The sequence below is a fragment of the Vigna unguiculata genome, chromosome 9 (genome assembly GCF_037176805.1).
Source record: "Vigna unguiculata cultivar grain cowpea cultivar isolate G323 ecotype 2 chromosome 9, ASM3717680v1, whole genome shotgun sequence".
NCBI lineage: Eukaryota > Viridiplantae > Streptophyta > Magnoliopsida > Fabales > Fabaceae > Vigna > Vigna unguiculata.
The window spans coordinates 14221915-14294003 of NC_140800.1; the positions used below are offsets into that span (position 1 = coordinate 14221915).

The following is a 72089-nucleotide window of genomic DNA, read 5'->3' on the forward strand; positions in this document are numbered from 1 at the left end:
CCTCCCGCCCTAGCTCTTTTGCCTTTAACAAAATAAAGGGTTATATATGTACATCGATTGTAAAAGAGGTAATTTATATCGTAATATTAAAATAAAAGAAATTAAGGTTTATACTTGATGAGTCATTATTTTCCTCCATTCCACTAGCCTTTGTGTACCCATTTGATAGTAGTGCTTAATTGTGTATCTTTAGTGTATTTTCATCTATTGGGCTTTATTGGGTCACTATTCCGAATTTGGGTTAATTTCACATTATTTGACCTAATTTTTGTTTTTAATTATTTTTAGGTATTTGAGTGAAGCACTTTTGGACCTTGGAAATTTATCTTAAGGTCAAGAGAGAGTTGCCACGTGATTTCCATATCATTACCACGTTTGCGCCATGTTAGTCAACCTGTCCACGTCATTGGGCTAGCATTTTCAGCCCATAGTGGCATTTTTGTAATTCTGAATGGTAGAATGACATTTTTGTAATTCTAAGTGGCAGATTTGATGTGACCACGTATAGGAGGTGGATTTTAGGTTTTCCAGCCACCATCTTCTTCTCCATTACCCATTTTCACGTTTTGAAGCTTTGGTGGGTGACCATGGAGGTGCCTTCTTTCGTTTTTCACATTTTAGCACTTGTTTCTACCATTTTTATTCACATTTGACATCACCTAATGTGGGTTTTAGGTTTTGAGTTCATTTGCTAGCTTGGGCATCTCATTTTGTGGATTGTTGACTTGGAACAACACCTATGTATGGGGTTTTTGGTTTTTATATCACAACAACAATTTTCGTTCCATTAAAGCTTTAAAATTCTCTTTTGCTCTTGAATTTGCGTTTGAATATTACCCAAGTTAGGGTTTGATGTTCTGGTTTTGTGAATTCCATTTTGAAGGGCTTGTATGCTCCATTTTCACGTCTAGCTAAGCTTTTTGTATTGATTCCTTGAAGAAATTGAATTGAAACCATGAGGTTGATGTTTTGCAGTGCACTTTCGTTCCTATTTTCTCTTCATCCTATTCAATTCGTAAATTTGAATGAAATGAGAATTTGTGATGCTTAATCATGGGTCCATGTTTTCTACACTTTTAAAGCCCTTGTTCATGCTTAGTGAGTTCGAGTTTTGCCATAGTTGCTTAATCTATATGTATGTGAAATTCAAAGAGGATGTGTGCTATGCTTAATGGCATAATGAAGCCCTGTTAATTTTTGCATAGTTGATTAATTCTGGTTTCATGAGAGTAAATTTGATAAGATAATTAATTTGGTAAGTTGTGATTGGTGGATTTTCAGTGGAATCAAGGAATCAATACATTTTGAATTCTGTTCAATTTTTCGCTATTAGATTTTAGTAATTTTCTGTTGAAACTGAATCTGCCAACCCCCCTTGTGTTATAGTGTTGTGTTTGTTTGGAAAATGAAGCTTTGAACAAGAACATTGGTTGTTGGGAGACGACTCTGGTTGGTTACCACATATTGCATTTATCTAGTTTAATTTGGTGGGGTACGGTCTCTATCATACCATACGAAGGGCATGCTCATAAGTGGTAATAGAACCACATGTGTGTAGGGTCCCACCCTTTTCTAAAACTCTATTCCTTTGGGTTGTAGCACATTTATTGCGATAAGAAGCAAATTTTCAATGTTCTAGTAATCGATTCCAGATATGGTCCCCAATCTAATAAGGGTGCTCTCACTAAATCATAGCATCTCTAAACATCTCAGTTAGCCTATGAGATCTATGTTGTGGAAATTTTTTCTAATTTGAGCTTCGTGCTCACGTCGCACCTAAACCTTCATCTTTAAAATAAGTCAAATACAAATCATCTTGATAAGACATTATGAAGCATGGTATTTAATGGAAGTATACATCTATTTTGGATTTGAAATAAATACATGAATAGAAAACGAAAATAAGTTCCATGAAATTTTACCTTAAATCGCTGCCAGAAAGGTTCTTTGTCTTCTAGAGGTTTTGCTTACCATGATGGCCAAGGCGAAAGGAATTGTTACTTAATTGATCTTGTGATGGTCTGAGAAGCAACTCTAGAAGGAACAAACCTGTATATAAATGCATAAAAGTCATGAAAAAGAAGTCAAGTAAATATCAAGTCATGTAATACAAATTAATATTTAAGATAATCGAATATTACCCTCAATTAAAAGACTCAATCATCGCTTGCTCATGGAGAAGAGGGTTAATATCATCAACAGCTAAATCAGGAGCATCTGATGTATTGGCAAGATCAAAAGCGGGATTTGAGGATGAGGAAGGTCTAGAACCAATGTGAACCACAACAGGGGAATGGTGACTAAATGGATGTACTTCGAGCTGGTGCTATATGCAAATGTTGTGGTGTAGATGTAGATGGTGTGGTAGGCATAGCAGGGTATGGTGTGGGTACCCCAACAAGATGGTGCCTGAATGGGTGCACTCTATGGTATTTGGTTAGGAACCTCTATAATATAGCGTGGCTACCCTTTTGGTTTTTCTATCTTCTTCCCTTTATCGGAACCAGATGGACGTCTAGGTGACTTGCAACAATCAAACTATATAAAACCACTAAATTCAACATCAAGTATCAAGCAAATAATTATTTTACAGTTTCAAATGAAAATTGTTAATTCACAATATCAACCACAAAGATAATACTTTCATAAGTGATATATTTAAAGTTTGTCAAAAGATAATTAAGGAATGTTTTACATAAATTTAACAATTACAACAACCACAATAACATCTCACAACAACCAAATAGTTCAATCATTATCGTCATCCTCCTTCTCCTCATCATTTTTTTCATGATCGTCATAGTCATCGTCATCATGATCTTCTTCGTCATTATCATCATCATCATCATCATCTTCTTCTTCTTTTTCTTCTTCTTTTTCTTCTTCTTTGTCGTCTAGATCTTCTTCGTCGTCTTATTCTTCTTCTTCATTTTGTTCTTGTATTTCTCCTTCCATTTCTTCAGGAGCATAATCAAAGTCATGCAATATAGATGCACTTCAACTTCAATTATTTCATGGGCATGTGACATTTCATCAACTTGATAGGGAATTCCCTCTTCCAGCTCATTGGACTAAATGCATGTTAAACCTGATGTGTCTAATATAACCCAACCAAGAGGGAGTGAATTGGTTATTTAGATTTTTAACTGTTTTAAAGAGAATCTTGAATACTATCTTTAATCTTGATAACCCTAATAACCAGTTTTCCAAATTTGTATTTTTGGACTAATTTAATCAATTAGGAAAGGCATAAATGATGAAAGAAGCAAAAGAACACAATAACTTTTATACTGGTTTTATTCAAGATGAATATACGTCTAGTCTTCTCCTAAGCAACTCGAGCTCAAGAGGATTCCACTAATCAATAGAGTTACAAGAATTACAAGAACATCTATATAATTCAACACCCTAAAGACCAAGGAGCTTGAACTACAAATCAATAACTCCCCTAGATGCAATGCCTCCACACAATTGCAACTAGACCTTCACTCATACAGTGAACATAAATACTTTTCAAAAGAGCACAAGGAACAAATACACCTAATGAATGTGTAGATGTGACACTCGATCCTAATGCCAAGCTTGACCATCCAAGACTGAATCCATCATGAATCTTCTTGAATGTCCAATTGAATGATCTCCCAAGAAAGCAAGAACTCTACGAATCTCAATCTTAGAAAAATCTCTCAGAAAAGTCTCTTCTCAATTCAGTGATGCATAATTTTCAAATTGATTTCAGATATGTTTTTAAATCAGAGTTGTGCTGTTGAGATTAGTGGATTATAGAATTTACCTAATTGATTATCGTGGGTGAATTTTCACTACATTAGTATAGTGCCTTTTGATAATCCATTAGTTAAATATCCAATCTATTAACAAATTTTGCATTTGACATATTCAAGTGTTTGACAACTAATTTATACAATTCAAGCTTGGCTTACACATAATCCTAGATATACATCACCTATACAAATGATAAGTTCAAGAGTAATCCTAAAGTAGTAATTCGACATCACCAAAATCAGCTTTGTTAGATTGAGCAGGCTCCCGTTCTCAACAATCTCCCCCTTTTTGATGATGGCCAATTTGATCCTGCAATAGAGAAACAAGACAAAGACCTTTCTCCCCTTGGATATTAGCAAAAAGAGCAAAGGGGTGTGACATAACCAAACAGGCACATGCATGGAACATCATAAAATAACAGCATAGATTATGACATTATTAAAAACGCAACAAGTGTAATCATCAACACATTATGCACTATAAGAAAATGCTTCATTAGTAACCAAATTTAGTGACCAAAAGTTGTTAGTCACTATAGTGACAAATTTAGATACCAATTTACAAAATAAAAAATTATTGGTCACTAAAATAGTCACTATTATAAATAAAAAATTATAATTGGTCATTAATTAATTAGAGACGAATTTAGAAACTAATTCATTTTGGTAGCCAAAATCTAGGTAGCTAATTTTTAGTGACCAATTTACTTTAGTAGCCAAAACCATGGTAGTTAATTTTAAATAACAATTTAGTGACCAATTATAATTTTTTATTCATAATAGTGACTATTTTAGTAACCAATAATTTTTTACTTTGTAGATAGGTATCTAAATTGGTCACTATAGTGATTAACAATTTTTAGTCATTAAAATTGGTTACTAATGAAGCATTTTCTTGTAGTGATGAAACTAGGTTAAGATCATAAGGCATACAAGCAGAACGCATATGAGCAATTAAGTAATACAATATCATGGTGCAGAGTATTTATACATCAGAGTGCATACAATCAGTTAAGGATTACAGTACTAGCATATGACTAATATAATAGATTATGTATGTTCATAAGCGAATGACCCATAACAGGAAAACAATAATCGTTTAGAGAATTACCTAATGGATTAGCTAGCAAGTAAAACACATAATACAAATTAGGAGAAGGTTGTTTAATAATAATCAAAGTACGCAATTTCAATCACATTATCAAAACACAGTATAAGAACAACACATGCATCTCAACAGAAGGTGATTTAGTAGCCATCAAGGCACACAATTTTAATCAAGCACTCAACACACAATCACAACAACAATCCATTTTAATCAATTTGAAGCTATTTTAATGAATTAATTTATGCAGAAATATGAAAAATGCACATTTTACTTCCTTTTTAGTGAACAAACATGCAATAAATTCAAAATACGGGAGTACTACAACCAATAATTATTCTTGATCATAATAGACGAGGAACTTTTCAGCTTGGCAATGCCTAAAATTTGACCTCTGTTATTATCACCTCTTGTAACATGACCATTAATTGGCTTTCTAAGATATCTTGCTGAAGTTCTTCACATCTCCTTTCATGTGTCTTGAGCATCCATTATATAAAAGCTACATTGTTTCCCTTGCATCGAGACACAATGGAAACATAAATTAAAGAGAAGATGCAGGTACCCAATTGAACTTGGGTCCTTTCATGTTAGTGGCTTGAGGGGTTCTTTTAGGTACCCATTTGTACTTTCCTTTAGGAACCCCACAATTCTTAAAATAGCAAGAATTTGATGCATGACCAAGTTTAGAACAATATGTGCAAGTGATAGATGATGGTTTGCGCATATTGAGAGAATTTCTAAAGCTTAATCAATTAGATTTTCCAATATAGCGTATTCCTTATCTATTAAGAACACTTCTTTGAGATCCTAGCACTACATCAAGATTTGATCTACCTAAAGTGAATTTTGTGAGTGTTTTCACTAGGTAATCTATCTTTTCTAGTTGTCTTGGACAATTTTCACATTTGAGAGAACCTATGTCATATTTGGACCTAGAATCTTTCTCAGCTTTTTCTAATTTTTCAAGACTCATTTTCAAACTTGTATTTTCCTTTTCTAATTGCTTTACCTTGCTTTCTAGCCCTTTATTTTCTCCTTTGCACCTATTATTTGATTTTTGCAATCTTATGGCTTTCTTATGCAATTCATTAAATACATCAAGTATTTCACAATAACTATTTTCATAATAATTGGATTTGAAACTACTCACACTACTCTTAGAGGAGCCTATTCCAACCATCAGACAAAGGTTGGTTTCTTCCTCAGTGCTTCAATCAGAGTCACTGGATGAGCTGGAGTCACTATTGTAAGCTTTCTTTTTCTTCTTGTGCTTATTTGCCTAACCTTTCTCCTCAAATTTATGCTTCAGCTTGAGTACAGGACAATCCGATTTAATGTGTCACGTTTGCCATACTCATAGCAGGTTGGAGTGCTAGAATGCTCTTGCTTCCTAGAGTGTCTTTTATATATGTTCCTCATTATGTGACTCGAACTTTATCTTACCACGATCTTTGAGCTTCTTCGATGGATACTCCTCGGTCTTACTCGTCATGTCCTCGGTACTTGACACTTGATGGAACATAGGGAGGTTACTTGTAGAAAGAACTCCAACGATCAAGTCAACATAAGTTCTCAATCAAATATCAGATTATACACTGATGAAATGCGTAGCTTTAATTACTGCGGTCCACTCTTATTTATCAAAGACTAATCTTATTTTCCTTGGTTTAGACAATGGGTTAGACCTTGATTATCTCTTTAGTGGTCCAATCATTTATTGGGCTTATGTGGGTCTGGTTAGGCCCAGGTTTTAGGTTCAACACCTTTTTTCACAGTGGTGTAACTGATTTATTCTATGTTAGAGTATGCAACGTTACTTGTTATGATAGGTGTTTGAGGAGGTTGTGTAGGTAATGAACTTGGCCCTCGTGTAGATTTAGTTGATTCATTGTTTCACCCTTATATGTTTAGCTGTGGTCTGTGTGTAATTTCTTTAGCCTTAGTACCTATTTGCGAGTTAGCAATCTTTCCTAAGATGGTGGATAATTCGAGTACTATGTTACAACAACAAACTTTGGCTATTTTGGTACGTAGTAGTCAATCTGGCCACTAGTGGTTCATAGTAGTTAATAATTCCACTAGGGGTACACAGCTGCCAATCTGGCCATTAGGGGTACATAGCGACCAATTTGTCTGTGTGTAATTTCTTTAGCCTTAGTACCTATTTGCGAGTTAGCAATCTTTCCTAAGATGGTGGATAATTCGAGTACTATGTTACAACAACAAACTTTGGCTATTTTGGTACGTAGTAGTCAATCTGGCCACTAGTGGTTCATAGTAGTTAATAATTCCACTAGGGGTACAAAACTGCCAATCTGGCCATTAGGGGTACATAGCGACCAATTTGGCCACTACGGTAGAATTTAAAATACTTTATCTTTCTAAATTTTAAAACTTCTTCTAATGTCATGTTAGATATCAGTAAGAACTTTGACACCTAAACTTTATCAATTATTTGTCATTGTATGAAAATTTTTTAAATAGAAAAAATAAATTAAATAATACAAAGTATGGTGTACCACAACAAATCTATGATAAAAGTTACACTTCAAGAAACATAGACAAAATATATTTATTGTGAAAAAAAAAACTAAATAAATACATAGAGGTAAAATATTAAATTAGTTATATTGTTATTTGTGAATCAAAGCTAAATTATCTACCTTATCAACACAATGATTCCCCCACGAAAAATATGAGAAACTTTGAACTACATATACTTACAAAAATTCAAGCACTGATGCCATTTGCATTTAACACTCCAAGGAACCTCTCATTTATCCAAAAAACTATAACAAAGTAAAGAAGAATCACTCTCAAACCAAAGTCTTTGAAACCCTCCCTCTAAGCATGCTCCAAAGCATAAATGACCCTTATTAACTCAAAAAAATATAAGTCTGCATCCCTAAAAAAAGTTGAAAAGTTACCCACATATTCACCTTGACTACCAACACATGAAGCTAAACTAGAACAACCCTTAGCTGCACCACCAATATTCACCTTGACCTGATTACCAAATGAAACTTTACATATTACATCTATAGATGAAACTACCCTACCCTCCCTAGTTTGAATATTGACAAATTTCAGCACCAAAAAATCAGAGACAATATTAGTCATATACATCTTAGATTTATTCTTAGCCATACACACTAACTCCTTACTTTGAAAAATTACAGAAGGAAATATAATTCGATCTTGAAATCTATTATGAGTTCTTATCCTCCAAATCATCCAAATAAATGTACTAATGGCAGTAACTTTAAGCAAAAGTGGCAATGATGTGACAACTATCTCTTCATCTTAAAATTAGTGTCCAAGCTCCAAAATTGCTTCACAAAAATACCTACAAAATAATTAGAAACAAAAATTATACCAATTAATGCCAAAACAATCAAAATTCGGAATAATGGTTCAATGAAGACCAATTGTTGAAAATGCACTAAAAATAGAAAATTAAGCACCAAACATCCATCAAGATGAACATAAAAAGGCAATGGAATAAAGGAAAAATATTGACTCATTAGTGTGAGAAGAGAAGTGGCGTCAAGCAAGGAGGTTTCCTCCACAACTGTGTCCAGCAAATAAGGATTGCTAAGGAATAACTTGACATGGTGGCCATTTACTTTGAAGCTTTTATTCGTGGATTCGCTTTTGATCTTCACTGCACCATAAGGAAAAATGTAAGTTACAACAAAAAGACCAATCCACTTTGAGCGAAGTTTACCACCCATGAGTCTAAGCTTTGATTTATACAACAACACTTTATCTCCAACCACAAACTCCTTTCTGGCTATGAAGCTATCATAGAATTTCTTCAATTTCTCTTTGTAGAACTTGTTGTTCTTGTAGGCTTCCAATTGAATCTCGTCTAATTCACTCATCTGAAGCTTCCTTTGCTTCCCAGCTTGTTCAAGAGAGAGATTGCAGGACTTCACAACCTAGTAGGCTTTGTGCTTTATCTCTACAAGAAGGTGACATGCTTTACCAAAGAAAACCCGATAAGGAACCATCCTTATGGGAGCCTTATAAGCAGTCTTATGCGCCCAAAGAGCATCATCCATTGTGTTGCGCCAATCCTTCCTATGAGGTTGTACAATCTCGGCTTGCCCATTAGTTTGGGGGTGATAGGGTGTAGAAATATCGTCACAACCCCATAATTTTTTAGCAAAGCCTACATGGATCTATTTCAAAAGTGTGTGCTCTGATCACTAACAATGGGTCATGGTAATCCAAACTTGCAAACGATGTGAGATCTAACAAAATCGACAACAACATGAGCATTGGTTGTCTAGGTGGCTTTGGATTCCACCCACTTTGAAACATAATCAATAGCAAGTAGAATGTAGGAGAAGCAAAAAGAGACAGGGAAGGGTCCCATTAAATCTATAACCCAAACATAAAAAATTCACAAAATAGAATAAGTTGTTGGGGCATTTGTCTCCAAGAGATGGATCCCTCAACTCTTTGACATTGCTCAGAAGTGCTGCAAACCTTCCATGCATCGTTGAATATGGTGGGCCAATACAAACCACAATCATGCAGTTTGCGAGCAGTCCTCTAAATCCCGAGGTGACCACCAAGTGCGGAAGAGTGACAGAACTGCAGGAGTAAGTCAATCTCATGGTCTGAAATGCATCTCCTAACCTAATGACCTGGTCACTTCACAACTTCCACAAATATGGGTCATCCCAAACATAATACTTGGCACTGCTCTTAGTCTTGTTAGTTTAAGCTTTGGATGTTAAGGGAGGGAAACCAAAGCAATAAGATAATTAACAATATTTGTTATAAGATCCGAAAAAATTAAATAAATAAACAAACATTTATTTCATAAATGCGAGGAAAGGAATCCTTAACTTAATTAATGAGGAGAGTTATGAAATGGAGCAATGGTAGGTCAAGTGGTTGAGTGTAGGAAGTGGTGTTTAGAGGACTTAGGTTTGAGTCTTATGTATGCCATTAGTATGACATTTGATTATTATGTTTTTAAAATATGCATGAATGTATAATGTGTGCTTTGTATTTATTTATGTGCATGTAATAATAAGAAACATAAAATGGCTTGTTGGTTTGTGCTTATGCTTTGTAAACATGTGGGTGCTTGTTCAAACCTTGGTTAGCACAAAATAGTGTTTTTTACGTTACAATATTTTGGCTACATTGGTAATTAATCAGTGTCTGTATGGAAGCTAGAAGGGTAGAAGTTATGGGAATATTGGAGGAGAAACTCCTAGTTAATGGATAATGAATGACACTTAAATTATAAAATTCGATTTTCATTAATTTGGTAAAATTCCTAAGTTAAAAATTTAATTAAGGAAGGGATAGAAGAGTATTGGTGAGGGTATTTTCGTGTGGCCAGGTTAGGAGAGTGTCTCAGACCACAAAACTGAATAAAAGAGAGTTGGTGAGTGTTCTAGTATTAGAGGCAAGGGTTGATAAACCATTCCAGATCATGAAGGAAATTCTATAAGGGCTTTTGGAGCAAGGAAATCCAAGTAAGAGAAGCTGCACTTATTTGTTTATCATGTGAGTTGTATGTTTTCCATCTATGTCTGGATTAGGGATGCCAAATTATCCTTGAAGTTTCTGGTTTCTCCCATTTTTCTGGGTTTCTGCCTAGAAATCGCCTAGCAATGTTCTTGGGGGTCACTAGGTGACTCATGGGCATGATGAACATTTCTAGGATTTTTTTCTAGAAATCGTTTGGCGGTGGCTGTGGGACACCGGGTGGCACACGAGGTTTTTTGGGGCTTTTGTGATGAACTACGACATTCTTGTGATTCTGGATATATTTTATCTCTGTTTTGCTGGGTGGGTTATGATATAAATTTAATTGATATGCTATTATTTGATGGTAATTTGGTACTTGATAATTATATCAGCAAAAGGTCAATGTAGGTTGGGGTTGAATTGAAAGCATGATGTTCATAGTAAGATGGTTGTAATTGGGTAATCATTAATTCTAATTGGACATGTATGAATTTGGATGTGTGCTTGACTGTATATTTTGTGCAATTGAACGAATGGTTTGACTTTTGGGTGTTTTGGGGGTTTTCTCACAGGTGCAAGAAAATTTGGAAATTTCCAAAACGAATGCACCGCTTGGCGGCCACCAGGCAATACCCACTGTCCAGGAGCCCTTTTTGTGGTTAACTGTGTGAAGTGCGAGTTGGGGGTTTCTTTTGGAGATGATTGGACTGATTTATGTACTAATGCAATAAAATTGGACCAAGTGTATTGTTGTGGGTTTGAGGCACTAATATAATTGACTAGTTATGTGGAACTTGATTTTGGACAAGGTATTGCTTAAAGGAATTAGTGTGGGTACTGCCGGATATGATTATATGTTTTGCATGAGTTATGGTCTATGTGGTAGATGATTTTGAAGTCACTAAAAGCATGAATAATACTTTGTTGAATTCAAGTTGCAATTTTGGTTGCGTTTTATATGTTTGGAAATGTTGAACCTATGCCAGGGAATGCTTGACAGTATCATGAGTGGGTAGGTTCGTGATTGGTGATGAAACGTGTGATTAATATGAGCGGGGTGGTTCATATTAATGATGCTCTCATGTGAGGATACGAGCGGGGAGGTTCGTATGTTTCATGCTCAAACTTGAGAGTTATTGTGTGCCTAGTTACGAGTTGTAGCTTGGAATGTGGAGTTGAACACGTGGCCCTTCCAAGTTATAGCCTGATGGTAATTGGAATTCCGGTGTGAGTTGTACGAGTTGTGGCTCGTACAAATTGGTTTCACTTGATTGCCCTTCACGAGTAGTGGCCAGTGAGGTTGGTAGTCTCGTGAAAAATACGAATTGTGGTTTGTATTGGGGATAAATTCCAATTTTAATGTTCCAATTTTAATGCTTCCAATTTTTCTCCCCTTGTGGATTTATCAAATAGAAGCAATGCAATCAAGAGAACAAGAAACTTAAAATTTCCATTAATGAAATCAAACGATGCAATAAACAGAAACTTAAATAAAGAACAAAAACAAAAAACTAATACAATCAATAGGCTAAAATAAAAATCAACCGACTAAAAAACCTGACAGAACTCATAGAAAAGCAACACAACTACACGAATGCAATGAATAATTCTAAAAGTCAACACATTCAATCATCTTGAGGATTGTTTTTGGTCTGAAATGATGTTAGTAGACCATGAATGTCATGGATTTGGCCATAAAAATCATTGAACCTTCATTGCAAAAGGTATGATGTGCATCTTGAGACACATTAAGTTCATCCAGTTTGTGTAGCATCATGCTCTAAAACTGTAAGTACATAGGGCCTCTGTCCTCTAGACGATGTATGGGATGATATCCATTGGTCCATTAGTGGGCTCTTGCTCTTCTTCTTTATTTGCTCCACTTGGGCCAGCTTCATGGTCACTTGCACTACCAACAGTCCACACATTCCCCACCTTGATAAAGCCCATCTTGTGCAGATTGAGATATAAGGTTTGGTTCAAAAGTCTCGTTGACTCTTCCAATTTCTCTTCTACATCAACATCAAAGTACTCTATGAACTTGGACACCAAAACCACATAGGACAACCTAAAATTCGTCAGTGTCTTGGCCTTGAGCATGTGATCATGAAGCACAAAGATCCAATCAACTTGCACATTGTGTTGGTTGCAATACATGAGGATCAAATCTCCCTCGTTCAAGGTAGAATGGTTGCTTCCATGTGGAGCATGATTTTTTTGATGATCATAGCAAGAATCCTTTAATCCACCTTGAGACCACCAACATGGAAATTATGGAGCTCAGCACCAAGGTTCCTTAAGCATTGCCCATAGTATTGGACTTTTGTTGAACTCTTGCACAACACCAGTTTCACCTTTCCTCACTTGAACTCCTCTTTGCCTAAGTCCAACAACATCGTTCAAGGCATTCTTGGATATATCCATTCGAACTCCTTTAACACTAGACAACAACACATCATTCTTGAATTGCAAGTTGCTGAAAAACACCTTCACCAAGTCAAGATAAATTTCCCCTTAAAGTTCAAGGAAAGACATCAAGTTTTGACGCTTAAGTTGTTGGAGGAGTGCATCAAACCCTTCAATTCGCAACCATGAGTACCTTAGCACCTTAGGAATGTTGATTTTTTTCTTAGTCACCTCTATGAAGAACACTTGGATTTTCTCCTCATTTCAATCAAATGGAGTTTCAATTCTCCCATGGTGTTCTTGCTTTAGAGAACTTGGAGTGGGAGGGGTAGAGTTTCTTCATCTTATTGATTGTTGTGTTGTTGACGACGAGGCATGATGTTTGTGGTGTTGTTGTTTCTAAGAGATGATTGATGCAAATGCAAGTTTTCAAGTGCAGTATTTATAATTGAACACGTTGAATTGCGGAATCAGTGGATTAAATGATGCAGATTTATTTTCATTAATTTCTTTTAGGTTACCAAAGCCATGTTAATGCACCAAAGTGTAGTATCTCAATAAAGCATAATGTTTCCAATGGGTTTTTATGAATGGATCAATTAGCTCAGATCATGTAAGATGCATGCACATTGGAATCACACAACACATATGCTTTATGGTCAAAGAGTTCAGGAAAAGCAACACATAACTGATGTAATAACTGTTGGGGGCAGTTTGTACGTGACCACAAAATCCTTTCTTTGACTGGTTAACTTTTGGATTTAATTCATTCAAAAATTTGTAGTTCAAGTAAAATCAACACATAGATTTTAAAATTCAATAGACCAAAATTTCATCAGATCAAAGTGCACTACTCACAGAATCTGATTAGGAGAAATCAACACATAGAATTGTGAAAACAATAGATTAAAAATCATGACATATTGTGTTTACTACATATAGTGGCATCTTAAGTGAAATCAATGCATAGATTTACAGAATCATCAAATTGAAAATTTTGATAGATCATATTTTCTGAAAAACAGTGATTGTTTAAGTGAAACTAACGCATCAATTTATAAAATCAATAGACTGAAATTTTGACAAACCAAATTTTTTGCAATAAGAGACTATTTTTAGTAAAATCAACACATAGAATTAAGAAATCAACAGGATAAATATGACATTTCACATTTTATGCACACATTAGCTTATTTTAATGAGATCAATGCATGGATTTGTAAGATTAACATGCAAAAAACACATGAGATTACATTTTTCATGTCTAATATGCCTAGTTCAGTTCTTAGCTTGTTAAACCTATCTCGAGCTAATGGTTTTGTGAGTAAATAAGCTAATTTATTTTCAATTTTAACAAATTGAATTTCATAATCTCCCTTTTGAACATGGTCTCTAATGAAATGATGCCTAATCTCAATGTGCTTGGTTTTAGAATGTTGTATTGGACTAGTATTATCACAATACAAAGGTACATTGCTTAACTTTACACCATAGTCCATGAGTTGATGTTTCAACCAAATGACTTGTGCACATCCATTGTTGTATTCATCTTCAACAATGGAGAGTGCCACACATGCTTGCTTTTTGTTGTTCCATGAGATTATACTGGAGCTAAGTAGGTGGTAAGTGCCACTTGTGCTTTTCCTTTGCACCATGTATTGTCAGAATTCGAAAAACCACCAAGAGTTATGTTAGAATCACATGGATACCATAAACCAACATTAGTTACTCCTTTCAGATACTTGAGAATACTTTTTGCAGCTTTAAGGTGTGACTCTTTTGGATTGGTTTGAAACCTTGCACACAAGCACACACTAAACTGAATATTTGGCCTACTTGTTGTAAGATAGAGCAAAGATCCAATCAATCCTCTATATTTTATTGAATCAATTTGTTGCCCAGCCTCATCTATATCCATAAGAAAGTTTATAGCAATTGGAGTGGCAGCCTATTTGCAATCCTCTATTTTGAACTTTTTCAAAAGATCAAAACAATATTTTGATTGGCTTAAAAAAGTTTCACGCTTTAGTTGCTTGACATGCAGCCCTAGAAAGTTGGTAAGCTCAACCATGATGGACATCACAAATTCTCTTTGCATAGCTGCAACAAACTCTTCACACATGGTGTTATTATCTTATCCAAAGATGATATCATCAACATTCAGTAGCATAACCTTTTGGTAAAAGAAAGTTACTTAGCCTTTCATACCACTGTCATAGTGCTTGTTTCAAACCATACATGGCATTTTTCAATTTGAAAACATGGTTAGGATAAAGGTGATCCTCAAAGCCAGGAGGTTGTGATATATATATACACTTCTTCATTTAAGAAACCATTCAAGAATGCACTTTTCACATCCATTTGATGCAATTTAAAGTTACACATGCAAGCATATGCTAATAATAATCTCACAACATTCATTTAATGCCATCTTCTTGACTATACCCTTTAATAACTTGTCTAGCTTTGTTTCTTATTATGTTACCATCTTCATCCATTTTGTTTCTAAAGATCACATATCATTTCTTGTGAATTGATTTAGTTCATCTTACATAGAAACAATGCAATTACTATCATTTAAAACATCATTCACATTCTTAGGTTCAATTTGAGACACAAATGCAACATGTTCACAATATGTAAGTTTGTGTCTAGTGGATTTCCAGCAAAATTTCTTCATCATTTGCATTATTAGACACTTGATCTTGTAGCTCTAGGTTAGTTTCATCAAATATAACATGCATGGACTCTTCAATAGTCCTTAGTCTATTGTTATAAACTCTATATGCATGGCCATGTATAGCATAACCAAGTATCACCCTCTTTTGTAAGTAAGCAATGTATGTTATATGATGCATGATAGATTAAGCAAGTATATATATATATATATATATATATATATATATATATATATATATATATATATTGTTGACTCTTTTTCCTATCAACACAATGCCACCACATGTATCATAAATGAGGCAATGACTAGGTTCAAACAAAACTTTAAAACCTTTATCACAAAGTTGGCTTATACTTATCAGATATTCTTTAATCCTTCAACCAGAAGCACATTTTTTATGTTGAATGAGGATCCATTTCTTATGACTCCATTTCCAAGTATAACAATAAAAGGGTGTACAAAACAAACAAAAATAAGTTTTGGTTTGAATCAGGGGTTAAATAATTCTTTATGAAAAACTAATTGAGAAACTTTTTGATTTGATTTTTTTATAATTTTGAAAACTTTTTTTTATGTTTATTTTTAGAAATTTGAATTATTTGGAAATAGGTGTCATGCGACACGAGCGGTCGGACAGACACTAAAAATTAAACAAAGAAAACATTTTTTTATTTTAGTTATATATATATATATTTATATATTTATATTTTGTGAAGAAAAAAAGAATTTTGAAAATTGGTGTTAGACAAACACTAAAGAAATGAGAAAAACTATTTTTTGTTATGATTTTTAGAATAAGGTGAAAAAAGAAGACCAAAAGTGGGTGATAAAAATGTATAATATTAAAACAAAATATAGTGAAAATTTAGGAATGAATAAATGAAAAAATTTGGCACTGACATACCTTGTAAACTTTCCAGTTCCTCCTCTTCTTTATTAATCTCCTTCTTTTGTTCCCTACATCATAATTATCTTTTCTATTCTTCTTATTCTTCCTACCCCCTCAAATATGTTTTTTTTTTTTGAAAGAGATATAAAAACAGAGGTGTGTATGTGGGAGTGATGATGGGAAAGAATTAAAGAAGTATAGAGATTTTTTTTTCGATCCCTTTTCATGTGATAGACTGTCTATTTGTATTCAGAAATTGCAATATCAATGCAATTTTAGCCTTAAGTGTAATGAACAATATAAGGAAGAAATTGGTCATGATAACAACACATTATGTGAATCAAATCATAGTAAATCAGAGCACAAAATCAATAAAGATCAGTAATATTGATTCTAACCGTTAACAAATCAGAGCACAAAAATCAATCTCAATTAGTAATATTGATTCTAAATATATGAAGAGATATTGTTTTTAATTATTAGAATCATATCACTAATTTCTCTATCAAAACAAAGGTAGAAGATATGTTGAGTTGTTGGGCTCATGAAGAGGAGTGTGATAACAAATTAGGCTCTTCCTTCTTCTTTTTTCCTTTTTTTTCTTTTTTCCATCTCTTTTTTTTTCTTTTTTTTTCTAAAATTAAAGTTTGAAAATCTTTGAAGAAAATTTTGTTTCACATTTTTTTTATTTTCCATTAACTAAGAAAACTTTTTTTTATTTTTTATTTTTTTTTTTGAAAATAAATTTATTCACCCTGACGGAATTGAGTGTTGATAGCTGTCCGTCTTTATTTAGATTTTACTAGATAATATGAAAATTTGACTTTTTCATATTATTGTAATAAAAGATAAGTAAAGATAAAAACACTAATTTTGTTCGGGTTTCAAAAGTATACAAACTTGACCATTCTAGAGGAGATGGTCTATCTGAAAGAAAAGAACTAGGTGGCCATTACCAAGTAGAGGGTCTCGATTTGACACACAAATTCTTTTTGGTTTTTTTACTTTTTGAAAAAACCAAATTAGACCAATCTCATTGAGAGGGTCTATTTGAAAGATCTGGTGACCATTACCATGTAGAGGGTTCCGATCCGAAATTTTTCTTTTTTTTGACTTTTTGAGAAAAGATTAGACCAATCCCAAGGACATGGTCTATATCCAAAAGATTCAGTGACCATTACCATGTAGAGGGTCATGATCTGACAAATCACTTTGTTTTATTATTTTCTTTTCTAACTTTTGGAAAAAACATATTAGACCAATCCCGAGGAGATGGTCTATATCGAAAGGAAAGAAATCAATGACCATTGCCTCGCAGAGGGCCTTGATGTAAATGAATCAATGACCATTGCATTGTAGAGGGCCTCATTGTGATAAAGAAATCAATGACCATTATCGCGCAAAGGGCCTTGATGTAAAGAAATCAATGACCAGTGCCTCGCAGAGGGTCTTGATGTAAACAAATCGATGACCATTGCATCATAGAGGGCCTAGCTGTGACAAAGAAATCAATGACCATTGTCGCGCAGAGGACCTTAATGTAAAGAAATCAATGACCAATGCCTCACAAAGGGTCTTGATGTAAAGAAATCGATGACCATTGCCTCGCAGAGGGCCTCGATGATGAGAAAATCCATGACCATTGCTTTGTAGAGGGTCCTTATGTAAACAAAAGGAAATCAATGACCATTGCGTCGTAGAAAGCCTTGATGTAAACATAAGAAAATCAATGACCATTGCGTCGAAGAGGGTCTTGATTTAATTATAAGGAAATCAATGACCATTGTGTCGTAGAGGATCTTGATTTAAACATAAGGAAATCAATGACCATTGCATCACAGAGGGTCTTGATGTAAACATAAGAAAATCAATGACCATTGCCTCCTAGAGGGTCTTGATATAAAAGAAGAACCGCGTGAATGCTTAACATTTGTAAGACTTACACATACAAAAATGTCATTATTGAATTTTGTTTTTCAAATTTCTTTATTATTTTTTTTGGAAATGATTTTCAATGATTTTGTCGAGTATGATGGATGATTTGATGATGCATGACATGTTATGATTTCTTTTTGAACCTATATGATGATGCATACATGGATGCGTGGATACATGGGTGAAATTTGCTTTTTTCATTTTTTATTTTTCCTTTATTTTAATTTGAGAGCAAGGAAAACTAGGCTTAAGGCTAGAAAAAAAACTGCGCTTGAGGCTAGACAAAACTAGATTTGGGGACCAGTGTGGAAACTGAGCTTGGGGGCTAGTATGGAAACTAGGCTCGGGAGCCAGTATGGAAATTGGGCTTGTGGGATAGTGTGGAAATTGAGCTTTGTGGCCAGTGCTGAAACTAGGCTTGGGGACCAGTGTGAAAACTAGGATTGGGGACTAGTGTGGAAACCGGGCTTAGGGGCTAGTGTGGGAACTAGGCTTGGGGGCTAGTGTGGGAACTAGGCTTAGGAACCAAATTGGAAACTGGGCTTAGGGTATATTGGTCATTCATATGAATGAAGAGGACCATAAATTTGAGAAACATCATAGAAACAAATTTGTGTATTCTTTTTTTTTTATTTTCTTCCTTCTAAAACGAAAGGATTCAATAACCATTCGTATGAGTGAAGAAGGTTTTGATTAGAAAGGTGGAAAATATTTTATTCAAAAATATGAATGACTCATGTATGCGTGACTTGTTATGATGTATCAAATACCTTATTTATGAATTTTTCTTTTGCATTCTTTTTAAAACAAATTCAAATTGTTTCCCATTTCATTGTTATTTCAAATTCATGGAATCATTCTACATTGATATTTTTTTACTTTTTCAAATCATTTCTTTGGTCTAATCAATTTACTAATGAACACTTTTTTTAATTATTTCTTTTGAAACACTATTTGAATGACATCCATGAAATTGCCAAGGGCTTGAAAAGGCTTGGATGAGGTGATGAAGATTAACTAGGGAGTTGCCCTAATTTGAATTAGTCTCGGGGCATAAAATGTGTTTGGGCTTTCTCTAGTTATTGATGGTATAAAGGAAATGATGGGGACTTCAAGAATTTGCCCTTACTGTGAGGCATTATTAGGCTTGTATTGTGGCTAAGGACAACGATATGGAAGTAAATGAGAATAAAGGCCCAGAAAAGTGATGTGAGGGTTGTTTCAAACAATGATCTTTGAATAATGTTTCATTCAATATTTCTTAGACATATTCTTGTTCACCTTTTTTTTCTATATTTTGACTTTTTATTCCTAGTCTCCAAACTTTTGTTTTTTGTTTTTTATATAACCACATCATTTCTTTCTTTCTTTCTTTCTTTCTTTTTTGATATTTTTTTAATTGGTGAACTACGAGTCAAATGAAAAAAATACAAACATTATGTCAACCTTTAGTGTGAGGATGACCCTTGTTTAGGATAATTTGAAAGTTTTTTTTTTGGAAGGCTCAAATTAGGTAGCAAAGGTGATTTTTTTTTTAAAAAAGAAACATGGCCACACATCATTTCAAATCATGATTTTTTTTTTCTCAAAAAATTTAATTCATGGGAAAATAATTGATTTCATATGATAGGATGCCCCATGTTTTGTTCTATTTTTCTTTTACATTTTTTGTCTTATTTTTGTCTAGATTATCCTTCAGAGTTTTGAGTCTAGCTGATTTTTCTTCATTTTTTTTTGTTTTTGTGTCCAGAGAGTTTCTAGTAATCATTCTAAGGCAATACCCTTTTTTATGATAATCCTTCATGAAAAGTGAAAACAAGGTTTATAGTAGAAGAAAGATGGAAATGGAGATGGATTTGAGCGATTTCATGTATGCAAGACTAACTGGATGCTTCAAAAGAAATTATAACAAACAAAATTTTATTTATTTATTCAATCCACTGATTTGACCAAAGAATATTTTATTATTTACTCTTTTTTTATAAGAAAGATTCTAAGAAATTTGTGACAAGCAAAATGGGAAACAATTTGAATTTACTTTTGTATAACTTTTTTTTTGTTTTGTTTAAATTATGCATATGCATGTTATGTGTTGAAACTAATAACATGGTGCAATGCGTATTTGTGTGCATAGTGAGACACTTATTCACGTGATATGCTAATGAAATTTATGCTTATGCCATTAGGGACATTTTTTTTCTTTTGTTTTATAATATTGTGATTGTGATGAATTTATTATTATATATAAGGAAATGTGAGGGTAAATGACGCAAATAGTCTCCCTTTTGTGCCTTAATTTAACATAGGTTCCACGCTTAAAGTTCTAAGGCAAAGTATATGTTCTCACAAGGATAGTTCCCTAATACCTAAAGATCAAGGTCACTAGAGTTGTGGCCCACTTCATGGCATTTTCCCTGACAATTGGTAAACAACAAGAAGTGGGAGTACTGATAAAGCAAACAAACTCTAGTTGGGGTTCTCACAATGACCACTTGGGAAGTACATCCACTCTAGCAATGCTACACAATCCCCTCTAATCTAAGCAACTCAGACCTGAGTATAGGGCCTCACTCATGTAATGAACAAAATGTGTCTGTGAAGGGATAATACAATGTATACCCAAACTAACAATCATTCCAAATACTAAATTAAAGAAAAATATACACATAAAATTATGCTAAATATAACAAGAAATAAAAAAAGGGAAGAAAAAATATTAAGAAAAACCACATCAATTTTGCACATCCAAATAAATGCCCAGACTCTCTAGCGTCCCCAGTGAAGTCGTCATCTGTCGCAATCAAAATTGCGACATGACAGTGATCCAAAATAAAAATTTGAAAAAAAACTGAGTTTGGAGTCGCCACCATAGTTCATTCTGAAAAACTACGAAACAACCAAAAAGATAAGACAAGGTCTGCTGAAAATCCAGATTTTAGGTCTGAAAGTCGGTTACGCGTGGAGAAGGTATTAAGACCCCGCAACGTCCGTCCTAAGACGGTAACTTTAATTAAATATGAAAAAAGATGTGGTTTTCAAAATATTTAATTTTCCCCAAACGTAACCATAAAAGGTTGAAAAAAAGAAACAAAAATAATTTTTGGTTTTTTGGGCCCGACGAGGATTAATCCTCGCTCCTACGTATCTCCTTTCACAATGGAGAATCAAGGGTTACGTAGTTCTTTATGAAAACTATTTGAGAAACTTTTTGATTTGATTTTTTTTATAATTTTGAAAACTTTTTTTTTTATGTTTGTTTTTGGAAATTTGAATTATTTAGAAATAGATGTCATGCGACGCGAGCGGTCGGACGAACACTAAAAATTAAACAAAGAAAACATTTTTTTATTTTAGTTTTTTGTATATATATATTTATATTTGGTGAAGAAAATAAGAATTTTGAAACTTGGTGTTAGACAAACACTAATGAAATGAGGAAAACTATTTTTTGTTATGATTTTTAGAATAAGGTAAAAAAAGAAGCCCAAAAGTAGGTGAAAAAAAAGAGTATAATATTAAAACAAAATATAGTGAAAATTTAGGAATGAATAAATGAAAACATTTTGCATTGACATACCTTTTAAACTTTCCAATTCCTCATCTCCTTTATCAATCTCCTTCTTTTGTTCCCTACATTATAACTATCTTCTCTATTCTTCTTATTTTTTCTACCTCCTCCAATATGTTTTTTTTAAGAGAGATAAAAAAGGTGTGTATGTGGGAGTGATGATGGGAAAGAATTAAAGAAGTGTACAAATTTTTTTTTCGGTCCCTTTTCATGTGATAGACTGTCTATGTATATTCACAAATTATAATATCAATGCAATATTAGCCTTAAGTGTAATGAACAATATAAGGAAGAAATTGGTCATGATAGCAACACATTATGAGAATCAAATCATAACAAATCAGAGCACAAAATCAATCAAGATCAGTAATATTGATTCTAATTGTTATCAGAGCACAAAAATCAATCCCAATTAGTAATACTGATTCTAATTATATGAAGAGATATTGTTTTTAATTATTAGAATGATATCACTAATTTCTCTATCAAAACAAAGGTAGAAGATATGTTGAGTTGTTGGGTTCATGAAGAGGAGTGTGATAACAAATTAGGCTCTTCCTTCTTTTTTCCCTTTTTTTTTCTTTTTTCCATCTCTCTTTTTTTCTTTTTTTTTCTAAAATTAAAGTTTGAAAATCTTTGAAGAAAATTTTGTTTCATATATTTTTTTTATTTTCCATTAACTAAAAAAACTATTTTTTATTTTTTATTTTATTTTTTGAAAATAAATTTATTCACCCGGACGAAATTGAGTGTTGACATTATTTAAACTAACTTGTTTAGAATTGTACCTCCTTTGGTTATCTTTGTTAACTCTTCTCTTTAGAAACTTCCCAAATTCTTGCCATATAATGCAGTAGTAGTCAATGTAGATAGGTCTCTTGATTATGAAATAGTTGTGACTTTTGGTTTCCAAGATCTATCAAGACACTTCAACACCTTGATGTTTAGCTCTTCTTTGTCAAACTCCTTAATCAAACCTATGTGATGGTTGACAATATGAGTGAATCTCTTTTGTACTTCCGCTATGGACTCTCCTTGTTGCATCTTGAATAATTCATACTCCTGAATCAAGGCATGCTTCCTTGATCTCTTCACATCATTAGTCCCATCATGCGTCACTTCAAACACCTCCCACGTATCTTTGGCACCTTTTCATTAGGAAACTCTAAAGAATTCATCCATGTTCAAAGATGATGTGAAGATGTTCTTCTCGGTGCAATCATATTGATGTCTCCTTCTTTCTTCCTTTGTCCACTCATTCCAAGGCCTGTCAACTTGTTTATTATCAACAACATGTTTAGGAGTGTAAGGTCCATTCAAGATTGCATCCCATATAACTTGGACAATTGATTCAATGAGGATTTTCAATCTAATTTTACAAAACGGGAAGTTGATACCAATAAACATAGGTGGCCTATGAAAAGAGGCCTAAGAACCGCCTAGCAACGATGAATGTCCACCAAGCAACGCGCGTGAGCATGGTCCATTTTCTACATTTGGTTTTCTAGGGATTTTAGGGACTCGTTGGGGTTCCTGTACCTTTGGTAAATGTTTTGATATATTAACTCAGTCGTATGATTCTGTGATGAATGAAATTGAATGAATTGTTGGGTGAATACTCATGGGGGTTCAATTTGGGACTCGAGAATGATTGGAGAGCACGATTTTATGTTATAAATTGTGGCAGTGATGTGTTGTTATCTTGAATAGAACTTGTATGAAAGCTGGAACCCAATTGCATAATTTTCCCATGAAATTGCATGAATAGGAATGATTATTGAGGTTTTTGGCTCACATAGGTGCAAAAAAATTTGTAATTGCCTAGAATTATATGCACCGCTTGGCGGTTCTTTACCTATCGTCAAGTGCCCGACCAGTACATAGGTGCACTCTATAGTTTCACTGTGTTGGCCGTGAGTGGAGGTTCCTAAGATGTTTTCAGGGTTTAAGTATGTGATGGTAGTATAAATTGAACACAGGGAGATGTGAAGGTTTAATGCATGGAAAATAATTGTTGAATGATGATGCTAAACATGATTGGGCATGAGATGTTGGAATATTTGGATTCTTGCAGGTGCTATTTGAGGTAAGTATGACCTTGCGTGAGCTATAAGTAGGGTTTAGTCATGTTTTAATGTGTTGGCCGCGAGTAGAGGTTCCTAAGGGGTTTTCTGGGTTTAAGTATGTGATGGTAGTATAAATTGAGTACAGGGAGATGTGAAGGTTTAATGCATGGAAAATAATTGTATGATGATGCTAAACATGATTGGGTATGAGATGTTGGAATACTTGCATTGTTGCAAGTGCTATTTAAGGTAAGTATGACCTTCCGTGAGGTGTAAGCAGGGTTTAGTAATGTTTTAGGAATTTGTTGTGAACATGTTATATTCCTTATAAATGTAAGGGTTGGCATGGCTTCAATTTGGGAATGCATATATACATATAATTGATGAATGTCATGATTGATTGTGCATTGGAGTTACATTACGTTGTCTGAACATGGCTTAGGGTACACTAGATATTGAAGGTTGTGAATGCTATTATGGGTATGGAGTATCTCTTAATATTGGTATGTGTTAAAATAAGATCAAGTAGTGCATGTGTGGGTGATTAGATATAATTGATGCATATGATATGTGGTGATACAATTTGAGGCATGATGAATTGTATGAAAACGTAAATTGGGGTTTGATGTGTTCTGTGGTGATTGGAAGTGTGTTTTGACTGTTTGTGATGCATGAAAGCTAGTAAAATCACGTTACTAATGTGACACCTAGCAGTATGGGGGAGACCACCAAGCGATAACTACAAACCAGGGAGTCCCTAGAACGCGTAGCGCTTGGCGGTGAGGATGGTTCTGCCAAGTGATACATTACAAAACAGTGGTCTCTAGGACGCTTGGCGCTTGGCGGTGAGTGGTGCCCGCCAAGTGGCCTATAGCGACATTTCACCTAGCAACACTTCGGTCGCCCCAGACAATAGCGTAGGGGCAATGGCAGTTTTGGGGATGCTTTGCGGGGTTTACATGACTTTGGAAGATGGCTTTGGGTGTGAGACATGTTGAGGCCCATTTATGAGTGGTGGCTCATAATATTGTAAACACATGTTGATCACGAGTGGTAGGTTGGTGATGGTGGAAATCTTGAGGGAGCATACAAGTGGTTGCTCGTATTGGCTAACTCCACTTGATTGTCATCCAGGGTGGGTAGGTCAGTGATGTAGGAATCTAGTGTGAGAATATAGATAGTGGTTCGTATTGGTGAGCTTCATTTGGTTGTCACAAATTGTGATTTGCAACATGATATTTCCACGCGTGTTGGTCTTTGAGTGGGGGGCTCGTAGAGGTTGGATCACAGGTGGTAGGCTCGTGGCAGCATGTGTAGACCTAGAGGTCATGGTCAAAGTATGTAGAATCTGGATGAACATGGTGGAAGACCATGGTTATAGCACATACAGAAAAATTCTCATTAAGGGGTTTTGGGATAAATTGAAATACCTTGGGTGAGGGTTTTATATTTCTTTATGCATATTTAATTCTTTGAGCTCACCCTATCTTCTTGTGTTTGGTGATGATGGTGCAACTTGTTACACATGGAACTTCCTAAAGAGCCAAATAGTGGGCTAGATGTGAATTTAATTTTGAAGAAATATGTTTTTCATTATTTTGGTATTTATTTTTTATAATGACTTAAAGTTTGAGAAGTTGTAATAATTTAAGTGCTATATTTTGGATTTAAATTTTGGCACGTTCATAAAGATTTTAATTTCCCACGCTTTGGGAAGGTTTATTAAATGTCAAGTTATTTCAAATATTACTTTCTTATATTTATTTTAGTAATATCCACTAGGGTGTTACAGAGTATAACACAAAGTTAAATTTCATTTATGAAATAATTAATAAGTTATTTCATTCACACAAAATTTCATAAAATTGTACCCACAATAGGTGAGTTCATAATAATATGAAATTATATTATTCATGTTTAACAAAATATAATAAAATAATATTATGCATGAACAACCCATTAAATAATTACAAAACATGTAAATAGTGGTACAAATAAGGGTGCAATTACGTTAATTCCAATAAAAAGGTTATTATTTATTTCGTTTATTTCTGTATCTCATCACATGCAACCTAACACATGAGGTCTAGACCAGAAGTGGGCTCAATGCCCACATAACAATAGTTTTCCCTTTGGGATTCCCCTTTTGCAAAAATTGGACCAATAGAAGTAACACAAATATGAAACATAACAAAACCAAAAACAAAATCTAACACCATTCCCTCTAAAATCAAAAAGGGTAAAGGCATGTTCTTCATCTAAATCAACCCCAACAAGTTTATAAGAGAGTTGAAGAAAGGGTCTTTAGGAAGCTTGCTAAGATGACATTTTCTCATAATCTACACTACATGCCGCTTTCCCCTTATGTCAACAAACCATAGCCAACCAGAGGCATTGAAACAAAACCTGATTTGATCATCGTGAGCACAATGCAACAAAACAAGCACCACAATGGCAGATCAAGTTCTTCTCAAAGCGAACAAAAATTGTGAGTTTCGATTGCACTCAACGCAAACCAATATACTAGAAGAGCACAACAATGCCATCATTACCTTTCACGTCTCACGAGTGAAGCCATGGCCACGTTGTTGCTGCATTTGTGAAGGAAAGATCCATCGTGTAACTCCTTCACCAACGCACTCGTAGATCTTCTACGCGACGGCATTAGACATAGCCATTGTGACGAACATGACTAGATCGAGATTGTGATAGAGTACGAGAAATGGCCTCAACCACTATAGATCGAGACAAGCGCACACCTCAAGCTATGGATACCACCATCGACGAAAGGTTGGTCTGAAACTTAATTTGACGGAGGTTGCATGCAATAATGGTCAAAACTTAATCATGAATCTAACATGCTCTGATACCAATTGTTAGATTATGAATTCTAAACAGACCAATTATAAAGAACATCAAACCCTATCATACAATAAATTATCCCCAAAATATTAAGAACAATTCCCAAAACCAAAATAGTAGAATGCGGAAGCGTACCTAATTTATTAGTAGATAGGAATAATATAGATGGAAGAGTGGTACTTGATCTTCCAAATGAAATCAACGAAAGCTTCATCTCTCTCATTATAGAATTGTGTGCGAGATGATATTGTTCTTTGTTTGGTAGGTTATTCTAAAACGTATCGTAGAAAAATGCTTTTATGTTGTCTATTGAAACTGACTAATGGGGTATCAATTTTTTTTTATCCTTACCAGCAGATTACTGACCAAGGACCTCTTAACAGATTACTAAATATTCAAGTACATCACAAACCATTCACTGAATAATCCAACTCACAAACCATTCATTAGAACCCAATATATATTATTCATAAATTAATAACAATGTGTAATATAATTGATATTAGCAAGTAATATAATTTACTGATTAATGTTAATCCATAATAATTATATAATAAAATTATATAAATATAACATATAATTCATTAGCATCAATGTAGGTGATTAATTAGTTCGATTCCGATCGCAATTCTCATGATAAAGTAACTGTCAATCGTTATGCATTCGAGGTATTGTCTGCTTTGGAGCATGTGTGATGGTTGTATTACATCAAATTCAAGGTGTGAAGGAGAAATTAATATGTAATACTAATGAAGTTGGGTTATGTTACCATAATGCGTTTCTTATATTAAAAGATTATTATTTATCTTTTCTTATAATTATTGTTATATATAGGATTAACACATTTAGACGTTGGCACATCAAAAGAATTAGTGAGAAAAATTGTAAATAAAATTTGAAATTTTCACTTAAGTTAACAAAAAATTAAAGTTTTTGTTTATTTATTATTTATTTCTTTTTCTCTTCTTGTCTACTTAAGGGATATTATTTGAATATTTATTAAATTGAAAGTGAATATTGGTTAATATATTTAATTGATTGTGATTTTGTTTGAGTAAATTATATTGTATGGAAATGATTATTTAATGCAACTTATATAAATTTAGGATTACATATATCTTCTAGGAAGATATGTGAATTTATTGTTTGTATTAAATATTGACACGTAAGTTGTAATATAGATTCTCTCTTGTTTTACTTATTATTTGAGTCATGTATAAGGATGACAAATAGATTCATCCCTCTGGATATTATCTGAATTTGTCTACAAATATTCTCATTGACGGGGTACAAGTGTGGATATGAGTATGACTAATAACCGATTTTTAAATGGGTATGGATATGAGTAATACTCATGTTTTTATTTGGATATTAAAACAGAGATGAATATGTACATATTCGCTCCGTTCCTGTCCTAATATCGGTCTCAATATCCTATCCTCATACCGATGTCAATATCCATTTATCTCCATCTTCATCTCCTCATACCACTCAATTGTCATCCCTAGTCACATGGAATGAGATTTCAAGTGGTAAGAAGTTGAGGGAGAAATTCTTACATACGGTCATATGTCTAGATGTTCAACGAGATATATAATGAACGTACTTTGATTCATTATTCTTGGGTTCGCTTGTAAATAAATAAGTTGTATAATTGAATCATATGTAATAGTTTACTCTTACATGTATTGTAAAATGAGATACACATATACTACATACACAAACATATATAGATATTAAAGTTTACTTATGATTCTCTTTATTAAACATTTGTGCTTTTAAATACATACATATATATATATATATATATATATATATATATATATATATATATATATATATATATATATATATATATATATATATTTCATATAAACTTAAGTTAAAGCTTTACTATAAACTTTGACATCTCAGTTATATAGTCATCCTAAAGTGTGTTTACATATATTTTATTTAGCGATGGCAATGTGGGCTCGACCCACAAGCCTACCAAAAAAACATGAGGCGAGCCAAGATATTGAGCTTGCTAGCCCGCAGAAACCTAGGCCCCATAACCTGCAGCCCGTGCAAGCTAGAGGCAGGATGAGGCGGGTTGGCCCGCGGCCCAAAAATAAAAACGAAAAAGAAAGCTTTCACTTGTGTATGTTGGTTTCTTTCCTTTTGAACTTCTGCATAGATGTTTCTTGTATGAGTGAAAAAGACAAGTGTTATGTATTTTATATGTGCTAAAATTTTAAGAATTCATCACGCGTATCAAAGTATAAATATAGATATGATAAAAATATTGGATTATCAATTTATCATTCAGCTCTTCATAGTTTTTGCTTAATTTTTGTGAAATTATTAAAGTTTTCCAATTATAAAAACTTATCATAAGAAATTAAATATATATATATATATATATTCTTACTTTATATTGAAAGATTATATAGTTTTATTAGGGTATATATATTTTGAAATAAATAAAAAAAAATCCTATAACTTTGAATTATATAAATTTTATGTAAAACTTAATGAATTAGTTATCAATTATACAACTAAAAATATATCATTTAGATTCACTTTATATATGAGTTATAATCACTTTAATTATATACAAATTATAAAGTAAAAATATCTATTAGTTGTAATCATCTTAAATACTACAACTAAAAGCAATGATATATTTTATGAATAATTAAAAAATATGAATTCAGATGAGAACAATTAATCTGATGATATCATGTGATTCACGATAAATCTCTTCTAAAAATATAATTGATTAGTCATTATTAACTAGTGAAAATATATGCGTTTCAGGTATTAATTTTTTCATGATAAAAAAATAACAAATTATTATTGATGTCATTACAAAAGTAAATTTAAATAGTTTTTATAATTTTATTATAGGTAATTTTTATTACAGTTTAAAAGAATAGTTTAACTTTAAAATCTAAAATTAGTAAAATAATTATTTTTATTTAAAAAAAAGTACTTAAAGAATAAATTGAAAATAAAATGTAAAAGAGGAAATTCAGTGTATATATATATATATATATATATATATATATATATATATATATATATATATATATATATATATATATATATATATATATATATATGAGTTAGCTAAACTTAGCCCTATATGGAGCAGTTGCACTATCGATAGTTGTTTTATCTTTACTTCTTGTAAAATATAATTTAGTCCTTAATATTTTAAACGTTTCAACTTTTTCTATTAAAAAATCTAATCGTGATGATCATGTAGAAAAAGTATGACATCAGTGTTATTAGGCACAGGCACAGACAATATTTAAGGCTATAAAATAGAATTTATAAAACTGTGTATCGTAATTTTTCCTTTTAACATCATTAGTCGTGTCATCAATAAAAAGATTCACCAAAATGACCGTAACTTTTTCTTTTTAACATTGTATCGTACATTAAAATAAGTGATAATAGACTTTCTTGTACACTTGGAGCACTTGAATAATCCTCTTTTTTATTATATTTTTTACTTGCTCACGAAAACAAATGTGACTTGTTATAGTTCTGATTTTAAATTAATTTAAAACTCACTTGAATAATCCTCTTTTTTATTATATTTTTTACTTGTTCACGAAAACAAATGTGACTTGTTATAGTTCTGATTTAAATTAATTTAAAACTCTAAGACCCATTTATTTTTTGTCTAAATCCTTAAGTGCTGCCCAAAGTTGGTTGGACTTAGGGCTGGCCCAAAAAGGAACCATACCCTAAGTTTGTTCTAGCCTAATCTTTTCCCTTCATTCGCAGAAATTGCAGCCGTCAAGTCCCCAACCTCTTCCCAGAAGCTCTGCTAGGGTTTACTCAATCTCAATCAAGTGAGCTCCGTTCATCTTCTTGATTCACGTAGGTATTCTGCGACTCATACACCCCTTTTTCCGTTCGTTGTTCATTTTTTCAGATAGGGTTTCGTTGTGAGTTATGTTAAGACTTGTTCCGTTGTTCTGTTCCAGCTAGCTCACCTCTTCCTTGTACTGTTGCGTCCCACAGTTGGAGTTGAACCCCTATTCTAGTTAGTTTCCAGGTAAGGGAAGCTAGGCTTCACGTTTTTTATTCACTTTTTGTATGCGTTGGTTCTGTTTTGGGTTTCTGGTGCTAGTATGTTGCTTATGATGATGTAAAAAATACTTTGGGTGTTGTCATGAGTGAGTCCTTGATTGAACATGCGTGGAACAGTGGTGAGAACTAATATACTCACCCAGGCGAGCTCATCTCGCCTAGGCGAGAATAGCGGGAACTCGCTCAGGTTTCTGCTCAGGCGAGGGGATATATTTTTGAGCGACGAAAAGTCTCGCCCAGGCGAGACCGCCTTGCCTAAGCGAGAGTTCGCGAAACCTTCTAGGGGCACTGTCGCAGTTTCGTCTAAGCGAGAGTCTGCAGCTTGAGCGAGAGCACTCCTCTCGCCTAAGCGAGGACTCCCAGCTTGAACGAGACCTAGCTTGGTTTTTGCTATGCTTTGTTGTATGAATGTTGATGGTTGTTTGTTTGGCTGGTTTAGTGATTTATTATGTATAAAGGGGGTGGATATGCAGGTACTATGTATGTTATGGGTGAGGACAAATGAATTGGTAATGAGCTTGGCATGGGATATAATTGATGGTTGATCATTCATACTAAATGACATGTTAATGGTATGCATAGGAACTTCATGATTGGTTGATAATGCATGAGTAAGGTTTGCTCAGGACATAATCCCATAACCCTTGTGGCGGGGCTTGTGGTGGTGCCTCATGTTATGGACATAATTCCGTGGGCCCTTCTAGGGGGAGTCCATGGTGGTGCCTCAACGATTGGACCTAATTCCTTGAACCTCGAGGTGAGAGTTCACGGTGGTGTCTCGAGATAAGGACGTAATTCCATGAGGGTAACATGGTGGTGCCTCAAGGCCAGGACGTAATTCCACGAAAGCCATGTGGTGGTGCCCCTTGTAAGGGTGTAATTCCGCAAAGGCCTCGTGGTGACGCCTCACTGTCAGGACGTAATTCCACCGTCTCGTGGTGGTGCCTCAATAAGGGTACCCGGATAGCTTATTATTGGAGCTCTAATTGGTTTGGTATATCATGTGTGTTTTTCCCAATACTTATGGTTGAATATGGAAATGTATGTTGAGTGTACGATGTGAATACTTTTCTTTTTTCACTAGCTTACCCTTTGCCTGTTTGTATGATTGTGTGTGATTTCCTTCTTTGCGATGACCATCAACCTCGTTGATGTCTTGTTGATGTGAGCAGATGTGCGAACCTCTAGTAGTGGTAACAATAATAGAGATGCCGCAGTTTGATGAAATCCTTGGACGTCTATCGGGCTCACTCTAGGGGCCCACAGCTTGGAGCGTAGTAGTAGTAGTAGTAATAGTAGTTTCTCTGTCACATTTGACGAGACTCTGTACTTCGTTTAGGCCATGTGGGACCTTTTCCTTTTGTTATGAATATGTTGGAGTACTGTGTACGCCACATTCCAAATTTTTGTACTCTCTGAATATTTTGATATGTGGCGTTTTATTTAAATTGAATTTATCCGTTTAATTGGGGCATTACTGTGAGTTTATTTGAATATATATTTAAAGAATGAAAAAATAGGTACAAAAGTTATATTTATACTTTTAGTAATTTTATTTTTGCGTTTTCTCTTTTTTGGTACTACAAATTTTGAAAAATTTCATTCCTTATCAATCATATATATATATATATATATATATATATATATATATATATATATATATATATATATTCATATTTAACATGAATCAAAATTATTTTTAAATATATCAAAAAAACAACATATACTCGTACAATAATATTTTAAAAATGGAGATTCTTAATAATATAGAGTGCTACTGCCTAACGTATCATCCTAAAGATTAAAAACGTTATGCACGCGCTTAGCATTTTCTTTTTATCTTCCTAATTGTTATTTTAAGATTTTTTTTTTTCCTTTGAGTTTATCCTCGGCTGTTTTCCTTGTGTAAGGCCCCTTTATATTTTTCTGCCCTAAAGATTAGTGGGCTGCCCTTGTAAGTGGGCCTAAGGCCGGCCCAACGTATAAAGTCCCTAGGTCTGCCCTAATTCCACACTCACTCTCACTATTGCAGAAACTCCGCAGCCGTCACCTTCTCCTTCCGCACTAGAGCTCTGCTAGGGTTCCTCCCCAAGTCTCTCGAGCTTGCTCCGAATCAGTTTCTACTCCACGTAAGTACCCCCTCTAGATCATCAGAGTTCCCTTTTTGCTTTCGCTTGTATTTTTCGCAGTTAGGGTTTGGTACTAATCTGCCCTGGTTCCGTGTACCTTCTGTTTTCAGCTCCTTAGTGTGTTCTAGAGCTGCTGTTCTCCTTGGTCACGCGTTGAACGTCCTGTACGAACCCATTTCCAGGTACGGGGAGTTAAAGTTCTTGGTTTCCAGTCGTTTTTGTATGTGTTGTGTTGGTTGCTGCTTGTATGGTTTAATCCTTCGTTTTGGTGTGTGAGAATGCTTTGTATGCTTGTTTGGTTTGATAAACATGGCTGTTGCACTGAAGAACAGTGGCGAGACCTGTTAATCTCGCCCAAGCGAGCCAGTCTCGCCTAAGCGAGAGGAATAAGGAGCTCGCCTAGGACTCTTGCACGAAAGGTCACCTAAGCGACCAGCTCGGCTTCTTGAGCGAGCGAGCATCTCGCCCAGGCGAGAGGGGTCTCGCCTAAGCGAGATCCCGTGATGTGCCCTGGGTGCTTCATCGAGCCCTCGCCTAGGCGAAGGAGGGGCTCGCCTGAGCGAGCACGTCTCGCCTAAGCGAAATCCCTCAGCCTGAGCGAGTGATTGGGCGAGGCGGTGCGCTGGTTGGGTGTTCATTTATCCTTGGAGGATTGATATTGGTTTGGGTGTAAATTGTATGATGAGAAACATGTATATAATGGAGTATTGTGCGTGCTTGGCATGAATCATGAATTGTGTATGACGGGTTTAGTATGAAAGTTGGCATGTGAAATGAATGAGTAGTGTGGAACTAAAAGAACATAGTATTGATATGAAATGAGGCCCTAAACTCATGGGTGGCGATGATCAGAGGTATGGATTCAATATATGTTGTGTATGAGGACTTCATCTTAGGGGTCGGTATGGAAATGAAAATATAATTTAATGTTCCCTTATTGCTCAGTTATGAATGTTGTTCCGTGTCAGCGTGTAAATTCCTTGGGGTCTCTAGGTGAGACCTTCGGGGTTGCGCTTCAGTGGTCGGGACGTAATTCCATGGCCCTTGTTAGTGGGTGTCCATGGTGGTGCCCCATCTGTATAACTAGGTAAGGATTCAAGGTAAGGACTGCATCCTGACACTCTAAGGGGCCAGTTAGTCTCACTTAGAGCGGACTAACTCCTGTGGTGAGGGTAGCAGGAGGCCTGAAATTCATTAAAGGCTAACCTTGTGGTGAGGGAGATTTGATTCATCGTAACACTTGTAACACAAAGCTCGGAGATGAGCAGCTCAGGGTCGAGCAGGGATATCCACCACAAGTGCAAGCATCCGCTGAATCCGACCAAGTTATACGTATTCGGATGAGTCGAGTCGAGTCGTAGTGTATTGAAGGAAGAGTCATAACATGTTTGGTTGTTATATGAATATGAGATGATGAATATATATTTAACTGTATGATGCATATGTTGTTGGCTCTAGCTTACCTGTTTCGTTGCATGGTTGTGTTGTATGTGGTTGTTCTTTCTTGCGATGATCATCGACTTGGTTGATGGGAGCAGATGAGCGAAGTTCTCGTGGTCAACAAGGGAATGGTGATTCCACCGCTTAGCCGTCTGGACTGGATCTTACACTTCTCTTCTTGATGTCTTCTTTAGGGCTGTGACCCCTGTATTCGTTGTCTTTGGATTGCAAACTTTAGTTAAACAGTTATTCTGCTTTTGTTGGCATCGTGGTGTGCCTAGTATTGTAGGGGTGATGTTGGGAACCCCAGGACTGCGTGGTTATACTATCTTATGTGTGGCGTTTCCTTTAATCGCGTTTATAAACTAAATGGGACGTTACATTTATGGTATCAGAGCGGTCATACCTTAGGTCTGTGGATTTGGGTTGTCCGCTTAGCTTTCTCTATGTGTCTCTGAGTGTTCAGTTAAAATTCTTGCCTTTATCAAGTCTAACCAAGTGATTTTCTGTGTGCCAGTGGACTATGGCACCTCCTCGTCGAGCTTCACAATCATCTCAAGGAGATGTACCTGATATCGCCAGAGCCATAGAGACGATGGTAGCAGCTATGGCGCAGCAGAGTGCTGCGATGATGCAGCAGCATGAGGCATCCATGCAGCGATAGGCGGCGTCGCTAGAGCAGCAGCAGTTGGTGATGCAGCAGATGGAAGCTGCAAGGGTGGCTGCCGAGGATGCTCATCGACAGCACATGGAGGCCCTTCGCCAGCTGGAGGAGAACAGGGCGGCTGCCCCTGTGTTTGGTCCTGAACCACGACCTGCAGTCAGGGAGTCGAGCCTGGAGGATTTTCTGAAACATCACCCGACGAAATTTGACGAGAGGACCAGTCCTGACGCCGCAGACCAATGGCTGAAGGATATAAAGCGCATCTATGACGCCAAGATGTGCCCTGCGGAGAACAGGTTGGCGTTCTCAGTTTATATGCTCACGGGGGAGGCGGAGCATTGGTGAAGCAGCACCAGATCCATCTTAGAGGAGAGGGATGACCCAGTGACATGGGAAACTTTCAGGGAGAGATTCCTATCCGAGTACTTTCCTAACAGCATCTGGTACGCCAAGGAGGTGGAGTTTCTCCAGAGGGAGGGAAGACTGTTACAGAGTATGCTGAGAGGTTCAAACACCTCAGCCGTTTCTACACCCTGCCACTCGATGAGGAGTGGCGATGCAGGAAGTTTGAGAACGGGCTCCGTGGTGACATCCGCTTGATGGTAGCTCCTTTGTCCATCAAGGACTTTGCCGCTCTGGTAGAGAAGGCCAGGGTGATGGAGAAGATGAAGCGCGAGGTAGAAGGCCAGCGCCCACAGCAGTCACAGCCGCCTCAGAGGATCGATGGACCATCTGGGCCCAAGCCCAGACATGAAGAGCGGAGGAGACCGTATGACAGACCTCCCCATCAGCCTCAGGGGTCTAGGGGTCTTCCCCCTCAGCAGGGTCGAGTGTAGTGTTACACTTGTGGGGGACCCCACCCGAGGTACGCTTGTCCCCGCATGGAGGGCTATCGTAGATGCAACAACTGTGGCAAGGAAGGCCACTTCGGGAAGGATTGTCCCACCCTTGCTAGGGCAGTAGCACGCCCTCCAATTCAGACTCCCCACCAGCACCAGCGAAGAGATAGAGGCAACCGGCCTCAGGCGGCAGGCAGGGTATATGCCATGACCGGAGCAGAGGCTGCAGGCTCAGGTAATCTTGTTATAGGTCGATGCATGATAGCGGGTGAATCTTTGTGTGTGCTATATGATTCTGGAGCGACACACTCCTTTGTGTCAATTGCTTGTGTGGAGCGTCTAGGTCTGCCGGTATGCGAGCTGCATTGTGAACTTGCAGTATCTACTCCGGCGTCGGGTTTGGTCAGGACGTCGTCCTTGTGTGCTAGGCTTCTAGTAGAGGTAGAGGGACGCAGGTACAGGGTGAACTTAATCTGTCTACCCCTACAGGAGTTGGAGGTGATCTTAGGGATGGATTGGCTCTCTGCCAATCGCATTCTGATAGATTATCGGGAGAAGAAGTTGCTTTTTCTCGACGCAGAGGAGCCTGAGTTGATGTCTTCCCAAGGTGTTATGAGGGAACTACAGGACGGTGCACGGTGCTACATGATCTTCACACATATGGAGGTAGAGAGAGGTGAGACGACGTCTGTGATACCAGTTGTCCAGGATTTTGGGGATGTGTTTCCGGAGGAGGTACCAGGGTTGCCTCTCAGTAGAGGTGGAGTTCTCTATTGATCTAGTCCCAAGAACAGGCCCGGTCTCGATAGCCCCGTGTCGCATGGCTCCGACAGAGTTGGTAGAGCTCAAGAAACAGATGGAAGATCTGATGGAGGAACAGTTCATGCGGCCCAGTACTTCGCCTTGGGGAGCACCAGTGTTGTTGGTGAAGAAGAAGGACGAGAGTTCGCGCCTGTGTGTGGACTACAGGCAGCTGAACAAGATGATGATCAAGAATAAGTATCCGCTCCCGAGAATTGACGACTTGATGGATCAGTTACATGGGTCTTCAATGTTCTCAAAGATAGATCTGCGATCAGGTTACCACCAAATTTTGGTAAAGGCTGATGATGTACAGAAGACAGCCTTCAGATCTAGGTATGGCCACTACGAGTATGTGGTTATGCCTTTTGGCGTGACCAACGCCCCAGCGGTGTTCATGGACTACATGAACAGGATCTTCCGACCTTTCCTAGATAAATTTGTCGTGGTCTTCATAGACGACATCCTTATCTACTCCCGGACACAGGAGGAACATGCAGAACACCTTAGGTTGGTGCTTGGTCTTTTGAGAGAGAAGCAGTTGTATGCCAAGTTGTCCAAGTGCGAGTTCTGGATGGATGAGGTTCAGTTTTTGGGGCATGTGATATCCGCCCAGGGGATTGCAGTGGATCCGGCAAAGGTAGAGGCAGTGATAAAGTGGGAAAATCCTAAGTCGGCCACAGAGATCAGGAGCTTCGTGGGGTTAGCGGGCTACTATAGGAGATTCATAGAGGGATTCTCCAAGATTGTGGCACCTTTGACTTTGCTTACTCGGAAGGACCAACCTTTCACTTGGACAGACAAGTGTGAGGAGAGCTTTCAAGAGCTAAAGAGGAGATTGACGAGTGCTCCTATATTGGTAATTCCAGATGTGGGGAAACCGTTTGAGGTCTTCTACGACGCGTCTCATCTTGGACTGGGTTGCGTCTTGATGCAGGAAAAGAAGGCAGTGGCATATGCTTCGAGACAGCTTAAGATACATGAGCGTAACTATCCCACTCATGACTTGGAATTGGCAGCTATAGTTTTTGCCTTGAAGATCTGGAGGCACTATCTGTATGGTGCTCAGTTTTGGGTGTTCAGCGACCACAAAAGTTTAAAGTACTTGTTTGATCAGAAGGAGCTGAACATGAGGCAGAGGAGGTGGATGAAATTCCTCAAGGATTATGACTTCGAGCTCCTATACCACCCGGGGAAGGCAAATGTAGTGGCAGATGCTCTGAGCAGGAAGACGGTACACACTGCACACCTTATGATTAAGGAGGTGGAACTACTAGAGAAATTCAGAGACATGAGGCTACAGGTGGAGTTGGGGTCCGAGTCCATTAGGTGTAGTACCCTTACTATATCTAGTGACTTCTTGGACTCGATCAGAGAGAGGCAGTTGTTGGATGCGGGTCTGAACAAGGTTAGGGAACAACTTGGATCAGAGGAAGCCAGAGACTTCGCCGTGAGTGATGATGGCATACTGAGGTTTCGAGGCAGAGTATGCATACCTGATGATGCTGAAGTGAGGAAGTTGATCCTTGAGGAAGGACACAAGAGTCGTCTTAGCTTGCATCCTGGCATGACTAAGATGTACGAGGACCTCAAGGAAACTTTTTGGTGGCAGGGGATGAAGAAAGATGTGGCTCAGTTTGTATCAGCTTGTTTAACGTGTCAAAAGGCGAAGGTGGAGCATCAAAGGCCCGGTGGCATTCTACAGTCGTTGGAGGTACCGGTGTGGAAATGGGATAGCATCTCGATGGACTTTGTGACCCATTTGCCACGAACATTTAGAGGACATGACGCCATCTGGGTGATAGTAGATCGACTGACCAAGAGTACACACTTTTTGGCGATGAACTTGAGGATGTCTATGGCCAAACTGGCTCAGTTGTACATTAAGGAGATAGTAAGACTTCATGGGGTGCCCTCGAGTATAGTTTCTGACAAAGACCCACGGTTCACGTCCCGGTTTTGGCAGACGTTACAGAGTGCTATGGGTAGCAAGCTCACCATGAGTTCAGCGTATCACCCTTAGACAGATGGCCAGTCTGAGATACCGATCCAGTCGTTACAGGATTTGTTGAGGACTTGCATATTGGATCATCTGGGTGCTTGGGACGAGGTATTGCCTTTGATAGAGTTCACCTACAACAACAGCTTTCACGCGAGCATTGGCATGGCGCCATACGAGGCTCTTTACGGCAGGAGGTGTAGGACTCCTCTTTGCTGGTATCAGGATGGGGAAGCCGTGTTGGTTGGACCCGAGGTTTTAGAACAAACCACCGAGAAGGTGAGGTTGGTGAGAGATAGGATGTTGGCTTCGCAGAGTAGGCAGAAGGCCTATGCGGATCGCAGGAGGAGGCCTTTGGAGTTTGCAGCGGGAGATCATGTGTTCTTGAGGGTGACCCGAACCACGGGAGTGGGAAGGGCTCTCCGCTCAAGGAAGCTTTCGCCCAAATTCCTTGGCCCATATCAGATCACGAGGAGGATCGGGCCGGTGGCCTACGAGATAGCTTTACCCCCACAGTTGGCGAACCTTCATCCGGTGTTTCATGTGTCACAGCTGAGGAAGTATGTATTTGACCCGGCCCACGTGTTGGAGGCTGAGGATATACAGATCAGGGAAGATCTCACAGTGGAAGTACCACCCATCGCTTTTGAGGATAGCAAGGTTGAGGAACGTCGTGGAAAGACCGTCAGTCTTGTTAAAGTTATCTGGGATCGGAGGACGGGTGACTCGACGTGGGAGTTAGAGGAGAACATGAGAAAATCACATCCACATCTGTTTACCTGGTGAGTCTTTATTTTCGAGGTCGAAAATTTTCTTGTTGGGGAGAATGTAAGGCCCCTTTATATTTTTCTGCCCTAAAGATTAGTGGGCTGCCCTTGTAAGTGGGCCTAAGGCCGGCCCAACGTATAAAGTCCCTAGGTCTGCCCTAATTCCACACTCACTCTCACTATTGCAGAAACTTCGCAGCCGTCACCTTCTCCTTCCGCATTAGAGCTCTGCTAGGGTTCCTCCCCAAGTCTCTCGAGCTTGCTCCGAATCAGTTTCTACTCCACGTGAGTACCCCCTCTAGATCATCAGAGTTCCCTTTTTGCTTTCCCCTTGTATTTTTCGCAGTTAGGGTTTGGTACTAATCTGCCCTGGTTCCATGTACCTTCTGTTTTCAGCTCCTTAGTGCATTCTAGAGCTGCTGTGCTCCTTGGTCACGCGTCGAACGTCCTGTACGAACCCATTTCCAGGTACAGGGAGTTAGAGTTCTTGGTTTCCAGTCGTTTTTGTATGTGTTGCGTTGGTTGCTGCTTGTATGGTTTAATCCTTCATTTTGGTGTGTGAGAATGCTTTGTATGCTTGTTTGGTTTGATAAACATGGCTGTTGCAGTGAAGAACAGTGGCGATACCTGTTAATCTCGCCCAAGCGAGCCAGTCTCGCCTAAGCGAGAGGAATAAGGAGCTCGCCTAGGACTCTTGCGCGAAAGGTCGCCCAGGCGACCAGCTCGGCTTCTTGAGCGAGCGAGCATCTCGCCCAAGCGAGAGGGGTCTCGCCTAAGCGAGATCCCGTGATGTGCCCTGGGTGCTTCATCGAGCCCTCGCCTAGGCGAAGGAGGGGCTCGCCTAAGCGAGCACGTCTTGCCTGAGCGAAATCCCTCAGCCTGAGCGAGTGATTGGGCGAGGCGGTGCGCTGTTTGGGTGTTCATTTATCCTTGGAGGATTGATATTTTTGGGTGTAAATTGTATGATAAGAAACATGTATATAATGGAGTATTGTGCGTGCTTGGCATGAATCATGAATTGTGTATGACGGGTTTAGTATGAAAGTTGGCATGTGAAATGAATGAGTGGTGTGGAACTAAAAGAACATAGTATTGATATGAAATGAGGCCCTAGACTCATGGGTGGCGATGATCAGAGGTATGGATTCAATATATATTGTGTATGAGGACTTTATCTCAGGGGTCGGTATGGAAATGAAAATATAATTTAATGTTCCCTTATTGCTGAGTTATGAATGTTGTTCCGTGTCAGCGTGTAAATTCCTTGGGGTCTCTAGGTGAGACCTTCAAGGTTGCGCTTCAGTGGTCGGGACGTAATTCCATGGCCCCTGTTAGTGGGTGTCCATGGTGGTGCCCCATCTATATAACTAGGTAAGGATTCAAGGTAAGGACTGCATCCTGACACTCTAAGGGGCCAGTTAGTCTCACTTAGAGCGGACTGACTCCTGTGGTGAGGGTAGCAGGAGGCCTGAAATTCATTAAGGGCTAACCTTGTGGTGAGGGAGATTTGATTCATCGTAACACTTGTAACACATAGCTCGGAGATGAGCAGCTCAGGGTCGAGCAGGGATATCCACCACAAGTGCAAGCATCCGCTGAATCCGACCAAGTTATACGTATCTGGATGAGTCGAGTCGAGTCGTAGTGTATTGAAGGAAGAGTCATAACATGTTTGGTTGTTATATGAATATGAGATGATGAATATATATTTAACTGTATGATGCATATGTTGTTGGCTTTAGCTTACCTGTTTCGTTGCATGGTTGTGTTGTATGTGGCTGTTCTTTCTTGCGATGATCATCGACTTGGTTGATGGGAGCAGATGGGCGAAGTTCTCGTGGTCAACAAGGGAATGGTGATTCCACTGCTTAGCCGTCTGGACTGGATCTTACACTTCTCTTCTTGATGTCTTCTTTAGGGCTATGGCCCCTGTATTCGTTGTCTTTGGATTGTAAACTTTAGTTAAACAGTTATTCTGCTTTTGTTGGCATCGTGGTGTGCCTAGTATTGTAGGGCTGATGTTGGGAACCCCAGGACTGCATGGTTATACTATCTTATGTGTGGCGTTTCCTTTAATCGCGTTTATAAATTAAATGGGACGTTACACCTTGGATCAAGTGTGATACATGAATAGTTAGATAAGCATTTTATATCAACTAGTCGAAATACATACATGCATGTGTGTCTCTACTTTTATTTTATTATAGAAAATATTGTATTAAAGTATACAATAAATTTTAATTATTAAAATAAAATATTTATAAATTATTAAATGATTTTTCATAAAAATATTATTATAAAAGTGAATAACTTTTTCTTTTTATTTTATAAATGATTTTTTATTATGAAATAATTATCTGGATTAAAGTAAATAGATATTAAGAAGATAAAATTGAAAAATAATTTTTTTATTCGAATTTAAAATTTGTTTTAAAGGGTAAAATTAAAAACAAATGTATAAGTAAATCTTCTTTTATTTATAGGTTCAATTATGTCTTTGGTCCTTATTTTCGGGTCAAAATTTCAATTTGGTCCATCTTTTTTTAGTTGCCTCAATTAGGTTCTCAATTTAGTTAAAATATCTCAAAGTTGTCCTTTCTGTTAAGTTTTTATAAATGGTGTTAATTGAACAGTGATCTGACAAGATTGAATTGTGTCGAAAGAGTGACAAAGATCAGAAATCAGTGATGTGACAACAAAAAAAAAGTTAATTTAAGAATTAAAAATAAATTGAAATTAGAATCTGTAACTAGTTGGAGCATTAGTGTTTACAGGAGGTGGTTGAGGTTGGGGATTTGTTGTGGCAGGAACATTTCCTGATGAAGGTGGAGAAGTTAGGGGATTGGTTGTTCGAGGTGGTATCCCTCTGGATTTGTGGGAGGAAAAGACACAAGTGTGGTAGAAGGAATTGTCACATGCACTCCAGCAAGGTTGGAAGGGGAAATTGTGACAGGATTTGTGGCAGGAACTGTGATGATATGGGTGGTGTATATGGGGTGTTATTATGGGAGTGGATGATGCTGAATTTGTAATATGAGCTTTTGCTTCTAGATATTTGGATACCCTTTCACTGAATTGAGATAGCATGAACAAAGTGACTCTCCATGCTTAATTCTCCATCAATGTTGTCTTCTACCATCGTAGTTGATGTTGTCTTCACGTGATGTTTCTGTGCCCCCACCTTTTCCCACTCTTTCTTCTTCGTCCTTTCAATTCTCTCTTTCATCTTTTTTAACTTTTTTTCCTCCTTGCTTCGCAATAAATAAATAAATACATAATAATAATCCAAAGAACCAGTTTCTGCCATGCCAAATAACTAACTACAGTAACTAACAATCAATCAATGTTTTCGTTTTGCAAAAATCTTTACCAATAATCTTTCTAATTATTCTATTCTCATTTTATTTTATTTTTACTTAAGAAATTAAAAATACTGTCTTTTTTATTTATTTTATATGTGCATTGAAACTAAATATAATATAAATTTTAATATATAAATACGTGCAAATATATAATCACTAGTGCAGTTTTGGCCTTTTAACTCGCGTTATAGGCCTCGGTTGTTGTTTAACCGAAGCATAAAATGGTGCGGTGGCAATTTTGTAATTTTTTTCAACTTTTATGCCTCGGTTAATTAGAAAACCGGTGCCAAAAGGTCTAATATGCCTCGGTTTTGAAGACTCGAAGCCTAAAAGTTGGCTAATATTTCAAAAATGCCATTATAGCAGTGACATTTGGCCTCGGTTAAAATTGAACCGAGGCCAAAAAGTATTTTCTGCCTCGGGTGGAATTGAACCGAGGCCAAAAGGTTCATTAGGGTTCAAAAATCGCGAATCACTTTTTTTCCTCTTCTTCCTCACGTGCGCGTTCTCTCTCTCAGCCACCCACCTCCACTGTTGTTGTTGCACTCCGACCACTCACAACTACTAGACGTTTGGCTCATTCGTGTTCTGGCTTGGCGAAGTGCGATTTGGGGCTCGCGAAGTGGGCATCAGTTCGTTGTGTTACAGGTGCGTGGTAGATTGGTGTTGTGCATGGATGGAGATCTGTCGTTGATGGTGGCGAGACGTGTAGATGGCGGCAACGTGAAGAAACTTGTCATTGCGAAGGAGGTGGTTTCGCAATTTGGAGGAGGAGACGCGATTTAGGGATTGTTATTTGCTGCAGATGGTTGATTTTTGTTTGCATTTATGCAAGTGTGATGTTCACATTTTTGTGTATGAAGAACATGGAGGTTCCATGATGGTTGCACGATTCAAAAATTGCTCTTACGATGAAGGAGAAGACTGCAGTGGCTACGGATCTTTCGTTTTGAGTTTCAGATCTGGCGGTGGTTGACGGAGTTGTGGTGTAACCATGGTGACTACCTAAGGTTTCTGGTGGAGAAGATGGGCAGAGAAGCACATATGGCCTCGGTTCTCAGTAGAACCGAGGCAGAATATGGAGCTTCTGCTTCGGTTGAGACCCGAGGCAAAAAGCTAACCTTTTTGGCCTCGTCCTAATATGCCTCGGTTCTAGAACCGGGACAAAATGACAAAAATAACCGCTGCCAAAAGCCCTTCCTGCACTAGTGAATATCAAAATTTATAATCATAAATAAGTACGAATCTTATTTTAAAAATTAATTTTACAAAAAGAATCTTGCGAATACTATTTTCATGCGATGTATTCAACTTTTCTAAGTATGAAAGACGAAATGCTACTGAGATTTTTAACTCCCTCCCTATATGAAGCTCTCTCAAAACTGAACTAATTGATTTCTAAGAACGTGAGAACAAAAAGATCTCATTTTGTGCTAAGCACTCACTGCCATAACTACCAATGATACTTTTGATGTTTGAATATGGGAGAAAGTTAAGTAGACGGGCTTTTAGTTTGGAGGGTTGTGAAGTAACTAAAATTTGAACTTGACTTCTGTTCAAGTACAAATCAGTTGGCACAATGGAATTACTGAGAGTGCTGAAAACCCTGTGATCTGTAACAAAAATTCGAACTTTTGCAAAAATTTTCCTATTGTTTTAATTGGAAAGGGGAAGAATGATCTGGTTAGGATTTTAGTGTGATTCATGCAGCATCGCTGCTTTAAAGACATGTAAGTATGTCAATGGCATAGAACATGAATAAAAGTCCAGAGAGACGGGATGTCGAAGATAAAGGTGAAGAAGATTGTTCTCAAATTCAATAGGGTGGGAATTGTTATAGTCTGGTTACAAATCCTAATTTCAATTTATTTTTAATTCTTAAATCAACTTTTTTTTGGTTGCCACATCATTGATTTCTGGTCTTTGTTATTGTTTTAGCACGGGCCAACCATGTCACATCATTATTCAATTAACGTCGTTTACAAAAATTTTACAGAAAGGACACCTTTGAGACATTTTAACTAAATTGAGAACCTAATTGAAACGGCTAAAAAAAGGATCAAAAGCATAATTAAATCTTATTTATATTATAGATGCATTTTTAGTTTCTTAAAAAAAATCACACGCTGATTAGTTAAAAATACTCGCTATTTAATTTTGATTTATATATAGTTTATAACTTTACATATTAATTTTCCATTTATTGAAATTAAATTTCTTACAATATATCTAGAGTGACAATTTTCAAACATGAGGTATCAATTTAAATTTTATTACAAACAACATGGTTAGGGTTCATTTTAAAAAAGTTAAAAAAAAGTTTAAATTGATAAATTGAATTAGTGATGAATATTTTAGTATTTTAAAAGTTATAAGGTTACGTACAATTCTAAAACAAATTTATTTTAATTTCTTTAAAATATTTTATCTTTCTAAACTTTAAAACTTCATATTTCTCTCTACGCTTTACAAGAAGGTATCAGGGACTTAATGTTAGAGTAAAACGTAATTATATACTTCATAAAATGTACCTTTTATATTAGAGGTCATGGGTCTTACGTAGTTAGGCTTTAGTTTAATTTACCTAATTACCTAATAATTAGCATGAGTTAATTAACCTCAAATTTTTCTTCTTTAGATAGCGATTATGCTAACTTGGCGCATTGGTATGGGCCGAGCACATGTCGTCCTACAGGGCCGACATGTACTCAGGTGGGTCGGGTACATTAAGGGATATTCTGGCCGTGTAGTCCCACCAGCCCCCCAAGTTATGCACTCTAAAGGGTATCATATCTATGTACGACACAACAATCCCTCATTCTTAACATGTTTTTATGTTGAAGATTGTGAGGTAGTAGCCAAGTGCATCTGGGTGTTGATTTCTCGTTTTGTGTTACGTCGGCTTATGATGCTTTTCACAAAGAAAATTTATATTCCTTTGGCCATATGGCTTTATAGGTGTAGTAGCCCCTCAACCGAGAGGAGCGTAAATGACGAAAAGGTTTAATGTTTAGGAAGGTGCAAAGTCTTTGATTCATGGGATGTGAGTAGGTAGTTGTCAGAGCATTGCTGGAATCGAGGTAAGTTTTTGGAAGTTGAAGAGTCTTGATACTTGGGCTTTTTCGCTGAAGGCTTGTGACTGTTGGTATGGGCTAGTGTGTGGAACTATATTGTTGTAGTTCATCCTATAAATGGTACTTCATTGTACTTTATTTTCATCAAGTATATGAATTTCTCTATTGCCACTTCATTTTCTCTCCATAATTACTACGAGAAACACATAAATTTTGAATGCTAATAGGTATGTCTTTCAGCGGATCCAATGTGAGTGTTGGTGAAAGGCTGAGTAGTGGTCGATCATTAAAAGCATCTAGTGATTCTCTGTCCAGGGTGTTGTAGGTTACCATGGAGGTTAGCAGGGAATGTCGAGAGGATCCTCCTGAGGAACATGCTGAAACTTCCCTACCTAGGAGGATCGAGTACGATTGGGTTCATCAAGAGGTTTAGCTTGAAACCTCTAAGTTTAGGTGGTCACGTTTGTTGACCTCTTGCCTTAACAACATATACATTTTTTACCGGGGTGTGAGTCCCGATATAGTGTCTCTTAGGAAGATAGATGGCATGGATAGTGTATGCCACAACCGCAAGGGGGATGAAGACAAGTTCTTCTATGTATACATGGACTTTTTTGTTTAGTTACATATCTTCCTCCCTTTCGATGAGTTTACTCTAGGTTTTCTTCGCCTTCTAAACGTTGTTTCCTCTCATATTAAGCATCACTACAAACTTTGAAAGACAATTATTGACACTTAACTTTTATATTAAAAGACTATTATTTATCTTTTCTTATAATTATATACAGGGTTAACACCACGTTTGCATATCAAAAGAATTGGTGAGAAAAATTGTAAATAAATTTTGAAATTTTCCACTTAAACCAAAAAAATATTGACACTTACGTTGTAATATAGATTGTCTTGCTTTATTGATTATTTGAGTCACATATACAAATAGATTCATCTTCTTAGATAGTCTTTGAATACGTCTCCATTTTAACCAATAATACATGCATTGACTAGGTGAGTATGAAAGGAAATGAGTAATCCTTGCTTTTTTTAATCGAGTGTAGGAACAAGAATGAATATGTACATATTTGATTCGTCCTTATCCTTATATTTGTCTCATTACCCATTTATATCCATCTTTGTCTCCCAATTCTGCTTTGTTGTCTTCTCTAGTCACATAGACTAAGATATCAAGTGGTAAGAAGTTGAGGGAGAAATTCTTACATACGAACATTGTTGGAAATATATAATATAATCTAAAAAATATATAATTAAAATAAAAATTCTATTGTTACTCATGTTTTCATGGACTTTTAATTTTATTGGCAAATGATATTTATGGTAAATGATTTTTTAAATTGGTTACAAATTATTTTTGTTTAAATAAGATTGATGAGAAATGATTAGTGAATTTTGGAATTAGTCCCTCATTAAAACTTTATACCAATTTAGTCATTCATCTTTCAAAATACGTGAATTTAGTCCTTTTAACCAAATTTTGTTAAGTTTATTTGATATTTCAAGCGCATTTCATGATAGTATATAAGTTAACATTGAAGCAAAAATGTGTCAAACAATGTAAATATTTAAATACTATCATGAAATGCGCTTAAAACGTCAGTAAAACTTAACAAATTTTGGTTAAAAGGACTAAATTCACGTATTTTGAAAGATGAAGGACTCAATTGGTCAAAAGTTTTGATGAGAGACTAATTCCAAATTTCGCTGAAACTTGAGGGACTAAAAACATATTTAACCCTTATTTGATTTATTATTATTTTTAATAATATGCATGATCATGTTGAGTGATAATGTAATCATATAATTATATGAATTATCACAAAACATGAATTGGTTGTACATTGATTTGACATTGGCATGGTTATGGGTTCAAACCTTGGTTGAACCAAAATATACTTTCTTTTTGCTAAACTTATTTTTGGCAAAGATGAGAAGGGCTGGCAATCTAAGGGGCTGGAAAAACAGCCACTAAGTGATCTTGAATGGCAATTAAGCTAGCTTAATGCCATTTTCGTTTTTCTATCATCATTGCCAATTAAGACAAGTTTTATTGACCAATTAAGGAGAAATTGAGAGTGTTTATGGCTGCTTTTGTTCTAGAAAGATTGAGAGAGAATTTGAGGAGAGAATTTGGTGTGGTGAGTGAAGCATAGAGGTGGAATTCAAGGAAACTAAGGCAAGCCATTGGTGATCAAGGGAGCTCTCCAAATTTCAAAGTTTAGCTAAGGAATCCAGGTTAGGGGAGCTTTACATGATTAATTTTATGTTTTCGTAAAACTGGATTTCCTGGTTCGTTAACCGTCCGCTTAGGTGAAATTTTGACAGATGCTCCATAACATGTGGTTCTTTACTTTGAACGGTGGACATCTGATTTGGAGGTCAGTAGCTAGAGATATACGTTACTCAATATGGATGATTTTGGAGTCTTTAAAATGCATGAATAACCTCTTGATAATTCCTAGTAACTTCTAATGAAGCATGATTGAGTTATGTGGTAAGTCTCTATCAATTTGAATGTTCCTTTGAGTTAGTCAAATGTGGAGAATTGGTTATTGGTGAAGGCATGTGTGTCAATATTAATTGCATTGATGCATATGATATTTGGTGATACTTGTGTACGCGTATGATTAAGCCATCTAAGTGGAGATTATGCATGTGAGTCATGTTGATTTCTGGAAGCCTATATTTGTGATTGCGGATATGCTTATTTATAAGAGTATGATAGATTTTTACATTGTTATGGGTGCTTAAAAACCAGTACTGCGTAAGTACTAGTGTAGCGCCTGGCCGTGGTATTTGACCGTCAAGCGATAGCTACAAAACCAGTAGAGTATTGAAGGTGTGGTGCTTGGCGGTAAGGGTTGTCCTGCCAGGCGATACTTACAAAAACAGTAGCATCAGAGGCGCTTGGCGCTTGAAGGCACGTGTTCCCCGCCAAGCGGTCTGGAAGTGGCAGCGCTTGGCGGTATGTGTCCCCCGCCAGGCAACTTTGCTACTGCAACCTTCGGTTGTTGATTCTGTAGGCGTGATCTACAAGGCTTTTGGTGATACTTCAAAGGTGGGATTGCTGGTAGGATTTGAGTTGTGGCTCGGAACGTATCCCTTGAGTTATGACTCGGGATAGGGGTTAAAGCACGTGCTATTCCTTGAGTTGTGGATCGGAATAACATCTCTTGAGTTGTGGCTCGGGTTGGCGAGTGTTGCCAATGTGAGTGTGCTGGTTGTGGCCAGTACGGATGGGTCCAGATAGATTGCCCTCCTCAGTAGTTGACTGACGAGTTTGGTAGTCTTAGGACGTTGCGAACTATATTCCTATTTGGGAACTTCACCTGGCATTACGGTGTATGATCCGTAACATGGTTTCATGCACGTGCTTTATCGGTTGTGACCGATAGGTATGGCAACAAGTCATCTTGAAGTAATCACTAGAAGTTGTAGAACACGAATAACATGGTTGTGGCCATGTGATATGGAATCGAATGAGGAAATCCCTTTGGGTGATTGTATGATATATTTGGAATTAAGTGTGTTTATATATGCGTATAAATATTTATATGTTTATTCTTTTAAGCTCACCCTATCTGCTTGTGTTTGGCGATGATCGTGTACGCGGTACACGTGAGCAGATGATGTTGTTGCAGGTGGTTCTGGTGAGACTTAGCCATGGAGTGGGGAAAAGCTTGGGAGTTTTATATATTTTCATGTTTTATGATTGTCGAATAAGTTGTAAACTCTTATGAGATATTTTTGGGTTATTCCATTTTTATAATTATGGGTTTTGGTTTTATTATTGAGATTAATAAAAGTTTTAAATTTCCCGTGTTTTGGGAAATGAGATTTAATAAATGATGCTGACGTATTATTTCTATTTTGTTTTATTTAAAACCGTAATATTCAGACAGGATGTTACAATATGTATCTAGAAGTAAGTTTTTTTTTTTGTGAAACTCATGGAATTATTCATTAAGTAATATTTTCCATTGATTTAAGGCAAAGTTGTGAAAATAAAAGATCCAAAATGTATAATTATATAAATATATTTTTGAGAAATCGGCATGTGATTGTTGTGTTATATGATGTAGATCTAGTTTTAATATTTTGGGTCTACTGTTTATTTTATGTCTTGGTAGTCAAGGACAATTTTTCAATTTTGGTGATTTAACTAATGTGTATAGGCAAAAATGATTGTGGTTTATAATGTTTTGGCATTGAAAGACATTTGAGTTGTTTATTTTTTGTTAATGACATGAAAATTATATATATTTTTATATATAATAAGTTAGCCATATGGTGAAATTTTATATTTTGTTTGTCATATTCTGAAAAGAATTATTTGTTAATGTTGTGATAAGATTCCTTGAGTTATGAAAAAAAAAAGGAGAACCACATTTAAAATATTTCAAGTGTGGGATGTCTTGTAAAGGTTAATATACCACTTAATGAGAATAGAAACAAAAAATCCTTGGTTATTTAGATTGATAAATTTCTAAAGATGTTTCCTTCAAATGATAAATTGACTAAATTTGTATGTGATACCTCTAGTACTGTTTTTCCATCTAGTGATATATATATATATATATATATATATATATATATATATATATTATTTGTGTTTTTTCTAGTTATGACATTCAATATGTGAAATTTATTGAGATTATTGAATGATATATTAATGCAAATTGAATTTTTATTTTGGTGACACAACGTGGAGGTGCAATGTCATGAAAATCTACTAAACAAAATGTTGTTTCACTATATACCATGAAAGTAAAGATTGTTGTTATAATACTAGTGTTGCTCACCCAAATATTTATTATCTATAGATATATCATTATTAAATAAACATATACCTCCTATTATATTACATTGTGAAACTCAAGTTGCTTTACATTAAACTTATAGCAAAAATTTTATTGAACAACCTCATACATATTTTGTAATTCTAGCCAGGAAATCCAAACAAACATAAAATACAATATGTCTATATAAGTAAAGACAATCCAAACAAACATCAATAATAATATATATACAAGTAATGTATTCAAACTAGAATTTATAAAAAAGAACACATGATAAGTACGTAAAAACAAGTCCTAATAATCTACATAATGTTCAAAATAATTTTCTTCTTCTTGAGGATGTTGTTGTTGTTATGGTTAGGCCTGTGGTTGACTGGAAGGGCTGGACTGAGGTGGGTTGTTGCTAGGATGGTGTTGGGCTGGACTGATGTTGTTGAAGACGAGTATAGTCATCTGGTGGCAGGAATTCCATGACTAGATTTTGGAAGCTTTGAAACTGGTGACTCAAATTTTCATAAGCTTGATCACATGCTTCTAATTGTTGCATAAGTAAGTTCATGGCCTCCTCAGCACTGGTGGAAGAAGATGGTTGGTTTTTAAGTGGGCCAAATTTTTTTATTCTATGGTTTTGTGTTGTCACCCCCAATTTGTCCTGGTATAACTGAACAATATTTTTTTGTGCAAGAAGAACTACAACATATTAGGAAAAAATATGTTTGTGATTGGATACTAGATGAAGACAATATCCTTAGGGAAAGTGTGCTTCAAAACTTAGATTTATTTGTTAGAAGTTAATAATGTACATTGTTCTTTATTGGACTATACTAATATAAAAGGTAGACAATGTATAGGATGTACATGATGTAAACTTATGTTGTAATTAATTATATTTTATGTATAATGGACAAGTGATTTCAATATATGGGTTGGCCTTATATTTCTACAATTGGAACAAAGTTTACAAAAATTGTACATATTAACCTATGTGGTCCACGTATGTGTTAGATCTGGTTCCTAATTTTATTTCATAAACAGTTAGCCTATTCAAGTACTTTAGTGGTCATATTTGTCAATTATAAGGAAATTGATGGTGGACAAGAATTACAACTAATTTTTTATTCAAAAAAACTAGAGGGTCATAAGCTTTCAAAAATTTGTACAAAAAGTTCTTCCCTGCTCCTAAATTATTTATACATGTGCAATACTTATGTACCAGATTTTAGATCTATTGTGGCTTTTATTTTGGAAAACACTCAGCCTATTGAAGCAGTTAGTGATTAAGGCTTGATCCCCACCAAGGATGATGACCCATGGCACATGCTTAGAAGAAAGGGAGTTCCTTGAGCCCTTCCTTTGCTTTTATTTTCCTTAGTTTGAATTCCATGAAGTTGGCTTAGTTGACTATTTTAAGTTGACTTGTTGACCTTGACCTTAGGTTGACTTGTTGACTCAAAGACCAGCTTAACCTAAGCCAACATGATAATATATTTTTACTTGTTTTGTAGGTTATTTAGGAGGTGATGTAGGAGAGGACAAGTGGCACATTTAGATGGCTTTTGAAGAGCACATATGGAGGAGAAAGAAGGAGCATAGGTTTCTAGAAACATCTAGAAAGAATGACCACATGCCTTGGCCACCAGGGAGTCTAGAAACATCTAGAAGGTGCATTACCTTACCTTGGCCAAGAAGGCTTCTAGAATGTGTCCATGTGCTCCTTTGTTGACCTACTTTCTAAACTCTAAGTTTCGTTATTTGCATTGTAATCCTTTTTATAACTTTTTTCTTTTGCTTAGAGATCCCTAAACACTTCTATATAAGGGGTCCTCTAACATTTGTAAAAGAGGTTGATCATTTTGGAGAAATTTAATACCTTTGTGTATCAACCATTATGAGAGTCTTCCACCCTAGGGAGTGAATGCTTTTAAGCCTTATCTTGAACCTTGATTCAAGTGGCGACACCATCACTTATATTTAGAATAGTCAATGGCTTTTCCTCTCTTCTAAAGTGGTGTGCTTCTCACATTACACCATTTCTCTCATTTCCCTTTTATGCTTTCTTCCTCTCTCTGTGTGTCTTGGGTTTTTACCATTTCATGCATTTCCATTCTTATTTTGCCTTGAATCAATCCATCACATTCTTCTCTTGAGCTTTGTGAAAGGAACCTTCACATCTAGATATCATGCTATCTTAATGTCCAGTGGAGATTTCACTTAGCTTTCTTAATCAACTCACACTATATTCATTAATCTTAAAAAGGAAAAAGATAATCCAACATCAGTTAGGGTTCATAAGCACTAACTTGTAACAACATTAGTGGTCGATAAGAAGTACAAGTCACTTCCTTTTTAAAGTAAAGTTTAACGTAACAACGTTTCAAATAATTGTACAAAAACGCTTTCCCACCCCACTTTTTTACACATGCGTAACATTTATTAATTATGTTTCTTTTGGTCTGTTTTTTTTTTGGAGAACATTCAGTCTATTGAAGCATTTAGGGTTTAAAAGCAATGAATTCTAATGACATTGGTGGTGGATAGCAAGTACAAGTCATTGGTTCTTTAAATTAAACTTTAATGTAACAACGTTTCAAAAAATTGTACAAAAAAGTCCTACGTTATAGCCCACTTATTTACACACGTGCAATACTGATCTATCCTTTTTTAAAAAACAAAAAAACTCAGCCTATTGAAGAACTTAAGTTCATAAGCACTGAATTGTAACAACATTGGTTATGGATAATAAGTACAAGTCACAACCATTTTAAAGAAAACCTTAATGTAAGAACATTTCAATTTATTGTACAAAAACTCCTATCCTTTCCTTAGTTATTTACACTTGTACAACACTTATCTATCATATTTGTTTTGGCTTTTGTCTTGAAAAACACTCAGCCTATAAAAGGCTTTGCACTCGAATCAATTGAAACAGATTTTAAGAGTAGTGCACAATGATCAAATACTTGTCTTCCCAAAATGTATGGCTATCAGTAATACCTAATTTTAAAATTGGGTATGGGAACGAAGAAAAGACTATGTACATTTCCGCTTTGTCTCAACCTCTATACCCGTCTCAATACTCATTTATCTCCATCTCTGTCTCCCTATCCCGCTTTGTTTCATTTCTAGTCACATAGAATAAGATATCAAGTGGTAAGAAGTTGAGGGATGAGTTGTGAGAGGTGCGACAAGAGTTGTAATTAACTTACTTTGATTCTTTATTCTTAGGTTCACTTGTAAATATAAGTGTTATATTGAATCTTATGTAATAGTTTACTCTTACATGTATTGTGTGATGAGATATATACATATACTATGTACACAAACATATATAGATATTAAAGTTTATTTGTGATTTTTTTTATTAAACATTTGTGTTTTACATATATTGTTTTCTCACATAAACTCATGTTAGACATCACTATGAATTTGACATCTAAGTTATATTGTCATCCTAAAGTGTTTTTACATATATTTTCCTTTATTTTGAAGGATTATATAGTTTTATTAGGGTGTTAATATATATATATATATATATATATATATATATATATATATATATATATATAATTATTAAAAAAAACTTACCATTTTGAATTATATAAATTTGATGTGAAATTTAATGAAGTAATTATGAATTATTCAACATCAAGTCAACATATATTATTTTTTATATAATAGTATAAAAATATAAAACAAATGTATAAATTTTTTATATAAGTTAACCACACTTACATTGTGTTCTTTTGAACTGAATTACTCTTCATGGGTAATTGAAAGCATTGATTTGAGGGATATATCACGTTCTTTTGTATGGAATGCAAAACGGGGCAAAGCACCGATTTGCAGGATTTCTCTCATTATAGCATCCCACTTGCTACATGAGATTTGGGAGTGATTCTCACCACTTTACTAAAATATCCTCGTTATTTTATCACCATTACACCACAATACGAGACCCAAAACGACCCATCGCAACACCACATCCACCGTTGACGCCAAAGACACCAACAACAACCACCACAACAATGTCTAATAGAGGCAGAGGCAAAGGAGTCCTTCAACTCTGTTGTAGTGAAATGCTTTAACGTCCAACACAACAACAACTTCCTGCCACAAAAAATGCAAAAGAAAAAAATTTGGAATAGGTTCCATGAAAAAGGGAACCGAGTAAAAGAAGCATGCATGAAAAAGGGAACCGATTCCAAATGAAAAGGGAATAAGTTCCAAATTCAAAGTAAATAGTTTCATTGATGTCTTCAAAAATATTTTTTTTTTCAATTAATAAATATTATGAATAATTTTATTTATTATTAAAAAAATTTCAAAAATTACAACTTATCTAAATATTATTTTATGTTACTTTTAACACAAAGGACAATTGACCGACATATCTATATCGGCAAAGGCTGGGGGACTGGTGTACCACACCGAGCCAATTTAACCAAATAATAATAATAAACGATCACCATACCTACACGCAAAATCATTCAAGTAACCGACCTGGGCTGACCTAAGCCTAACCAGCCTGAACCGGTAACATAAGACGCTAAGAGGAATAACCCACCTAGGATAGCATATGAGCAACACAAACCGCCAAAAGGAGTAGTCGGTTTGTGCCGACAACCTTAAGACACTCAGTGAAATCAAAGTCTCCTAATATCTAGTGAGCCCCTAATAGTCGAGACTAAGGGCCTGGGCCCACCTATGGCCCAAACTAGGGCCAACCCATGGAATGGACAAACATAATTAATAATCTATAAATACACATGGACCCCACGAATTAAAGGTACGCATTCATTACTCCATTAATCACCTGATTTGACTTTGAGAGCTTTGGCTGACTTAAGCTTCAGAGTCCCTTTTGCAGGTAACCCCTCCTAGGTCCAAGCCGATGTATGCAAGAAGGGGAGAAGCCAACCGAGGAGATAGCAGATATGGGTAACGTGATACTTGTGCCTAACTGATCTCATTTGTTCTCTGCAAGAACAATTGGCGCCCACCGTGGGGCACGAGACAACACCTTACTACCCATTTTTCTTCGAAGATAGTTTCAACCCGTAGTAGAGCTGGAGTTAACAAGCAAGCTGACGCTGGGCCCTCAGGACCCACTAACATCACCCAGATCTGGGTGCCATCCTTGACGGTCAAGCCAAAATGCAATAGGAGCTGGCTGATCTGAAGAAACGCAGCGTTGATGAGATGGACAAGAAAACTCTTGCCTCAGGCGAAAGATCGAGGCCGATCCCACTCAAAAGGGAAAGGCCAAGGAGGCATCTGAAGCTGCAAGGTCCCCGGCCTTCCAGCCCACAGAAGAAGAAAGCAAGTACAACCTCACCCCTCACACCTTCACCACCACCCAACAAACACCCATTCCCTCAACCCATCCCACTCACTTCCCCTCCACCCTACCAGGGCACACTGCGGCCCCTACCCCTGCTGCTACCCTCCCCACCACCCAGGTCCCCTACAATATATCCACCATCCTACACACTACCCATGCCCCACCTTACAACCCACACTACCTCCCTGCGACCCACATCCCCCCTCATAACTTCACCTCCACCTTTCCCACTCTTATCCACCATCCAATCCCCCCCATCCACTACCACCACCCCAACCCAGACGTCGCCACCCCTTCACCTACTTCATCGCCAACACCCCCATTCCCGCCTAGTGGGAACCCTTCACACTAGACCGCTACACCGGTGAAATCAACCCCGACGAACACCTTAAAGTCTACATCACTCATGTTGCTGTGTACACCTCCCAAGACGCAGTCTTCTACAAAGCCTTTCCCACCACCCTCAAAGGCCCTGCTCTCGAATGGTTCACAACCCTTCCACCTTACTCAATCGACAACTTTGACGCCATCTCACACATCTTCTCAACCCATTTCGCTGGCAGCCGTCCACATCAAACTACTATAATCTCCCTCGTAGACATCAGGCAAGAATGAGGTGAGCCGCTCAGGGCATTCATCGATCGTTTCAGTAAGGCAGCCCTTCGCATCCCACACCTCAACTAGGAAATGATCCTCCAATGTATGGCCCTTACCCTCCAACCCGGCCCCTTCGCCAACAATGTCTACCTCGACCCACCTGCCTCTATGCACGAGCTCAAGTTGCGTGCTGCCGACTATGTTCGAATGGAGGAAATGCAGATCCTCCACACCAAATTCTGCAATGACTATGCCGCCACCACCGCCAACCCCACCCCACCACCCCCCGCTCTGATCCCAAACCACGAGAGCCCCGTCAACTCCGCTTTACTAGATATGCTCCGCTTAATGTCCCTAGATCTCGCCTCCTTGATGAGGCCTTACAAGTTGACCTTATCTCGCCACCGCGCAAGACGACCACTCCCCTCAATGTTGATATGACCAAATATTGCCGCTACCACCGCAACCATGGCCACACTACAGAGGACTACAAAGCACTCCAGGATAAAATTGAAGAATAGGTTCATGCTGGCCACTTTCGCCGCTTCATCCGCAGAGATGATAATTCCTCTCGAGCCCGTCACCCTCCTCGATTTGACCATAAACGCCCTCCCCACGACTCTCGCCACGACAGACGCCCTACCCAACCAACTAACCAGGACCCCCAACCAGCTCGCACCGATGTTACCCCTACCGACCCCCCCTACGTGGCACTATCAACACAGTCTCTGACGGTTTCGCTAGTGGAAGATCCACCTCTTCTGCCAGAAAGAAACACCTCCGCCATATCCAATCCATCAACCATATTATTCATTCCCATCATAGACGCCACATGCCTCCCATCACCTTCATGGACAACGACTTCCATGACCTCGATCACCAGCAAGACGACCCCATGGTCATCACTGTCGAAATCAAAAACTACGCAGTTAAGAAAGTCCTTGTCAACCAGGGCAGCTCCGTTGACATCCTCTACTGGGCAACATATCAAAAACTCCAACTCCTAGACACTGCCATGGTCCCGTATGATGAACCCATCTATGGCTTTTTTGGAGAACAGGTTTCCACCTGCGGCTACATTGACCTTTACACCGTATTTCGTGACAGAGCCCAAACTAAAACCATTTCCATCCGCTTCCTCATCATGGACGCACCCACATCCTATAATCTCCTCCTTGACCGTCCCTCGCTCAACACCGTCGACATTATCGTCTCCACCCCTCACTTGGCCATGAAATTCCCTTCCCCTTCTGGTGACATTCTCACCGTCCATTGCGACCAACGCTTGGCACTCGAATGCTACATGGCCAGCTTACGCCCACAACTCCCAATCCAGCAAACCAACCACATCGAGCGACCACCTAGCTCCGGGATCGCTCTATCGGGCGAAGATCTAGAGCCCAAAGTGGGCCGAAATGTTCGTCTCGAACCTATTGAAGAAACCTCCGCCCTAGAACTTCCAAATGGCCACTCCATCAACCTAGGCACCGGATTAAACTCTAACGAGCATGCCATCATCACACCTGTTCTAGTCGGCAACACGGACCTTTTCGCTTGGTTAGTAGCTGACTTACCTGGAGTAGACCCTTTGGTAGCATCCCACAAGTTATCCATCTACAAAGAAGCCCGCTATATCTCTCAGAAAAAACACAAACTCGGCGAGGAACGACGCCTAGCGGCTAAGGCCGAGGCCGATAAGTTACTAAGCGCAGGATTCATTGAAGAAGCTCAATACACCACTTGGCTTTCTAACGTGGTCTTGGTTAAGAAAGCCAACGGCAAGTGGCGGATGTGTGTTGATTACACAGATCTAAACAAAGCCTATCCTCGAGATGCCTACCCCTTACCTAACATTGACCAACTTGTTGACGGCGCAGCGGGAAATAAAGTACTCAGTTTCTTGGATGCATATTTCGGTTACAATCAAATCCCCATGGCCGCATCCGACATGAACAAGACCGCCTTCATCATAGACGACGCCAATTATTTTTACAGAGTTATGCCTTTTGGCCTCAAAAACGCCGGAGCAACCTACCAACGGTTGATGGACAGGGTTTTTAGTCATTTGATGGGACAATGTGTCGAAGTATACGTCGATGACATGATTGTCAAATCTCCAAGCTATCACCAACACACGCAGGACCTCTCAGCAGTCTTCTCCGCATTACGCTAATACAACCTCCGCCTGAACCCCGACAAGTGTGTATTCGGTGTCGAACGTGGCAAATTCCTCGGATTCATGCTAACCTAGCGCGTCATAGAGGCCAACCCTGAAAAATGTAAAGCGATTATCGAAATGCGTAGTCCCACCAACATCAAAGAAGTCCAACGCCTCATAGGTCATCTTACAACCATTTTTCGCTTCCTGCCCAAACTAGTTGAACAAACCCAACCCATAATACAACTCCTCAAAAAATCCGTCAGGTTAACGTGGACTGACGACTGCGAAAAAATTTTCCAAAAGCTGAAAACCACCCTTACCTCACCACCTATCCTCCACAAGCCGGATACTCATCAACCCCTGCTAGTTTACATCACAGCCACCGATCACACAGTCAGCGCCACGCTTGTTCAAGATGTGGGCGGCACACAGCATCATGTTTACTTTGTCAGCAAAACGCTGCAAGATCCGGAAACCAGATACCAAATGGTGGAAAATTTGGACCTATCCTTGGTACACGCAGCTCGCCGCTTGCACCCACACTTCCAAAACCACAGCATCACCGTCAAAATCGATTACCCAATCCAGAAGATATTGCAAAAACCAGACCTGGCAGGACAGATGTTGTCCTGGGCCATTGAGTTGTCCAAATTTAATATTCGTTACGAACCCCATGGCCCCATAAAAGCCCAATGCCTCCTAGACTTCGTTAATGACCTCCAACAGACACCCATAGAGGACCAGTGGACACTTCATGTAGATGGTTCTTCAAATCTGAAAGGTGTTGGCGTTGGCATCGTGTTAGAAGGCCCCAACGATATCCTCATTGAGAAATCCCTCCACTTCGCCTTCAAAACATCCAACAACCAAGCCGAATACGAAGCCATCCTCGCCAGTGTTTCCCTGGCCCGCGAAGTTGGCGTCGAATCTTTAACGTGAAAAACTGACTCAAAGCTTATTGTGGGCCACCTGAATGATGAATTCCAGATCAAGGACCCCACCCTTTCAGAATATTACCATCTAGTTCGTGCAGTCATTCAATCCGCTTTTGACCAAGTCCGCATCGAACATATTCCTAAGACCGACAACATCAGAGCCAACATCCTATCCAAATTAGCCAGCACCAAATTAAAAAGTCGCCACCGATCCCTATTACAACAGACACTATCCACACCTTCCATCACAAATACTTGCCAAAACCTAACCCACACCCGAGCCAACAACCTCACCCATCCCCAAGCCCACAACTGGACCACCCCTTATATCCAATATCTCTAAACCGACAACCCCCTACCAGATGCTGACAAAACTTGGATGGCTAAGGTCGTCAAATATACCATGATAGGCGATGATCTTTACAAACGCAGATATGGCCAACCGCTTCTCAAATGCGTCACTACAGAACAAGCCTAGTACATCATTAAGGAATTATACGAAGGCATATGCGGCTACCATTCCGGCGCACGTACCATGACTACCAGAATCCTTCGCGCCGGTTACTTCTGGCCGACTATGGAAGCAGACTGCCAAAACTTCGTCAAAAAATGCAAACCATGCCAGAAACATGGCAACCTCATTCATCAGAAACAAGAACAACTTCATTCTATCCTATCCCCGTGACCCTTCGCAAAGTGGGGAATGGACATCCTCAGCCCCTTCTAACCCAGCAAAGGCCAAGTAAAATTCTTGATACTAGCCGTCGATTACTTTACCAAGTGGATAGAGGCCAAACCACTAACCATCATCACAGCCCAGCAGGTCCAAAAATTTGTTTGGAAGAATATTATATGCCGATATGGTGTCCCACATACCATCATCATTGACAATGGCCGACAATTTATAGATAAAGAACTCGCTAAATTCTACACCGGGTCTAGGCATCAAACACATAACCAACTCTGTTGAACACCCACAGACCAACGGACAGGTCGAGGCGGTAAACAAGGTTATCCTAGTGGAGCTGCGCAAGCGGTTGGACAACGCCAAAGGCCGATGGCCAGAAGAACTAGTAGAAGTGTTGTGGGCCTACAGTTGTACCCCTCAATCAGCAACGAACGAGTCTTCGTTCAGCCTAGTATACGGTGCAGACGCCATGATACCCGTTGAAATTGGTGAACCATCCCTACGCCGAGAACTATACGACCCAACCCACAATCATCAAAACATGGCCACCCACCTTGACCTCCTACCTGAGCTAAGAGAAAAAGCTCAAATACGCAACTTAGCTGCCAAACGAAAAGCCGCCAGGAAATATAACGCCAACCTATGCCCAAGATCGTTCGCAAAAGGAGACTTAGTTTGGAGAATGGCCAGCAGTGCAAGAAAGAAGGATGGCAAGTTCTCCGCCAATTGGGACGGCCCACACCGAATACGTGAAGACGCTACGGGAGGAGCATACCGGCTGGAGCAATTATCTAGGGAAGAAATACCCAATACATGGAATGTGTCCCATCTCAAGTTCTAATTTAGTTAAAAACATGTATTGCATCGCACCAAACACTTGTAACCCTAGGTGCACTCTTTTTCCTCACCTGGTCTTTTTTCCCTAAGTAAGGTTTTAGCCGGGGAGGTTTTAACGAGGCACCCCAGATTCAATGAATAATACAAAGGGTTCCCAACTTTATGACCATTCATTACTTCGTTTCTCATATTCGTTTAAGTTCCCCACCCTTACCAGAAGTAAGCGGCCTGGGTCGAACACCCTTAACTTGTTGGTTAAATCGTTTAAGTTCCCCACCCTTACCACAAGTAAGGGGCCTAGGTCGAACACCCTTAACTTGTTGGTTAAATAGTTTAAGTTCCCCACCCTTACCACAAGTAAGCGGCCTGGGTCGAACACACTTAACTTGTTGGTTAATTCGTTTAAGTTCCCCACCCTTACCACAAGTAAGCAGCCTGGGTCGAACACACTTAACTTGTTGGTTAAATCGTTTAAGTTCCCCACCCTTACCACAAGAAAGTGGCCTGGATCGAACACCCTTAACTTGTTGGTTAATTCGTTTAAGTTCCCCACCCTTACCACAAGTAAGCGGCCTGGGTCGAACACCCTTAACTTGTTGGTTAATTCGTTTAAGTTCCCCACCCTTACCACAAGTAAGCGGCCTGGGTCGAACACCCTTAACAAACAACTGAATTTGCCAAACATAAGTACTATTGACATCCGACAAACAATATAGCATACTTAAAGCATTAATCATATTAAAATAAAAGCAAAGAAATGTACGGAGTGCCACACACATGATGTACCAATTATTACAGACATAGGCTCAATAACGATTTCATATCATAAAAAATAAAAGTCCTATTCTGCCTTGTCATCGCCACCTTCCATGGCAATCGCCGGTTCCTTCTCCTCCTCGGTCGCTTCCTTCTCCACCTCCCCCTCCGGGCTACTCTCAGCCTCGTTAACGAGCTGCCCATCAACAACATCTTTATTTACATCAAACTTAGAGTCAGCAGCATCAACATCCTTATAAAAGAAGGTCGCCTGCCGCAACCCCTTCTGGAACCCATTAATATGCTCTTGGATAATACAGCCCTTCAAATCATCAAGTTCAATCTCAACACCCTCATATTTTTCCTTCAAGTCGTCATAGTCAGCCTCCAGGTCCGTTATCCTCTTATTAAGTTTTCCCTCCGAATCCAAGCAACGAACTTTCCAGGTTCCCAACCTTTTCCTCTCCTCCTCCCAACTCTCCCTCTCCTTCTTCCAAGCGGCCCTCTCCTCCGCAAACTTATCAACTTTTCCTTGTAATTCTTCCACCTTTTCCTTACCTCCCTCCTTCACTTCTCGTTGGTACAAAGACCCAACCCGGCGACTTAGTATCAATGCCTTGCTTCCAAATTCAACCATGGTCCTTACGAGATGATCTGCCTCCATACCCTCGATAGATTTGATGATTGTCTCTAGAAGATTAATAACAATATATTTCCTAACAGACGTTTCTGGCAACTCAATGAAACTGGACTCTGGCCCTTTCGTCCCACTAGCTGACTCCGCCCCAAGTAATTCCGTCCTGACCTTCTTTACATCTTTACCCTTGTCGGGTCAAGCCGGCAACTCAGCCTTTCTCTTAGTACCGTCGTGCACGTGCACCTCAACCAGTGACTCCTACAAGTTGGGAACATTAGTGTTCCCAGCTGTTTTAGCCTTGGCGGCCATCTCCTTCCTCAACGCCTCGAAAAGTGCCAGGTTCTCCTTTCCAGATTGAGCCATGTGCCCTACAACAACACATCAAAACCCGGTTAAGTCAACTTAGAAGCATTAATACAAGTTAAGTAATAAACAGATACCTTCTATATCAATAATCGGGTGAACCGAATTATAAACTCTAACTAGACCCTTAGTGGGCAACTTATCGGTAAACTTCATCAAGACCTTCACCACCTCCTTATCAACCGCCGATAACTCGTCGGTACCCATGTCCTTATATCGAGAAGGACTTCCCGTCCAGCTAAACGGGAACTTTGTGCTCCCATCTGCATTAAGGAAATGGGACCTGCCCTCCTCTTTCACCATAACTTTAAAGTATCCGTCTTTGAAATGCTTGAAGGACTTAGAGAACGCGTCCAATTTGCTGATGCTAGGACGACTCACCAAAGATAACCAAGTAGTTGGCTGGTGGGGCCTAGTATCATAGAAGTACAAAAATGCATGAGGAGAAGGTTGTAGATATAGTGATTGGCACAAAACACGGAAGGCTTGCATATAGGCCAAACTATTTGGATGCAGCTGTGTAGGTGCAACGTTCAACGCACGCAGTACCCCCATGGTAAAGTCGTTTAGCGGTAACCTCACATGCAGTTGGGAGAAATGGCACATGTACATATAAAAAAACTTCTCGGTCGCCCCCTCTTGCCCATGGCATACGCGGTCAATGGCGCTCACCCGCTCCAAGGAAACGATACCCTATTCACACTTTTCCCGATAACAGGGGTACAATTTAACCAAGAGTTCAGCAGACGAGACCATCGAAACAAAGACGATTGATTACGAACGTCAGCAGCCACCCACCCATAGACACCCTTGGCCGGTCAATTACTCTTCGCTAACTCTTCTGGAGGGTCTTCTCGCACCTCAGTCACTGTTTCCATCGGAATTCTGCCTACCATACCTGTAGAACTAGTACTTTCCTCCTCAATGTGTCTACCTATACTCCCCCCAAACTTCATACTCTCACTACTGGACGAAGACAACGATACACTATCACTACTAGACATACCTTTTTTCTGAAAAGTTGACGGCAGGAACTAGGAACTAGGAACTAGTTGGACAGGTATAACGCACACAATATCTCTAATTGTGAAATTCTCGCAAATGAACCACTAAGCATTCAGCCATCATAAAATCCAAATTTATAGGTGTGAATCCTAAATGATGAAACCTCTTCCCGCCAAAATCACAACCCATACCAATTGACACAACCATCTCAAAAGCCATGAGTATCAAAAACGACGGCGCAAAAACCCCTCTTTGATTTGACCTCTGACATCCTTTCACCTGCTACCAACCTTTTCCTGCCTTTAGCCTTAACATTGTTCATCACACTTGAAGGCTGGGGACTTGTGTACAACACCTAACCGGTCCCACTGGCATATCAACACATATCACCCTTGACCAACATACCTATATCGGCAAAGGCTAGGGGACTGGTGTACCACACTGAGCCAATTTAACCAAATAATAATAATAAACGATCACCATACCTACACGCAAAATCATTCAAGTAACCGACCTGGGTTGACCTAAGCCTAACCGGCTTGAACCGGTAACATAAGACGCTAAGAGGAATAACCCGCCTAGGATAGCATATGACCAACACAAACCGCCAAAGGGAGTAGTCGATTTGTGCCGACAACCTTAAGACACTCAATGAAATCAAAGCCCCCTGATATCTAGTGAGCCCCCAATAGTCGAGACTAAGGGCCTAGGCCCACCTATGGCCCAAACCAGGGCCCAGCCCATGGAATGGGCAAACATAATTAATAATCTATAAGTACACATGGACCCCACGAATTAAAGGTACGCATTCATTACTACATTAATCACCTGATTTGACTTTGAGAGCTTTGGCTGACTTAAGCTTTGGAGTCCCTTCTGCAGGTAACCCCTCCTGGGTCCAAGCCGATGTATGCAAGAAGGGGAGAAGCCAACCGAGGAGATAGCGGATATGGGTAAGGTGATACTTGTGCCTAACTAATCTTATTTGTTCTTTGCAGGAACAGTTTCTAATTAATTAATGATTAATTTAAAGACTAATTATAATTTTTTATTCACAATAGTGACTATTTTAGTAACCAAGAATTATTTATTTTGTAAATTGGAATCTAAATTGGTCAATATAGTGACTAACAATTTTTTGTCACAAAAATTAGTTATTATTTAAGAGTTTTCTTGTAGTGTGAACTTATGAACTTTAACATCCTAGATATGTTGACATCCCATTACCTATCAATTATTTGCCATCACATGAAAATTTATTAAAAAGAAAAAAAAAATAAAAGAATACAAAGCATGGTGGACCACAAAAAAACCTAAGATAAAGTTACACTTCCCGACACAAAATATACCTATTATGAGATGAAACTAAATAAATACATGGGGGCAAAACATTATATAACTTATATTGTTATATGTGAATCCAAACTAAATTATGCAACTTACCAACATAATGATTTTCCTCATGAAAAGAAAATTTGAAGTGCATGTAGTTACAAAAATGCAAGCACCAACGTCATCTCTCTCTAAGACTCCAAGGAACCATTCGTTGGTCCAAAACACCATGACAAACTAAAGAAGAATCACTCTCCAACCAAAGCCTATGATAACACTCCATTCAAGCATGCTCCAAACCAAAAATGACCCCCATAAACTCAGCATAAATAGAAGTTTGCACCTATAAAAAAGTTGAAAACTACCCAAATATTCACCTCAACATCCTTTAAAACTACTAGCACATGAAGCTAAACCAGGACAACCCATAATACACCACCAATATTCACCTTCAGCCAATTAGCATATGAAAAATTTCATATTACGTCAGTAAATGAAACCACCAAATCCTCCATAGTTTTAAATATTTAAAATATAATTTATTAATTTATAAATCTATATAATCTTAAAATTCATTTTCATCCTTGCTATTAATAAAGGAACACTTATACTCTTTATTTTATTTTTATTTATATTTACACTTATATTAAAATTATATGTATGAATATATATATATATATATATATATATATATATATATATATATATATATATATTAATACGAAAATTTATTTATAATTGAGTGGAAATCTATACATATATTTGAAATATAAATTCAAATTAAAAAAATAATATTAATGTATAATGCAATAAAATGTAAATACAAATACATTTAAAATTTTAAAACAAAATTTAAATAAAGTTCAATATAATTTAAATTTTGTGACATCACATTTAATAGATAAATTCTAATAAATAAAACATCACATAATCATAACATAAAATAGAACACGCGACATAAAATATATGAGAATTCGCTATTACATTTATCCAATAGAATATTGGAAAAGAAAAACCAATAGTATAGAACAATGCTATAAACATGCCCCACAAATAACACAATTTGGCAAAACGGACTACTCAACCGGGAAAGGATTCAAATAAAATAGTTCCAAAAGGTGCTTAAATAGTTATAACAATAAAGCCTAGTCTAAATCGCTGCATCTCCGCCATCCGCGTGATCACTAGAAGTTTCTACATCTGTTGCACACCAAATATTTGGTGATCATTGAAAAAAGGAAATCCAAACAGGAAATAGACACAAAGAGAAAAGGGTAAGCTAGAGAAAAAAATAATTTTTATCATATGATAGCAAACAATTCAAAGACCCTCTAACTCGATTATCATGATACGTGTAATTAGATCAGATTCACTGGTTTCTTGCACTTGTGGTGACCTCTACTGCTCTATAGATCCATTGACAATGGGTTTCACCCTACCACGCACAAGGTTAGTCCATGATCATCTAAGGCCATTATCTTGCCAAAGACTAGGTCCTCCTACTATTCTCACCACTTAAACAAGTCTACTCTATGTGAGTTTGACTGATTCATTAGAGTGTCAGGATGCAGACTTCCTTGAATCCTTATTTCATTACATCAAGCACATAACATATAAACATTCGCATGCATCCATTATCAATTCAGACCAATCACAACAAATTTCAGTTCAACATATCTCATTATACATGCATTGTCATAGGTTCATGCTTCTAAAAGTAATTCAATCAACCACAAGTCAAATCAAAGAGTTTAAAACCAATATGCCTCATTCTCGCTCAAGCTAAAAGGTCTCGCTCAAGCGACAGGGTCCCCTCGCTTAAGCTAGACTCTCCTCGCCTGGGCGAAAGCTCAAATAGAGGGTATAGTGCATGGTTATGAGTTCTTGCTTAAGTTAGACCTTCTAACTTAGGTGAGGTTGCTCTCGCTTGGGAAAGAATTCTCGCTTGAGCTACAACTCATACAGAGGCAAAGGAGAGTTCTCTACTACTCTCGCTTAGGCTAGAGGATTCTCGCCTGGGCAAGAATAGTAGTTTCTCTACTACTCCTGCATGCAACAACAAAAATCTTGGCATCCGCACAAACAATATATTTTCACACAAATCACAAGCATCATCCAATCATTAAGAACGCGAAACAGAACTAAAAACAAGCAAAATATTTTAAAAACCTATAAAACCCTAGCTTCCCTTATCTTGACTAAGAGCTAGACTAGAGAAGGAGAAAGCACTAACAGAAGGAGCACCACAACTCTAGAAGCAAACTAAAGGGCTGAAAGTATGAACACAGGAAAAAAATGAGGTTCTAAGGAGAACCTATGACAAAACCAACACATTTGAACTTGGAAAGGGAGGAAAAACAAGGGTTTGGCATTCAAATTACTTGGAGGAGGAGCGTTTGGTTAGCTCGGAGGAGGTTCTCTCAAGAGCCCTAGCTGAGCTTTAGTTACAATGAGAGCAAGAGTGAGAACTATTTTTGGGTGAATGAAGGAAAGCTTAGTGGAAATTGCAGTGCGAAAAGCTGAAGGGGTTTCTAAAAGGAAACAAGTGGGCTGGCCTTGAGCCCTTTAATTAGATCAGGCCTAAAAAGTTTTAAGACAAAAGTGGGCCTTACAAATTTAAATAAATTTAACCTTATTAAAAATATTTAATAAAAATATCAGTATAATTTGTGAGAACCTAGAAAAAACTATTTTAGCAGTGACATTGTTTTAAAATAATGAGACTCTATTATTTTAATAATAAAATGCTTAAGTATAAAAATAAATTTCATAAAGGGATCTTATTACTTGAGAACTCTTCATCTCTCTAAAAACTCTTCTCTAAGAGTTCTCTTCTCTCTCTAAGAGATCTTATTCCTTGTTCGTTTTATTGAAGATTAGATACCAGTACGGTAATCCTCTTAGCGAGTTATACTTTTTTGTCTTATCAGTTTCTTCATTTGTGTAAGTTGTTTTTATGCTTATTTCATTGTGAGTCTAGGTTCGGATCTTCGTCATGACAAAGGGGAGCCATGACTTCCATACGGTTTTTTTAATTTTACTTTTTACATAAATTCTAAAATTATATTTTCTGAAATAAAGGAAAAAAACTTTTGGTTAAAACATTCAATACCTGAAAGCTATTTTATATAATTAAAAAATTATGTCATTGAATTTTGCTGGAATAGGAGAATACATAGGCTTCTCGACTAACATCAAAGTTAGGACTTGTTTAACTAACTGGAAACTTGTATGTATAAAATAGATTATCCAAAGTGTAAAGTATTACTGTATTAGTTTTTGAAACTAAAAAAATAAATGAAAAAAGTTTTAAGATATACATAAGTGTTACACTAATATTAAAATATGTTATATCTTTTTTATTTTATAACTGAAGTAAATACTGCTAATACTAGTTAAATTCACAACAAGAGGTTGAAGATATTAATTTCATGTAAATGTTGAATACAAACCGATAACATATAGTGAGTTATCAAGATAACTTTATAATTTTTTCTTTATAATTTTTTTATAAAGGTAGCTTTTATATATATATATATATATATATATATATATATATATATATATATATATATATATATATATATATATATATATATATATTAATTTGATATAAATTATATATTACACTTTCAAATAAAATTGTATATGCATATAATAATATGAAATATTTAATTTGTAAGGCCCTGTTTTTATGCTGCCTTAATTTTAAAGGGCTATCCCAAAGTCAGTTGGGCCTAGGACTGGCCCAAAAGGAAACCAGATCCTAAGTCTGCCTTAACCCTAACTCTTGCCCACTTTCAGAAATCTACCTCCTTTGTTCTAACAGCTGCAGCGTTACTTTGCTAGGGTTTGCTTTCCCGTCTCAACGTAAGTTACCCATCCACTCATATTCTCCCTTCCTTAGTGTAATCTCGTGTTTTTCTCAACTGGGGTTTCGTAGTGAGCTCAATCTTAAAATCTATTCCACTGGTTTCAAGTTCTTAGCCTTTTCCTAGAGCTGTTGTGCTCCGTGGTTGGTGTCGACGTACTGTACTAGCTTATTCCAGGTAAGGGAAGCTAGAACCCTCCTATTTGATTGAGTTTGTATGTTGCTATGAATGTATGAGATGGTTGGCATCATTGTTTGGGTGTGAAAATATGTTTGTGGTAGGGAGAAATAGTGGCGAGGTCCGACACTCTCGCCCAAGCGAGCCTGTCTCGCCTAGGCAAGACTTGTAGGAATAGGTCAGGGCTGCACTCGAGCTCTCACTATGGCGAAAGTTCTTGTTTTGAGTGAGGCACTATCTCGATCAAGCGAGAGACGCTCGCCTAAGCGAGAACGCGTGAGAGCCTTGGCATGTTGCTCTTGTTTTAGCCCAGGCGAGGAACCTCACCTTTGCGCGAGGGGTTGTCTCGCTCAGGCGAGGAGGGCTCGCCTAAGCGATCCATGTGAAAGTCTCCCAACGCCCTTGTCGTGATCTCGCCTGAGCAAGAGTCCAATACCTAAGCGAGGGCACCCCTCTCGCCTAACGAGGGCTCCTGGCTTGAGCGAGATCTGTTGCGGGTTGCGCTGTTTTCTTTGTTTGGCTAAATGAAATGTATTGATATATGATGTACTCTTTATAATGCATGAGGCTTGCGAAATGAAATGCATGGTATAGGCTATGGTTACGAATTGGACTGATGTGAAACAAATGAGATGGTTGGTATTAAAGTGGCATGGTAATGAGATGAGTTGAAATTCTATATTCATGGATGGAGTATGATGAATTGGTATGGGTTTGATCTGGAACATGAAATGGATTGGTTATAATGGTTGATATAATATATATATATATATATATATATATATATATATATATATATATATATATATATATATATATATATGCATGACAAATCTTTCTTGATTGATTGAATATGATTGGTCCGTGTTAGTGCGTAATTCCTTGAAGTGTCTAGGTTAGATTTCAAGGTCATGCTTTAGTGGTCGGGACGTAATTCCATGACCCCTGTTAGTGGGTGTTCATGGTGGTGCCCCATCCATATAATTTGGTAAGGATTCAAGGTAAGGTTGCATCCTGACACTCTAAGGAGTCAGTTAGTCTCAGTTAGAACGGACTAACTCTTGTGGTGAGAGTAGCAGGAGGCCCGAAACTCATTAAGGGTTAACCTTGTGTGTGGGGGATTGGGAACATTGTAACACTTGTAACACTTAGATCGGGGGTGAGCAAAGATATCCACCACAAGTGCAAGCATCCGCTGAATCCGACTAAGTTATACATATCCGGATGAGTCGAGTCAGAGTCTAGTGTATTGCTTGAGAAAGTCATAACATGTTTGGATGTACAAAAATACTGCTTGGACTGGGTATTAACATGTGACTGCATGACAATTCGTTATCTACTCTAGCTTACCCTTGCTTGTTTGATTGTTTGTATGTTGTTCTTCTACTTTTGCGATGAGGTACTTTTGCGATGTTTGTATGTTGACAATGCGAGAGGTACTTGTGGTCAACAGGGGAGATATGATTTCGCTGCATAATTTACTTGGGCTAGACTTCATGTTCTTATTGGGATTTCACTAGTGTAGTAAGGGCTTTTTGCCCCGGTTATTTTCCTTATTTTGCCTCGGGTGTGGAACCAAGGCATATTGGGACGAGGCCTAAAGGCACCCCTTTTGACCTCGGTCGTTACCCGAAGCCATAGAGTTCCTTTTATGCCTCGGTTCTAAATGAACCGGAGCCATAGTGTTAAGCTTCCTCGCCAATGTCACGCTCAGCACCACCACCGTGACCGCGAGTTCCGACACCGCAACAGCAACCTGCGTTCCGCAACAACAACAACATTGTCTGGACCTACAACCACCAAGGCAGCACCTGCAATGTTCACCATCAACACAGATCCACTGCTTGCACACGAGCCAGATTCAAACCATCATCAACGCTGCGCAGATCTGCAACTGCGACCAACACCTCCATTGCAGCAGCGAGAGCAAGACGCATTCTCCGCAACGCTCCAACACTGATCTGCACCATTAACGTTCACGCAAAGCTTCATTGCACCGCGACACACAACCCGCAACAACAGCGTCAACGAGCCATGGAACCTGCATTAGCCACCGCAACTCCACCATCTCCGTCGCACAGCCACATCACAGGAGAAGAAGAAGCACAGGCAGCAGCGCATACAACCATCACCACCGCGCCTGAAACAGCCATGCCAGAGGGAGAAGAGAAAGGGTACTGTTGCAAAGAGGGGCGCGGGGAAGAAGAAGAGAAAGGGGGCTCGCGAATTTGGTGCCCTAATTAAAGCATATGGCCTCGGTTATTAATTGAATCGAGGCATATAGCCCTATTTGGCACCGATTCAGACCCACCCGAGGCCAAAGAGGTAACGACTAGTGGGTTTTTGGCTTCGGGTCTGTGTAACCGAAGCATATGAGCCTCCTTTGGCACCGGTTTTTGGCGAACCGAAGCATATACCTCTCTTTTGCTTCGGGTTAAGCTGAACCGAGGCATAAAAGTTGTCTGAAATTGCAAAAATGCCACCGCGCCATTATATGCTTCGGTTCCTGGACAACCGAGGCATATAAGGCGAGGTAAAAATCAATTTCTGCACTAGTGTTTTCTTTAGGGCTATGGCCCATGTACTAGTCTGTCCTTTAGATTTCTATATGTTTCTATTAAACT

At 37.7% G+C, this 72089-nt stretch overlaps 1 protein-coding gene across 1 annotated transcript; it reads left to right on the top strand.

The window, feature by feature from the left end:
* The first annotated feature begins 35992 nt into the window (after nucleotides 1-35992).
* On the top strand, nucleotides 35993-36727 carry LOC146883588 (uncharacterized). Its single transcript, XM_085666635.1, has 2 exons — nucleotides 35993-36347; nucleotides 36495-36727. The coding sequence occupies exons 1-2, from the start codon at nucleotides 35993-35995 to the stop codon at nucleotides 36725-36727; spliced, it is 588 nt and encodes a 195-aa protein (XP_085522761.1).
* The last annotated feature ends 35362 nt before the right edge of the window (nucleotides 36728-72089 follow it).

Bases quoted from the DNA above. Each gene is read 5' to 3' on its own strand.
- LOC146883588 (XM_085666635.1), top strand. From the start codon at position 35,993: ATGGAGGGCTATCGTAGATGCAACAACTGTGGCAAGGAAGGCCACTTC. The intron at 36,348-36,494 runs GTTTGGTCAGGA...GCATTCTGATAG, and splicing joins AGTATCTACTCCGGCGTCGG to ATTATCGGGAGAAGAAGTTG.